Below are 71592 nucleotides of genomic sequence, written 5' to 3' on the forward strand. Positions count from 1 at the left end.
GAAGCCTATCTCCTGCTATTTGGGATGAGAAACAATGAACCCTTGATAGACCATCAGCATTGCCATGCTTGATCCCTGCCCTGTGTTGCATTTGGAAGTGGAAGGGCTGCAACGACAGGAACCATCTTGTTATCCTTGCAGTTTGTTCCTTTTTCTGGTGCATCCATTTTAGGGGGGCATGGTCAGTAACAAGGGTAAATCTCTGTCCGAGTAGGTAGTAGCCTAGGTTTCCATGGTCCACTTTACAGCAAGGCATTCCTTCTCTACCATGACATACCTTTGTTCTCTGGGCAGGAATTTCCTACTAAGGAACAGAACTGGATGTTCTTCCTCTCCTAGCATTTGAGAAAGTATGGCTCCCAGTGTGACCTTGGAGGCATCTGTTTGTAGTACAAACTCCTTCTCAAAGTCTGGCATTACTAGTACTGGATTACTACAAAGGGTGATCCTCAGATCTGTAAACACTTCTTCAGCCACGCTGGTCCATTTAACTATGTCTGGGCCTCAGGCTTTTATCAGGTCTGTCAATGGGTATGCCCTGATAGTAAAGTGGGGACTGAATCACCTGTAGTACTCTACTATTCCCAGAAATGCTCTGACCTGTTTCTTCTGGATTGGTCGGGTCAACTTTGTATTGCTTCTAACTTATTCAGTTGGGCTTCACTACACCCATTCCGACAATGTAACCGAAGAATTTGGCTTTGGCTAGCCCTATTGCACATTTGGAGGGATTTGCAGTGAGACCCACATCCCTCAGCGTATCCAATACTGCTTCCACCTTTTCTAGGTGTGTCCCCCAGTTTGCGCTATGTATGCCCACATCATCAAGGTAAGCAGCCGCATACTTGGCATGTGGACATAACAGCTTATCCATGAGCCACTGGAAGGTTGCTGGAGTCCCGTGTAATCCAAAAGGGAGGACAGTATATTGGTACAATCCTTCTGATGTAGAAAAAACAGTCTTCTCCTTGGCCAGATGAATTTGCCAATAATCTCTGGTCAAGTCGAGGGTGAACAGGAATCGTGCTTTGACCAACTGGTTGATTAGCTCGTGTATCCGAGGTATGGGATAGGCATCGAACTGGGACACCTCGTTTAATTTCCAGAAGTCATTGCAGAATCTTATGGTGCCATCTGGATTAGGTACCAGAATGATCGGACTGGACCACTGACTATGGGATTCCTCAATGACTCCTAGCTCCAGCATCCTTTTAACTTTGGTCCTAATCTCCTCTTTTCACCTCTGGGATCCGGTGTGGCTTAATATTCACCTTTACTCCACGGGGTCCATGATGACATGATGATGGGCTTCAGTGGTTCTGCCTGGATTCTTCGAGAACACATCGTGGTTTCGCTAAATCATATTGGTGACTTCTGCCTGTTGTTCAGGGGCCAATTCAGGGGATATTCTCACTGCCCCTGTGGTTTATTTTCTTGGGGTGGCGTCTCTAGGGTGACCACATAAGCTCCTCTGTCCTGCCAGGGTTTCAACAGTTTGACATGGTACATCTGCTCCGGCTTCCAGTGATCAGGCTGTCGAACCTTATAGTCGACCTGCCCAACGGCCTCTATTACTTCATATGGCGCCTACCATCTGGCCAGGAGCTTGCTTTCAGCTGTGGGCACCAGCACCATTATCTGAACACCTGTCTGGAACTTCTGGACCTTCACTCTGCGATTGTAATAGGTCTGTTGGGCCTCTTGTGCTTTCTCCATGTGTTCCTGCACTATGGAGGTGACACATCTATCCTGTCCCACATCTGCATCACATGTTCAATGATGTTTCTCCCCTGGTTAGGCTGTTCTTCCCAGTCGTCCTTGGCAATGTCCAGTATGCCGCCGGGATGGTGACCGTATAGCAGCTCAAAGGGGGAGAATCCCATGGACGTTTGGGGAACTTCCCTTATGGCAAACATCAGATAAGGTAGCAAAGTATCCCAATTTTTCCCATCCAGCTCACCACTTTCCTTATCATGTTCTTCAGTGTCCTATTAAAGCATTTGACGAGGCCGGCCGTCTGTGGATGGTAGAATGACATTTGTAGGGCCCATATGTGGAGCATCGCACACAAGTCCTTCATCAATTTTGACATGAAGGGGGTTCCTTGATCCGTTAAGATCTCTTTTGGTATCCCTACCCTAGAGAAAATTTTAATTAATTCCTTTGCTGTTGTCTTGGACATTGTGTTACGTATGGCTTCTGGGTATCGGGTGGTGTATTCAAGAACAATGAGCACACACTGATGGCCTCGGGCTGACTTCTCCAGTGGGCCTATCAGGTCCATGGCTAGCCTCTCAAATGGGACTTCAATAATTGGCAGAGGTACTAGCGGGGCCCTTAAGGGTGGTCATGGGCCATGTAATTGGCATTCTGGGCAGGGGCGCAATATCGTCGGACCTCCATATAAACTCCTGGCCAAAAGAACCTTCATAGGATTCGGTTGAGGGTTTAATCTATCCCTAGATGTCCTCCAAACAAATGGCTATGAGTTAGGTCCAACACTGCTCTCTGGTGTCTTTGAGGCACCAGGAGCTGCTCCACTTCTTCCTCTTGCATTTGGAGTACTCTATATAACAGGTCCCTTCTTATCACAAAGTATGGTCCTGGGCCTTTGTGTTTCCCCTCCACTGGAACCCCATTTACTTCAACTACCTCCCTTCTAATATTGTCATACCGCGGATCATTGGCTCAGTCTTGCCCAACATTTCTAAATGAGGGCCCAATATGCTCAAAATCAAGGGAACCTGTTTCTGTTTCCCCTCCAGGGTTGGCCTCAGCAGAACTGGGTCCAGCTTCTGGCTCGTCAACAACCTGAGTTGTCCCCCTGCCAGCTGGACAAGATCGCCTCTCTACAAGTGCAATCCTGTTCCCAACTTTTTGTCTGCCCTCCTTTATCGCCTAGTTTGCTGGGGCTTCCCAGTTGCAGAGAACAAGTCCTGGGCAAATTCAGAGAAAAATGGGAGAGGGCTACCTACTGGGGCCACAGTATCACTCCTGGGGTCACTACCGTCCTCGGACTCACCCACCGGAAGTAGATTCCTGAACCCTGGGAAGTCTCGTCCTATGAGGACCGGATATGGGAGTTAAGGGACCACCCCTTCCGTCACCCTTGTGGTACTCCCCTGAACTTCAATTTGGACAGGGATGGTTGGATAGTAGTTGACAGTGCCATGTACACAGGTTATCCCTATGTGTTTGGCCTAAGACAGCTGGTCCTGTCCCACTAGTTTTCCTGAGACCAGCGTGATGGCACTCCCGGAATCCACCAATGGAACGGTCTCTATGCCATTCATCTTAACTGGCCGCGTGTACCTATGTGGGGTCATCACAACCCCCACGAGGTTGATTAAGCCACATGGGCCCGCATGATCACCCAGATTGATTGCATGGGCTCCTCAGTGTTAGGACATAGGGCTGTGATATGCTCTAGTTCTCCACAAGCATAATACTTATATCCCGCTTGGGATAGCCCCCTATTCTTTGGGCTATCGGGTCTTACCCCACGACCCTCTCTCCCCAGTCCCCTAAATCCCTTTGCAGACTCTGGCCGCTCTTCAGCATCCTTTCTCCCTAACAAAGTTCTGCCTGACCCTTCGGGACTCTGGTCCTTCAGGGTGGGGACTGATCTCTTGATTCGGCACATTTCTTCCCCGGAATCTGAGAAAGTTCCTTGGCCGTTAGTTGTCTCTCTACGAGGGCAACTAAATCATCATAAGAGGAAGGGTCATTTTGGCTAACCCATCCTCGTAGGTCTGGTGGTAATCCTCTCATGAACATGTCCAGCACTATGATTTCTATAATCTTCTCCATGCTGTGGATCTCGGGGCGCAGCCACTTCCGTGTTAGATGGATCAGATCAAACAGTTGTGACCTCGGCACTTTTCTGTCCTGGTACCTCCACTCATGGAACTTCTGGGCCCTTATAGCTGTCGTCACCCCGGATCTTGCCAGGATCTCTGCCTTCAAATGGGGTAATCTGTGGCTGCTTCTGCTGCCATGTCATAGTAGGTCTTCTGGCCTTCCCCACACAGAAAAGGGGCAAGGATGCTGGCCCACTGGTCTCAGCGCCAGGCCTCATGTAGGGCCGTTCTCTCAAAGGTGAGAAGATACGCCTCCACATCATCTTCCACCGTCATCTTTTGCAGGTAACTGCTGTCCCTTAGGGGTCGTGTCCCATTAAGACCATGTGTCAGAGCGGTCATGGCCTTCAGCTGGCTCATGACCTCCTGCAGGGTGGCTCGATCCTGGGCTTTCTGGCTTATCAGCAGCTGATTTGTCATACCGACTCCTGTTGGATGGTCATCTGGACCCTGGTAGCCTCTTGTTGTTATGCTATGGCCTGCATCAGTGCCCTCACTATGTCATCCATTTTGGGGCGGGGGGTGATTTACCTTGCCCTGGGATGGTTCTCAGCGCCAATGCAATCCCACTGCTGACACCACATGTGGCAAGGCACCCCTTCTGCCTTGCCGGACTTAGCACTCCCTCCTCTGGCAGGGACAGGGCCTGGGGTAAATCAACCCCATTCTGGAGCGTGTCTGTCTTCCCTCTTCAGGATTTGTTTCTCAAAGCCTTCCCGGTAGGTCTCGGGGCAGGCCTGAAGATTGCTCCTCTGCCAAACAAAGGGAAACAAGTCTACAACGCACCGAAGCAAAAGGGGAATACCTTTCCTTGGCCCCCTCACTGGGGGTGTCCTGTTGCTGGCCCAGGGTGTCAAGAATTATGTGGACAAGTTGGAGAAAGTCCAGAGAAGAGCAACAAAAATGATTAAAGGTCTAGAAAACATGACCTATGAGCGAAGATTGAAAAAATTGGTTTGTTTAGTCTAGAAAAGAGAATACTGAGGGGGGACATGATAACAGTTCTCAAGTACTTAAAAGGTTGTTACAAGGACGGGGAAGAAAAATTACTCTCCTTAACCTCTGAGGACAGGACAAGAAGCAATGGGCTTAAATTGCAGCAAGGGAGGTTTAAGTTGAACATTAGGAAAAACTTCCTAACTGTCAGGATGGTTAAGTGCTGGAATAAATTGTCCAGGCAGGTTGTACAATCTCCATCATTGGTGATTTTTAAGAGCAGGTTAGACAAACACCTGTCAGGGATGGTCTAGATAATACTTAGTCCTGCCATGAGTGCAGGGGACTGGACTAGATAACCTCTCAAGATCCCTTCCAGTCCTATGATTCTGTGATTATGGGAATGTCTTCACTGCAGAGTTAGCCCGAGCTCTGAGTTGGTGTTGCACCCCCTACCCCATCCGCACACAAAACCCTCTCACCCAAGTTTACTGTTGCCTTAAACCCAGGCTATCTGACCTATCTGGGGCTATAGGCTAATATTACTCAGGCTAGTAACCCACCTATGCTGTAGCGAGGACACAGGTTAAACCAATCCAGTGCTGATAGTCCTCCAATGCCTTCCTACAATTCCCTCTGTGTGCCCAGAAAGGACAGAGAAGTTCTCCCACAATTCACTGGGAAACAGTCATAGAGTGGTTCAGCTCACTGCAGTGCAAAGAACCCTGGGATGTGCCCCTGGGAGTCCTAGTGATGCAGGTGGGTGCGTGAAGCACCACTGAGCACACAGTAATGCTGTAGGGCTTTGCAGTATGACCACCCACACCTGGGTTAATGCTGCACTGAAAACACCACCCTAAGAGGGTTACATGAAGGTTAACAAAGAGTAAACACTCAAACATCAATAACCAACACCAAACTATCAAGGAAACAGAGGAATCAGAAACAATACAGCATTGTATGATGGAACAGGAAGATATAAGGAGCTCAGGCTGTGGACTGAATCTTCCTGTTACTCTGCTGCCAGGAATGTTGAAATTCTGTGTCTGCTGCAAACTGACTCCACAAAGTAATTCTGAGCCTCCGGGTCAGTAAAATCTCTACGCTTCCTGTCATCCCCTTTCCAAAGTTTGACAGGGAAAAAAACTGAACATCAGCTGCTGCCTCTTGGCCTTGCACTACGTAACAGCAAAAACTCCCAACGGGGGTAATTTCCACAAATATTTCCATAAATATTTTCAGTGAAATGGGGTGTGCTTTTATGCAACAACGGGGCCATTCAACTTCCAAAAAGACTTTGCACTAAAAACACAAACGTGTGTATTTTTGTAATTTTTTTAATGTGAAAATAACCCTTTTGCCAAGAAATTTGTGTAAAGTGAAATTTTGAGGATGAGCTGCTTGATCTGTTTCTGAAACAGAACAATCCTGCGTTGGCTGCAGGGAGGCAGACAGGTCATCTGCAGCTTTATTTATTGGCACTAGAGCTGGTCAGGAATAAAACCATGCCAATGTGGCTCCAAGTGGATGATGTTTAATCCCATTGTTGCGATAACTCTGGAGCACAGGAATCACAAACATCAAACAACTATTTTCCAGTGTTGCCTCCTGTTTTTGTGTGGTGAGGTGGGGAGACCTGGGTTTTGTGTCCTCTTTCAAAACAAAAGGAGGGGATTTCAGTTAAAGAGCAGGGACCCTATTTTCCTCTTGCAGGATCTGAGTAACTTCCATTGAAATTACTTGTATCCTGACTGGGGAAAAACTGAGATCCAGGAGTGCTAGCAAATACCTAGGGACTTGGTGGAAGCACATTGTTTGAGTAATGGATAAAGCCTTGAAAAATAGACTGCAGCAGACATTCAGCATTGGCTACAGCAGGGAGAGCAGTGATGAGCTGCCAAAATCTTAACAACCGGTTCCCTCCTCACCCCACAAGGGGGTCATGGCCCGTCCCCCGGGACTCCTGCCCCATCCAACCCCCCGCATTCCTTGACGGCCCCTTCCCCCCGGGACCCCTGGGCTAGGTGTGAGTGACCTAGATCTGTTTCCAGCTCTGGTTTCCCTATTCTTCAATCTCATCATCATCATATTCAAAAATCAAGACGGTGGTGAAGCGAGGGAGACGTGCTCTACTCTGTTCATTTTCTATTCCAGGAATGTGCACACAGATTTCAGCAAGGATCAAGCATCAAAATATGCATGTAAAGTTAATCCACTGCAAACAGCTTGTCAACCTAGTAGGTGAATTCCTCCAGAATCAAGGGGGGAAAAAACTCAAGCCTTAAACTAGTTTAACACGCTCGTTCTGCTTTGGGTCATTTCCTGCTTCCCTGTGCCAAGCATCAGTGTTAGAAGCAAGCCAAGCCACTAAAGACATTTTGCATGGATGATTAGAAAATTGCAACAAGTGCTGCAATTTGGAGGACAGGGAGCTGGAGTGGATTGTGATAGGTTTCTGGGGAGGGTCTTGGAAAAAGTGGGATGGACTAGGATCCCCACCCCTTGCTGGGCTTATAAAGCCATCAGCAACTCAGGTGAGAGTCAGGGAGGAGTTGAGGAACAGGCTCTTTCATTGTGCAACTCTGAGCAAGGAATGTCCAAGGGCTATTAAAATCTCAGACAACGTGCTGTCCCTTGGGTGATTATATCTCTGCATTTCCCTTGACTCCGTGGACAGAGATGCTGCTGAAATTTTTTCTGAGTGCCCTTGTCAGTCACCTAACAGCTGCATATGCTCCTGAACTGTAAGAAATACCACTTACTTTACTAATGATATGTGTTTGCTGTGAATCATTCATTTATTGAAGGGTTTGGTGACACAGTTAGAAAATACTGCTTCTGCTGCTGCCACCTTTTATATCTGGAGGCCTAGGCTGAATTCTAACTTAGATGGGATGATTTAGCTTGGGTTGGTCCTGCTTTGAGTAGGGGGTTGGACTAGATGACCTCCTGAAGTCTCTTCCAACCCTAATCTTCTATGATTCTATGAAATGGGTTGATTGCTTCTCATCTGAGCACAAAACAGACTTTTTACACCTTGCTAAACTACCACAAAATGTAACATGTCTGAGCTTATATGCGTAGGAAAGGGAACAGTAATAGCAAGGTGTGGTGTGATAGGTATGGGCTTCCAGGATTCATAACATGGGGGGGCTGCAGAGCATGATTGAGGGGCATCGGCAGAGCTGTGTGGGAAGCCCAGGAATAGCAAAGCGGCTGCGAGGGATTGTTGGCAATTAGCAGAGCTGTCTGGGGTCCTATGTTAGATCTGAACCTATAATGAAAAAGTCCTTTACTTCTCCATAACCATTGTCTGACCTCACCCAAACAGGTTGTTCCTTCCTATCTGCCCCCTTGTCTCTTGAATGAATTTGTGTTATTTGATTTCCATAGACAGTACATCCTGATGGTGCCGTCAGTGCTGCAGAGCAGCTCTCCGGATCAGGCCTGCCTGCAGCTCTACAACCTCAATGAATCGGTATCTGTGAGTGTCGTCCTGGAGTACAGCGGTTCCAACACCACTATTTTTGAGCAGCCTGTGAGAGGAAATGACTTCTTCCAGTGCATCAGATTCATGGTACAGACTTTAATTTACATTTCAATAAAGAAAAAAAAAGTAATCATGGAAAATGTGTATGATCAAACAAGTGATCTTACAGAATTAGCGATGGGAGAGGAAAGGGTAAAGTAGAGGAGGGAGACTAAGGGAGAAATAAGAGCTGGAAGGAATGAGAAATGGAGGGGGGGAGGAGGCAGGGGAGAGCTGCACTGTGAGAGAAGAGAGGGATATGGGAAGACAGAATCAGTATAGATCTGAAAAAGAGACAGAGCTGGCAGTGGAACTGAGGTGTGGTGTGCATCTGTAGTACACTTCATGCTGCAGGAAACTGCTCCTGGAGAGAATGGTCTAAGCTGAACATTCTCCCCTTATATTTTGCATCCCTCCCAGGCTCCTCGTGCCACCTTTTCCCCCTTGGCTTTCATCACTTTCTCTGCCAAAGGGGCCACAGTCAGGCTGACAGAGAGGAGGTCGGTGGCAATTCAGAATGTGGACAGCGTTGTCTTTGTCCAGACAGACAAACCCATCTACAAGCCGGGACAGACAGGTGAATGTGGATACTGCTTTACTTAATGTCATTTCCTCTGGGAACCAATATCCTGAGCTAGAGTGAGAGAGAGAACTGCTCTGCAAAATGCAAGTCAGAGCAGACAATGTTGCGGATTTGGGCTGACTACTCAGCACCTTAAAGTAAAATCATTGCTAATGTCTGCAGTGGAGCTGAGGAAGCCACTCTCAGACACAGGAGAGCACCTGATGGGTGACTGTCAAAATCCCAGCTCACTCCCCAGTCTTTATTCACTCTCTTTCCACAGTCACTCCCTTTGTCCCCTGCTCTCACTGCTGCTGCCTTGTTATGGCTCCCAGGCACTCGTAGCCACGAATAGATGCTTAGAGCACTGCCCAATGGCTTTCTAGCTATAGTTCCACATCTGTGGCCATAGCTGGGCTTTCCAGCTTCAAGTACATGGTGAGCACCCAGTAGGAGAGGCCATGAGGGAAGGTTCTCACACAGAATTACCTGCTGTGCAGACACTGGGGAAATCACTTCTGAATCGGGCAAACTGCTCTAATCAGAGATGACTGCTTCTTAATAACACTTGCACTTTCATGTGCTCAAAGTCCTGTGCAGAGATTAACTAGATTAATGCTGACATACCTCTACAGGGGAAGTGGGCACATTTTACAGTGGAGAAATGGAGATAAAAAAGGGGATTTGCCTAAAGCCACACAGGGAGTCAGTAACAGAACTCAGGCTATCTGACTACCAACCCACTCCCTTTCCTTCAGTGGGCTAGACAAACCTCTGGAGAAAAGCATTCCCTGCTGTTAGGCCAGTTCAGGGAATTCAGTCCCATGGAAAGTTATACCATGGAAAGTCTCTCGAATGAAAGGATGGAGCCGGAACCCTCTTCACTGTGGGCACAGATCCTAGCTATGATTTACCTGTTCCTTTTTCAAGAGGGGAGTGCTGGAAAACCAGCTGAAGTGGGGGTATGGACCAAACTGGAGCTCAGAAGATCGAGGAGAGCTAATGTTGATCTCTTGCCCATGTCTTTTCAGTGCTGTTTCGAGTTGTCGCTCTCGATACCCATTTTAGGCCTGTTCAGGAGACGGTGAGTGTGACCAGAGACCAGAATTATCCAGGCGCCCCACCTGGATGGTAAATTGGTGGGTGTTACCGCATCAGCCCCAGTCCAACCTTTAAATATGCACTTGTTGGACAGAATTGGAGCTGAATTTCTGCAGAAACTGAAGGAGAAATATTCATTTGAACTGGAACCTTAACACTGCACATACAAAGTCCTGCCCTTACATGCAGCAGCCACACAGAGCAGCACTAGCATGTAGACCGCTGTGCACCTGGCACAAGAGCCCTCCTGCTACTGCTGGGCAAGGGGCTTCAAGGAGAGTCTGTGCCAGGTGATCTTTACTGCTCCAAGAAGCAATTTCACTTGGCCCACGCCTACTGTTCCCATTTAGCATGTGCTGCCCATGGCGACAGGCTCACTAGCCATCTGCAAGGGGAGAGAATCTAGACACTGCCACCAACAGACTATCTGTCTTGGGGATATTATACTTATTGCAACACGTGGAGGGGTCCTGGCTGGCTTCTTGACTGTGGAGAATAGGCTTCCTGCACCTTATTCTCACCCCTTACCTGTGCAGGAGAGAGCAGGATTTTGCCCTGTTGAAAGGTGCTAGATAATCTGAGAGTGTGGATGGATGAGACAGATGAGGCCTGATTCTGATCTTAGGTACAGCATTGTAACAGTAACTGTACTCCTGGTTTGCACCAGTACAAGTGAGATCAGAATCTGTTCCAGGCAGGGGCAGCTCCAGGCACCAGCCCACCAAGCACGTGCCTGGGGTGGCAAGCCGCGGGGGACAGCCTGCCGGTCGCTGTGGGGGCAGCAGTCAGGAAGCCTTCAGCGGCATGCCTGCGGGAGGTCTGCCAGTCCCACGGCTTCAGCGGCAATTTGGTGGCGGGTACGCCGAAGCCAATGGGACTGGCAGACCTCCCACAGGTGCGCCGCCGAAAGCCGCATGACTGCCATGCTTGGGGCAGCAAAATACATAGAGCCGCCCCTGGTTCCATGGTGTCGTATGCCCTCATCTCCTCTTCCTTTTTATATATTCTCTTCAGCATTTAGGGCCAAACCTTGTGGTTCTTACTCAGATAAAATTCCTACTGAACTCAGTGAAAATCTTGCTTGAATACTCACTGTAGATTTGGGCCCTTAACATCTAAAATTGTTTTTAAAATTGTTATTCATTCAGTGCTGAAACAACTATTATTGTTTCCTCAAACACTTACAGTCTCTTTTCCTGGTCTCTTTTTCAGTATCCCTTGATCACCATTCAGGTAAGAGACTTGCTTTTTAAAATGTGTCACCTATAAACGTGAAATCCTGAGTGTGTGTGTGAGATATACTTAACTAGTCACATTCTGCTCTCAGATCCACTGGTAGAAATGCACAGTATTTCTATGGAATCCAGTGGAGCAAGTCCAGCTTTACAAGTAGAGTTTAGCCCAATAGTAGTTAAAATTGTCCTGTTCATATGGTATTTCTATTTCCTCTCCTTCCTATCAAGAGTTCCAATTGCTTTGGTTTATAGTTTGCATAACTTGCCCCGCTAAAGCAAGGAACAATTGTAGATAATGGATGCAATTACTAGCTGCTTTGGACCATGAAGTGTTTTAGAAATTATATGGCATGTTGTGCTTTTGTTAATAAGTGAGAAAGTTTCAGTTCCCTTCCAAGCATGCATGCCTGCAAGATTTCACTTGTACTGTGAAGTCCAGCCATTAATTGTTGCATACAGTGAAATTTTAAACATTACCGAGTTTGACATTGTTCACTAACAAGCACAAGGCAATTGCTAGAAAGTCTTTTTTTTTAACCAATGTAGAATGAGAGAGAACAAAAGGCTATGGGAGCCCAAATAACTGTGTGTGGGGGGGTGTTGTAGAGTGTCTCTTCTCTCCTTCCAGTTGGGGAAAACTGGGACAATGGAGGGGCAGGATGTGGGGAAGGGTTTGTGTGTGGGATAAGATAGGGAAGAAAGATCCCCCTTCTTCACCCTTTCCCACCCCTTCTTCATAACAGCATGGAAAGCTGGAACCTTCTGCAGTATAGGGCAGGGTGGGAGAACGTAGGGTTTATCTATTGGTGAAACGGGATAGCAATTCTTCCCTAATTCACAGGGATGTGTTGGTTAACAGGGTACAAGCAAACAATATGCATTTTAATACAACCTAATGAAAGTGTATACATCTAGGAACAAAGACTGTAGGACATACATACACAGTGGGGGATTCTATCCTGGTAAAGAGTGATTCTGAAAAAGATTTAGGACTTGTGGTATATAATCAACTGAACATGACCTCCCTGTGCAATGCTGTGGCCAGAAGAGCTAGTAAGATCCTTGGATGTATAAACAGGGGAATCTTGAGTAGGAGTAGAGAGGTTATTTTACCTCTGTATTTGGCATTGGTGAGACCATTGCTGGAATACTGTGTCCAGTTCTGGTGCTCACAATTCAAGGAGGATGTTGATAAATTGGGGAGGGTTCAGAGAAGAGCCACAAGAATGACTAAATGAGCTCTCTGAGGCTATCCATCTATTTAGCTTCACAAGAGAAGGTTAAGGGGTGACTTCATTACAGTCTATAAGTATCTACATGGGAAATAGATATTTAATAATGGGCCCTTCCATCTAGCAGAGAAAAGTATCCAGCGGGGGGAAGTTGAAGCTAGACAAATTCAGACTAGAAATAAGGTGTAAATTTATAATGGTGAGAGTGAGTAATTATTGGAACACTTTACAAAGTCTCGTGGTGGATTGTCCATCACTGACAATTGTTAAATCAAGATTGGATGTTTGTCTAAAAAATATGCTCTAGGAATAATTTTGGGGAAAATGTATGGCCTGTGTTACACAGAAGTCAGACTAGATGATCACAGTGGTCCCTTCTGGCCTTGAAATCTATAAATCTATGAAACGGGGGGAAGTGTGGGGAAAGTCATGCTAAATTCAACATGCACCAAATTTGTAAGGTGGAAAGAGCTAGAAGACTTAGGGCTGGTCTACACTACCGCTTAAGTCAATGTAACTTATGTCACTCAGTGGTGTGAAAAAAGACACCCCCCCACCCCCCAGCGACATAGGTTATATTGACCTAAGTGCTGTCCACACTTGTGCTGTGTCAGCAGGAGATGTTCTCCCACTGACATAGCTTCTGCCTCTCGCAGAAGTGGAGTAATTATGCTGCCAAGAGAGCGCTCTCCTGTTGACATAGAGTATCTTCACCAGGCATGCTAGAGCAGTGCATCTGCAGCACTGCAGCTGTGCTGATGTAGCATTGTAGTGTAGACTTGCCCTCTGATATTTACTATAGACAGCATTGATTAGTGTCACATATAGGTATGACAACAATTTACTTTGTGTCTTTGATTCCTGTTGCATGTGCTAATAGCAAAACATTAAGTTCTGCCTCAGCAGGAGACAGGCTACCCATTCTGGGAAATGTCAGCTAGATGGAGGCTCAATAACACACCAGCCTTCCGTTAAGAAAAAGAAACTAGCTGTGTCTGTGCCTATCTTCCTGCTCCCTCTGTCCCCTAGGATCCTCAGGGCAATCGGATCTTCCAGTGGCTGAATGTGACATCTAAGGTGGCCATCGTCCAGCTCACGTTCCAGTTAATCAAAGAGCCAATGCTGGGCAACTACCAAATCAATGTGGAAAAGAAATCGGGATCTAGCACTCGTCACTCATTCTCTGTGGAGGAATATGGTTAATACCTGCTGTTGCTATTATTTGCACTAGGAAAAAATAGTTGGAGTAGGGCCCAATCTGTCATAGTTAGACCCAAATTGCAACACCCCCACCCCCCAAAAAAGTGTGCATTGCTATCTATGGGTCTCCTGACCCCATTGTGAATGGACCAGGTCTCTACCCTGTCCTCAGTGGAGTCTAGAGACCTGAGCTGGTGTCCAGACTCACCTCATCTTTGGAGTTTGGGTCTGCAGGTAACTCAAGAACAAGACAAATTTGTTCATGTGTTACCTGCAGACCCAAACTTCAGACTAAACTTCATCCCAAAGCATGGCCCTTCCTAGGGTTTGTCTCTAGGACCGCCTCTGTCTTAGTTCATTCTGGCCCTGAGGGACGTTCTCAACCAAATTAGAGCCACCAGAAATTATCCTGGATTTTCATACAAGGTTTGAGTGCCTGAGCCTGGGATGACTCAACAGAACAGGCCTGCACTCCTTTCTGCACAAGATCTTAGTCTGTGGTCCAGTTACACTGCAAATTCCAGGGTGTTCTGTTCTGGCTTCTGGTTCAGCCCACTCCAAAGACAAAGTCTGTTTGCAGAATTCAGAATGCAGAAATCCATCTAGATCCAGGGTTTGCATTTTGAACAACCCCAAGTCTGGGTTATTAGGAGCTAAGGTTTTTGCATTGGGGATGTCTCTCACAAGAGATACATTTTAACAGCAATGCACTATACTCAACCTGCCAAAGGTACTGACCCCACTTTGCCAGCTCTTTGGATCAAGACTGCAGCCCTGCACAAATCCCTCTTTTGGACTGTTCATACTGCAATCAGGAAGTGTGACTGCAGCCTGTGTAGACATACCTGAGCTAGCTTTGAGCTAGCTAGCAGTAGGGGCTGCAGCTGCTTGAGTACGGACCCAGGGTCTTGGGTTGGTGTGGCTAACCCAGGCAACCTCCCACTACTTCTGCACTGCTGAGGCTTCACTGCTATTGCTACTCCGGCTAGCTTTGATCTACATGCGCTGCAATCACATCATGTGACTGCAGCATATGCTTTATGTCTCTAGGTATCTTTCAGTCATTGAACTCCACTTGTCTTCTGTTTCTCCCCTTTTTACCCGTTTTTGTTCCCAGAGACATTCTGACACTAATTGCCTTTAATAAATGTGCCATTTGAGAACTAGAGAGAAGAAACAAATAGTAAAAAGCCAAAGAACAGAAGTTAAACATCTCCTGTAGGTGCAGGCTGTGAAAAACTCCTCCTAGGCAGGTTATGAAACTTGAGTTACAAACATTAAAGGTTGGCACTAGGAACTAACCTTTATCCTAGCAGCATTCACTAGCTTTCTCAGCACATAGTGAGGAGTCTAACTAAACACTGCTTGTTTTATGGCTTATCCTTCCTTAAGTAGCACCTCAGAGCAAATCCATTACTTGTCTATGTCGGGTTTACTGATAGCTAGTGGAGCATTTTCACCATGATCCCCAAGTGTTAGATCATTTTCTTGGTCCCTTTCACCAACCCAATTCAGAGCACTCTAGTTCCCGCCTGCTGTGTGTTAGTAGTAACTAAACAACTAGGAGGTCCATTTCTCGCATAGGAGCTAATGTGCCTTTTTCCCCCCCACACTAGTGCTACCAAAGTTTGAAGTTATGGTCCACGCACCAAAAAGTGTCTCAGTCCTGAATCCCGATTTGACAGTGAAAGTTTGTGGTGTGTAAGTATCTGATACAGTGCTGCAGAGAGACTGGGGGCAGGGTGAGACCTTCCCAGAGAGACAGACAAGAGGGGAGACTCATCAGCAGACGAGGAGGAGGACAAAGCCATCAGAAGAGGCTGATCAATATTGATTTTGGGGATAGCGGCCTAGATTTATTTGTGTTCCTCTGGCTTGTGGGTGGATGGGAATCTTATTGTTTGCACAGGTGTATGGTGGGTTTTACACAACATTATCTGCTTCCTTACGGATCCCCTGGGATGGGCTCACCCCTCTTCAGTGGTTATTTTAGGAGTAGGCTCTGCTAAGCCAGCAAGTAGCATGGAGTTAAAGCCCAGCAAGGGATTCAGCATCCAAGCGGGCTATGGGACCCTGAGCTGACCCTATCCAGTGTAGCTGAGAACAGTTGGGCTCAGTCCTTTAAAGGGGCTGAGTAACTCTTACACCAGGAGATTATTATGTCGAATCTAAAGGTGAAATCCTGGCCCAACTGTCATCAAGGGGAGTTGATTTGCCTTCCTCTGCCTCAGAGGATCAGCTTCATCCCAGGACATCAGTGAACTCACCCCAGAGAGAAATTGGGCCCCAAACGGTGGTGGCAGTGATTTTTAAAATACGAAGTTTAAAAAGTAGGGGTAGGCTTAAGATTGCATTTAAACTTCCCCAAAGCTCAGGGAGTTGCTCAAATCCTGGGTTTGGCTCAGACCTGTCTCTATTGCAAAACTGATGCAACTGTCATCAAAGTATTTCAGAGTGGATGGCCCAAAGGCCTAGACAACAGTATACCCACTTTCTGTACCTTTAGGGAAATAGATTAGAGCACAGAGAGCTTTAGAAAGCAACAGAGGGTCCTGTGGCACCTTTGAGACTAACAGAAGTACTGGGAGCATAAGCTTTCGTGGGTAAGAACCTCACTTCTTCAGATGCAAGTAATGGAAATCTCAAAGGTGCCACAGGACCCTCTGTTGCTTTTTACAGATTCAGACTAACACGGCTACCCCTCTGATACAGAGAGCTTTAGAGTTCGTCTGTGGGAAATTGTTCTGCACTGCAGAAGAGAATCAAGTGTCTGTGAAACAACGTTTACTAATGTGGGGGATGCTAAACTAGCTTAAGGGGGACCCACAGCGCACAGATCAGCATGGCCAAAGAAAGATCCTGGACTCCCAGTCCATGTCCCCCACACTCTGCAACATGCTGCTGAGTCTGCAAGTCAAATGGCAAGTAGTTCTTTGACAGCCAACCACCTTCCTTTCCTGCTCCTGTTGTGGTCTTGGCTATGTAGAGCCTGGCAAAATATCTCAGTCTGAACCTTTTCCCAGTAAAACATGCCAATTCAAAGACGCCAAAACATTTTGTGTATTCATGTCAGTTTAAATTCACTCAAAGATATGAAAAAATTAAAACATTTTGTTTTGACATTTTGGAAATGAAACATTTCTATTTTTGATTAAAAACAATGTTTTGTTTAGAAATTTCCTTTTTAAATTTTTTTTAAATGTTAGTAAATTCTTGAAATTGAAACAATTTTTGTTGACTTTTTAATTGCCAAAAAAATGTGAAAATTTTCATTGTCCATTCTACCTAATATATACAGATCCCCCCCGGTTTTTTGGAATGGCTAGCAAACCGAAAAATCCCTTATTCACTCAGCTCTACTCACATGAATGTGGCAACAGGCTAATGCAGCAGCTCCAATGTCTCTGCTCTGCTGGTGCAGCACTCACCTCAGCCTCTGGTGGCATCAAGTTGAGGCATCTAGTGAGTGGGGTCCTGAGGAAGGGCAGGAGCTGCTGGTGGATTGCAGAGAAAAGAGGGGAGTTGGCAATAAACAGAGAACGCGAAGAAAATGTTAAATACAGTGAAAAGGAAAAAAGGCAAGATGAAAAGGATAAATGAGACAGAAAACAAGCAGAACAAAGGCATGAAGATGGCAGATGCATGGGGACACGGAGGGGAAGGGCTGCATCATAGAAAGGTCGGGAATCGCTGCTCTAAGAGCAACGTGGAGGCCCCTTCATGGGACACAGATTGCCCTGTTTAAGGAAATGACAGGACGTTTCATTAGGACAAATGAGTATGGGGCAATGGAGATACTAAGAAATAAAGGTAAGCTGCAATGTCCTCAGACAGTGAGAGTTGTCACCAGGGTACAGAGGTTGGCATGAAAATCCACACCATTGCTGCTCACAGGTAATTAACCTTTCTGCAGTATTCAGAAATCTAGACAGAAAGCACACAAAATTACTCCCGTCTCTGGGTTCCCAGGCGTGGGGCGGATCCTGGGTCTGTAGCTGTACGTTAGCTCAGGTCAGTCTCTTGAGCCCCTAATTCACTGTTGTGTTTTCTCCTCCACTAGGTACACCTATGGCCAGCCTGTCGAGGGGAGAGTCCAGCTCAGTGTGTGCAGGGATTTCAGTTTGTATGGAAACTGCAAGAGAGACCCACTTTGTCAGTCTGTTACCAAAGAAGTATGATACACAATAGCTATTTAGAAAAGATTCCCTTCCTTCCCGCCTTTCCTTTCACCCCTTCATTCCTACCTTCTAATGCAGGGAGTACAGGACTGAGACTCAGGAGACCTGGGTTCTCGTCCCTGCTCTGCCATTGGCCTGCTGGGTGACCTTGAGCAAGTCACTTCACTGCTCTGTGCCTCAGTGTCCCCATCCGTAAGGTGGGGATAATGATACTGGTCTCCTTTGTAAGTTGCTTTGAGATCTATGGGAAAAAGTGCTACAGAAGAGCTTTATATTGTTGTTGTTATTATCTTTGCCTCCTCTCCCCAATCCTCTCTTGATCTTTGAACATAAATTGTATTTTAACTAGTTTTGACCCTTCCCCCCCCCCATATTGTGAGTGGGATTTGAGTCCTTTGGGTGGGTGGATAGCTTTGGGATAGAATCACAGAGCATTTCCCCAATATATTTGGGGCTGATGCGGGTCCTTGGCTACATGGAACTCACTGGCTAAATATCTATCTAATCTAAAGTGCCAGTGTCTATAGGGCTCCAGGCACCATAGGAACTAACCACAATCTAGATAAAGGTACTTCCAGAATCAGAGAGGAAATATCCTTCATTGAAATAATATTGGGGATGGTTGTGTATACCAGTTAAACACATTAGAATCTGTCTCATGGGGAGAAGGGATGTTGACCAAGACACTGGGTTCTCTCCAGCTCTTGGAAAAGTACCATAAGATTCCTCTCTTCAGGAAGAGTGAGAACTGCTCCCAACCTCTCCCTGAAAAGAGAGGACCTTTAAAACAGCACGGGCTGCCATCCTGCATTGCTGTCCTGCAGTGTTAGCACTCAGTGGCTTCCTCAATACAGGGCAGAATGGCAGGGAGCTTGTTTAAAGTCTAGAAGGCAGACTCTAACAGTGCAGTGTTTCCAGGCATTGGGCATAGCCCCAGAGAGTCAGCAATGGATAGGAGCCCAAGTCTTAGCAAGGAATCTGTACTGTGGTTCTGCTGACCCAGAGACAAGAGACCTACCAGCTAAGCCAGGCACAAGTATATCATAATGGTCTTTTGTATGAATATTCTACTGTTATCTTTGCTCAAGCGAGTAAGCCAACACCCTCTTTGCCCCCTTTGACAAGAAGATCCCCAGTTCTCCTGACCCTGCACAGAACTGGGCTCTTTCCCTGCTCACTGACTGTTTTCTTCCCTTCTCAGATGGGGAAGGATGGCTGCATCTCCCATGTCTTCAGCTCCAAGATCTTTGAGCTTAATCGCTCTGGGTACCAGATGAACCTTGATGTGAAAGCAATCATGACAGAGAAAGGAACAGGTAACACCTTCCAATCAGTCAGAGACTGGGGTACAGTGATGGAAAAGGGTGTTGGAGAGAGAGACTGCTCTGTGGGTCAAAGCTTTGGCTGCCCAGTCAATTCCCAGTAGGGTGACCAGATGTCCCAATTTTATAGGGACCGTCCTGATTTTTGGGTCTTTTTCTTATATAGGCTCCTATTACCCCCTCACCTCCATCCCGATTTTTCACATTTGCTGTCTGGTCACCCTAATTCCCAGGGAAGATCCATTTTATAAACACAGTGACAAACTATTTCCAAGGCAAACACTTAGTTGGTTAATTTGTCTCTATTTAAACAATGTTAAATTCAAGACTAATTAATGTCTCATCTTCATCCTGGGTCTGTCTTGCAGGTGTGCAGCTCACCGGCTCTGCCTACATTTCCATAACCCAAGTGCTGGGCAGTGTGCGGTTTGAGAACATGGATCAATCCTACAAAAGGGGAATTCCTTACTTTGGACAGGTAGGCCAGCAGCAAGGGACCCTCCAGGACAAACTACTGTATCCTGGGTGATAGAAGGGGTCTGCGAGGTAGGGGAGTTGTGTTTTGGGGTCCAGCAATGTGACCAAAAGTCTTTCACCAAAGGAGGTTTTCTTCCCCAAAGCTTCATTCTTTCTACTTAGACTGCACAGTTTAGAACAAAAGAATTATTTTCTTAAACAACATTTGTCCATCCTTGGCTACAACTCAGTTCTTCAGCTAGTCGATACGGACCTCTGATTACCAATAAGTTTACTGCCTTTGTTCTGAAGTCTGGTCTATAATGAGGGGAAATGTTTTGTGTTTAAAAAAATGTTAACTAACATGATTTTAACTAATTAACATGATTTTAACTACAAGTTAAATGTGATTTAAGTTTTCCCCCCACCCCACAGGTTTGGCTATGACCAGTTAACTGGAGCTAATTGAAGCTGTTTTTTTTTTTTTTTTAATGTTGGAAAACAACAGTTTTTGTTTTAATTCAGTGAAAAATGCATTTTTTTTGACAAACAAAGTTCACTTAGCAATTTTTTTTATCTCAGAAAGTTTCATTTTGTTATGATGGGGAAAATGCCCCATTTTTAAAATTCTGTTTTCTTCAACTAGAAGAAGAAAGGGGGAAATTAAAGTAAGATAAAGTTGGAAAAAGAATTATTTTCTCTTTTAATTTTTTTTTTCACGGGCAAAAGGTCAATGTATGTTGACAGAGCGATGTATGCCCGAGCTGGAGCCTGGGCTCAAGTCAAACCCCTCTTGTGTCCACACCAACTGTGCAAACCTAGGGCTCTGACCATGGTCACAGGAACTGCAGTGCTGGAGGGTCTGAGCCCATGTTAAGCTGGGACCTAAGGTCTGAGCCCTATTGCTTTCCTGTGGGCATGCAGCCCCCACTTGACTCAGATTCCGGAAGTACTCCGGATGTATCCCAGAGTTCCAGGTGACGGGAGCAGCACTGCAGGCTGGCCATTACTGCCTGTCCGAGTGCGCTCCCCCTTCCGTCTCCGGTTCCTCCTCTCTGCTTGCGGAGCTTACCCCAAGCAGGAAGCAAAAGTGACAAGGGGAAGCGGCTTCCAGCTGCCAGGATGTTGGGAGTCATCTGTCCCTGAGTTGGGAACCCGGCCACTCCCCGTCCTTGCAGAGCAGCGTTTGGTCCTCACTTTGCTCTCTGGCCCTTGCTCCTAGGCCCCCCTGGGGCTGCTTGTACTGGGCAGAGTGCACTGTGAAGGTGGCAAGTGGTAGACAGCCCCAAAGCTTCCACACAGCCAGAGGTGGATTAAGATATATTGGGGCCCTGGGTAAAAAGAACATTGGGGGGCCCCCCACATCCCCTCCTGCCATGAGGCCCTGCCCCCTGCCCCTCCCCTTCTCCCAAGGCTCCACCCCCTGGTCTGGCCACAGGCCAGGCCATGGTAAGAACTGCCCAGGGAGCCTGCACTGGTGTGGGGAGCCTTGAGCACTCTGGTCCCCCGCCCAGGGCAGGTGGAGGGTCTGGGGTTCCCCACAGCTGCCCAGGCTCCCTGGGTGGCTTTTACCCAGCCTAGGACAGTGGTCCCCAAACTGTGGAGTGCACTGCTTAAGGGGGGCACAGAGGAATATTTGGGTGGGAGGTGCAGTAGGGCCCAGGTTAGCGTCCACAGGGAGTGGAGAGGGAGTGCCACCCATCCCTGCTCTGCCCCCAGGTCTGCTCCGGACCCACTCCAGCCCTGCCCCCAACTCCAGCTGTGGCTCTGCTCCTGGCAATACCCCAGCCGCACCTCTGGCCCTGCTCCAAGCCCTGGCCCTACTCCTGGCCCCCCAACCGCAGCCCCCGCCCCCACCACGACCCCCGGCTCCTTTTCCCAGCTCTGGCCCTGGCTCCCAGTGGGGTGCAGACCAGGTAAGGGGGGGCACAACTGAAAGTTTGGGGACCCTGGTCTAGGGTAAGCATATGTCCCGTTTTGGCCCTGGATGTCCTAACTTGTTAGGCAAAACTCAGCATTTGTCCCATTTGCTCTTGTTAACTGATCACCAAGAGTAAATGGTACAAATCCTCAGTTTTGCCAAAAAGGGACTCGGGGAGGGGGGGGGGGGGAGTTGGGGCTCAGGCAAGCCCTGCGCAGGGGAGGAGGGGGCTTGGGCACGTGACTCAGGATGGCTCCAGGTGTGGGAGAGGGGGCTCAGCCAGCTCCACATGGAGGGTTGGGGGGGAATATACTCATTCACTCTCTACACAGGCTCCGTCCGTCTTCCAGCCTGGCAGGGATGGGGCCTCAGGGGGAAGAGGAGGAGCAGGGCAGAGGGGTGGGGGGGGAAGGAGCAGGGGGTGGGACCATAGTGCCAGTGCTCCTGTGTGGCCCCCAAATTAGCCAGGGCCCCTGGACTCGGGCCCCTTTGGCCCATACGGTAATCCGCCACTGGCCACAGCTGCCCATGGTGGCAGCTCTGGCTACCTCCTCGCTGTGGGGAAGTTGTGGGGCTGGTTCACACTTGCCACCCTGACAGTGCACACAGCCTGGACACCCCTGCCCACTCTGCCTCAGTGTGGACACCATTTTAACCCTAGCTTAAGAATTTTTTGACTGAAGTGTAGATGCTCAAGCCCAGGATTCCCTGAAATAGGTCAGTTGACTTGAGCCCTACTAACCCTAGATTTACATTGCAGTGTAAACATACCTTTAGAGAGAGAGTGTGTGAAAGTATTACTTTTAAAAGTGAAAGTGTTACTTTCTCTGCAGGTGTTACCTTTCATGTTTAGAAGTTCAAGTACTACTCCTTCTTACTTTTTAGTACTCCCCCTCCCCCACGTGCACACTCTTTTTCCAGTGGAAAAATAAGGAAAGGGAAAAAAGAGAGGGAACTCCACCCCTCCCACCAACCGAATGAAAGCAACTAACCAAACAAAATGAAACAAAAGAAAGACACCCCCAAAGCAAACACCAATCCCATTCCTAAAACAAAACAAAATTGAAAGAAGGTAGGCATTTTCAAAATTTTCATTTTAAAAGTATGGGAAAGTACCAAAGTTACAGGCATGTTTTCAACTGATTGTTTTTCTAATTTTTGAAAAACGAAAGTTTCATCAAATTAATGTTTGTGGTTAAAAAAAAATTAGTTTGACAAAATCCAATTTTTCAGTGAAAACCCTTTTTGTTAAAAAGTTTTGACCAGCTCTACTGTTAATACATTTTTAAACACAACTGTCTTTGTATACAGTAAGGGAAAAATTGAGTTTATCATCAGTTAATGTTTTCTAATGCAATGCTTTTTCCCAGTAAAGACAAAAGTTTGATTGGGTCTTTGGTTCCCAGCTCTGCTTCATTACTTTACTCTCCAGGGATTCTGAACAGGGAGTTAGCTTGTTACCTGCTAGTAATTTAGGTTAGATCCCAGCACCCTGGCAATAGATTATAATGAAATGCCATTTTTTTTTACCATACTATCTAGTTCTGGGTTTCCTGGCTCCCACTGGATGGCATTACTCCCTGCAAAAGAACCACACTATTATTATTCTTGAACACATGCACGCATGCACACAGACTCAAAACACAGTTCAATTACTAGGCTTATGGAATATAGCTAATGGAATAGGGAGTTATGTAACTCTACATTTCCCAGACAGCTCACAGTCTAATGTATGAATAGCAAGGATGTGGGATTAGAACCAGGGAATATCGTGGCTGGAAGCTGTAGTGGGTTCAAAAACCAGAGATGAAAGAAGAAGGTGTCCAGCAAGTGAGGAGGAGTCCTTGAGCCATGAAGAAGAAGGTGGATGAGAAGTGTGTGCCCTTAAACTAGGAATGAGTAGTGGGGAGTGAGCAGATAGGGGATGAGGGGGGGGAACTGTGTGTGTCCTTGCACTTGAAAGAGATAGTGTAAGTGAAGCGGTGCACCTGAGGAAGTCCCACACATGCTAAGATGGCTGCCATGATGTTGTGACAGCTATTTTAACTCTTGGATATTTGTTTCTGGGGGTAGAGTTGTATTAGATGGAAAACAAACACAGGCCAAACATACATGTCCATACTCAAATGGATTAGGAACTTAACATTGGTCTTCTACCTCTCTGAGACCCTCACGTTCCCTTTTCCTTTAGGTCAAACTGGTAAATGAGGATGACTCACCCATCGCAAATGAGGTTGTCCAGCTGCTCCTCAATGACAAGAATGTGGGCAACTACACCACAGATGGGAATGGCACCGTTCAGTTTTCAATTGACACTTCTGAAATGTTCAATCCTCAATTTACCCTGAGAGTGAGTACCTGAAGAGCTAATGGGGAAAGGTTGTATTCCCATGGGAGGCACTGTGTTGGGGAGAGGGATGGCTGCTCTTCACCCATTGCCTAGAACCTGTGTCCAAAGAGGATGGGATGAGGATAGTATTTTAGTGATGGACTGTGCTTTCTCTGGCTCCTTCCATGCCCCAATAATCACAAAGCACCTTATAAAGTAGTGAGCTAAATATCTCAGTTATTGCAATGATTATAAAAGTAAATACAGCAGCTTTTGTGTGCTCTACAATATCGCAAGCGTTAGCTGACTTTGGTAAGAGAGGACATGCTGGCCAGGAGCAGTGAGGCAAACGGTTGGGATTTGAAGAAAAAAGGGAATTGATTGATTTAGCCTTTTTTACCTTTTTCTTTTCTCTTTTTCTTTTTCTTTGTATCTTGTCTACAAAATGATTGTGACTTTCACAGACTGGTTTTTCTTCTGCTCCTTTTGGCACTTCTCTGCTTTTGCTGTCACCTCTCTCCAGGTTGCTAGAGATGGTCTGCTGTCACTTACACTACCTGGGCAGTTAGCTTTAGATAAAATGCCTTATCAACGGCTTGTGAATTTTAGTCTCTTATTTGTGGGAGTGATTTGCTGTTTCCACTGCCTCCCCAGTGAAACATCAGTTTCTTTTCTCCCTTTCCCCCTTTCTTGTCAGGTGATCTATAAAACCAACGACAACTGCAATGTAGTTGGTTGGTTGATACCTTACTATCCTGAGGCCTATTACTCTGTCCAGCGCTTCTACTCCCGGACTAACAGCTTTGTGAAGATCAAGTTGGAGCCGGAGGTGTTGAGCTGTGGCCAGCAGAGGTCAATCACAGTGCACTATGTCCTGAACAAATACGGGTACGGGAAGATCACCAGTGTGAAATTCTACTATGTGGTAAGTGTCAGGTGGCTTCTGTGAGTCCCTAAAAGAACTCAGTTTGGGATCTGCCCAGCAAAACCCCAAGCACTGATATCTCAAATAATTGATCTACTGGGTTGTGAATAGCAGAGATGCTATCTAGGCTAAACTCTTCCTTGATTCACATTGCTGCACAACCTGGCAAACAGGACTGCAAAAGCAGCAATAGGACTGGGGTGGTTTGGCAGGACTGTGTCTGTGTGTGGAATATCTAACCTATCTACCTCTGGACATGCTATACCTGACTTCATATTGAGCCAAACAGTTTAAACAATCCTAATTGCATGCTTCCCGTTATCAGACTGCATTGTTCTCCTCCCCCCTCCCCCTGTCTCCTGTCTCATGGCGTCTTTCTGTGCACAGGTGATGGCGAAGGGCAAGATTGTCCTCAGTGGCAAACAGCATGTCAGCACCAGTGGTGGTAAGTATAGTTTTTGATGCAAAGTTAATGAGAATTAGGGAATGAGGCAGAGGTTCTGGGATCTGTGCAGCAGGCAGGACTAGCACAGCACCTCTCCCCACACGGGTGTGCATGGTGGAGTCAGGCTGGTAATCACCACCTGGAAGACCCCTGTTGAATTAAGGATGGCTGCCCAACCCATCAAACTCTCCACAGAGGCAGTGGGGGGAAGCAGCCTATGTCACCCCTGGGGAAGTAATGGCCTATGGAGATCCTCCCAGAAGAAAACTGGAGCAAATGGATTTCCTGAGGAGATGCAGAGTGTGGCTAAGGGAATAAGGAAATAACACATATCTTGTGAGATGTCTGCCACTGGGATGTCGGATCTGAATTCTGATCTGAAATCTGACTGGATTTTGGATACGCCTTCAAACCCTAATTTTAACTTTGGTGGCATCTGGATCTGAATCCAAACCCACGACCACATCAGTCCATCTCCACAGTATTTCCTCTCTATGCCATCTCAATCCCCTTCCGATTTTACACACATGCCAGCTAGGATGGCAGCTTCTAGAACAGTTTCTCTGTGATTCTCTTTTGACTTGTTCCTTTCTCTCAGCATCTCTAAAAGGCACTTTCTCCATCCCACTCGCTGTCAGTGAGAAGCTGGCTCCTGCTGCCCGGATGCTGGTCTACACCGTGCACCCTGCCAGGGAGCTAGTAGCCGACAGTGCCAGATTCCAGATTGAGAAGTGCTTCAAGAACAAGGCGAGTGAACATAAGATGTTTCTATGGTTGTATAGCTTTTCTCCTATGGGAGACCTTTATTCCCCCCCCCACACACACCCCTCTAAATCTCTGCTACAATCTTACCTTCTCGTTCCCCGTGCTGTTTCTGATCTTCTCTTACTGTGCCATTCATCTCCTTTTCCTCTCAGCCTCATGCCTTTGCTATACTGCCCCACCCTGCTTACACCTGGCTCTCATTTCCTGCCCCCCAAGTGCCCATTCTCTTTTAAAATCCACTTCTTCCAGGAATCCTTCCTAAACTGATCTGCACCTCTCTGTCCTCAACTCTTACCTCATATCTTGTTTATCCAATAGTCAATTCTTCAAGGTAGGGAACATGTGTTACTCTGTTGGCCAAATCCCATGGTACTCAGTATATTTTAATGCCATGATATATTTCTATGTAGTTATAGCTGGATGAATATTTTTCAGCAAATAGTAAATTTGCCCCCAAAAATGCATTTTTTCTGAGCACTGACATTATTTGTGAACTCAGGTTGAATATGGTGAATAGTTTTGACTAAAAACAAAAATTTCAGAAGCATGGTATGTATGTTTTTAATTGGTTTCATTCGGAAATGTTTTGAGTTTGATATTTAAAACATTTCATTTGACTCCCTCAGATTGTTTTTGGTTTTTTGTTTCAGTGAGGGAAAAAAACAAATCTGTTGTTGTTGAAAACTAATCAATTTTTGTCACTGTTCGGTTCAGCCACCAAACCAAAAAATCAGTGATTCCCTCAGCTCTGCCTATTGCTGAGAGAGTAAGAGTAGAATCACACTGACTGTTCCATGAACACATATGTAGGTTTGGAGCAGAGAGTTAACATTTTCAAATGCTCCTAAATCACTTAGGAGCTGTTGAAACTTTATTCATGATCTAAATATTTGTCACCTGGGAATTTATTGGGGAGTAAAGTTTTAAAATGGCTGTGATAATTCTAATTATAGATCAGTTTGGATGTTGTTATAAACTTTCACAGCTCATCCGATTTTTCTTTTTTTCAGGATTTCAGTTTAGAGGAAAGGCAGTGTAGTGCAGTAATATTTGCACATTAGGGCCAAATTCTGTTCTATCTTATATTGACTCTGATGTGAGTTACACTTAATTCATCCCAGTGTAACTGAGAGAACAATTTGGCTAATAAGATTTTGTTTGCAATTCTAATTATAATGTGATTTTTAATACAGGAAATTTACTGATGGACTACATTGTCCAAAGTCCATAAACTGAAGCTGGGTATGTCTGTTCTTAGAGGAAAAGCAGTGATTTGTTTACAGCAGACACAAGGTGTTTATTGCAGATACATAAATAAATCCCATGGGAATAGAATATAGCACAGTAAGTGCTTACATTAGAGGAGGCAAAGGTATGTTTACTTTATTCCTCTAGCTGCTCTGGCTTTCCAGGGCTCTTAAAGGGGCAGTGGTCTTGTCCTGAAGTCATAAAAAAGAAAGAGAGAAAGTGGCAAGAGGTAGAAGTTGGGATACACTGGATGGCAGGCCCTGTGTGGATTGCCAGAAATGGAGGAAAGAACACACAGGAGCCTTTGCAGGGCCTTCATGGTCACATCTGGTCCTAGGACAGGGACTCCTAGGAGATTCTGTCTGATGATGAGGCCTTCATCCTGCAGGGAGAAGAATGAGGTTGTGGCAATGGGTAGAGGCCCATCCATCTTGCCACAGGACCTATACGCACACACAGCAGTCCCTTGAGGGGCAGGATTTAACCCATCTGGCACCTCTGCTCAATTCCAGGTCCAGCTGCAGTTCTCCAAGAAGCAGGGGCTCCCAGCCTCTAATGTCAGCCTCCACCTTGAAGCTTCAGCCAACTCCCACTGTGCTCTGCGGGCTGTGGATGAGAGCGTGCTGCTCTTGAGACCTGAGCGAGAGCTATCTGCTGAGACTGTAAGCCCTCAAGTCCTCTACCCAGCACTGTCCAGGATAATGTGCTGCTTTCTTTCAAATTCACTCGGCTCCTATCTCTCCTCACTCTTCTCCCATCCCCTGCAGCTCTGCTGCCTTCCTCCCCATGCTGGGTCTTTCCAGTTCTGTGGTTTGATTCCTTACTTCTCTCCCCTACAAAACCACTCCATAAGAGGCAAAAGACCCCACCATCCCCTAGTGGGCAGAGCCTCCTGCTCCCACCCTCCTCCACCAACCACTCTGGGAAACATATTAAAGAATATTTAGGTAAGTTATATTCAAGACGGCAGGGCCTGATGAAATTCATCCTAGGGTATTGAAGGAACTAACTGAAGCAATCTTAGCATTAAGATTATCTTTGAGAACTCATGGAGGACAGGGAAGGACCCAGAGGACTGGAGAAGGGCAAATATAGTACTTATCTTTAAAAAGGGGAACAAAGAGGATATGGGAAATTATACTTTGATACTTGGAAAGATACTGGAACAAGTTATTAAACAATTGGTTTGTAAGCATCTAGAGGATAATAGGTTTATCAGGAATAGCCAGCATGAATTTGCTAAGAATCAATCAGCCAGATCAACCTAATTTACTTCTTTGACAAGGTTCATGGCCTACTGGATTGGGGGGAAGCAGTAAAAGTAAACTATATCATATCTACTAAAACTTTTGACAAGTCCTACATAACATTCTCATAAGCAAACTAAGGAAATGTTATGTAGATGAAATTACTATAAGGTGAGTGCACAACTGGTTGAAAGAAATCTAAAGGAGTAGTTCTCAATGATTTGCTGTCAAACTGGGAGGGGGTATGCAGAGGGGTCCCACAGAGGTTATCCCTGGGTCAAGTATTATTCAATATTTTCATTAATGACTTGGATAATGGAGTGTCTTAAGCTTATAAAATTTGCAGATGACACCAAACTGGGAGAGGTTGCAAGCACTTTGGAGGACAGGATTAGAATTCAAAACAATATTGACAAATTAGAGAAGTGGCTTGAAATCAGGAAGATGAAATTCAGTAAAGATAAGTACAAAGCGCTTCAGTTAAGAAGGAAATATCAAATGCACAACTACAAAATGGCGAACAACCGGCTAGGTGGTCGTACTGCTGAAAATGATTTGGTGGTTATTGTTGATCACAAATTGAATATCAGTCAACACTGTGATGCAGCTGCAAAAAAGGCTAATATCATTCTGGGGTGTATTAACAGGAGTGTCGTACGTAAGATATGGGAGGTAAATGTCTCGCTCTACTCAGCAGTGGTGAGTCCTCAGCTGGAATACTCTGTCCAATTCTGGAGAGCACAAACATGATGCAAGGTTTAGAAAACCTGACTGATGAGGAAAGGTTAAATAGACTTGGCATGTTTAGCGTTGAGAAAAGAAGACTGAGAAGGGACCTGATAAGTCTTCCGATATGTTAAGGGGACTGTTATAAAGAGGATGGGGATCAATTGCTCTCCATGTCCAATGAAGGTAAGTCAAGAAGTAATGGACTCAACATGCAGCAAGGGAAATTTAGGTTAGATATTAAGAAAAAAAAATCTAACCGTAAGGGTAGTTAAGCTCTGGAACAGGCTTCCAAGGGAGGTTGTGGAATCCCCATTACTGGAAATTTTTAAGAACAAGTTGAACAAACACCTGCCAGGGATGGTCTAGGTTTACGTAGTCATGCCCCAGCTCAGGAAATGGACTAGATGACCTCTTAAGGTCTGCTCCAGCACAACATTTCTATGATTCTACAATTCTATGTCAGATTGTCTCTGCCTCGACCTGCCCTCCCAGTGCTGCTCACCTCCCTCCTGCTAAGCTGCAGCCCAAGCAGCAGAAGGTGGAGGCAGATCACACTATGACACTGATCTTCACTATTTTTTGAGTGGGGGCCATTTTGGCAAAAAACCTTCAATGTGAGAGCCACATCAACTACTATATTAACACATTATTTACTACTCCTTGATGATGTAATATTACAGAGCAACTCGTGTAACTAAAACAAAGTCTGCTTATACAATAAAATGATACTCCTTTTATAAAATAATAACCAGGGAAATATATGGAATTAAAAAGGTACCTATGCAAGTAAACTTATTAAGAGCAGAATAATGCAAAACATACTTTAAAAACTGGATGAGCGAAAGTGTACCTGTTCCTACTTGACTTTGTTCATGCAGTATTTTTAATAAGTCATCACAATCCTAGTAAGGCAGTCCAAATGTTCATTAGTCAATTTGTTCCTCTGTTTTCTTTTCAGCCCTCTGGCTGCGGGTGTGGGCTCTGGGGTGGGGCAGGGGATGAGGGGTTTGGGGTGTGGGAGGAGGCTCAGGGGTGAGGGCTGCGGGGTGGGGCCGGGGATGAGGGGTTCAGGGTGCGGGGGTGTGTGTCTCAGGGCTGGGTCAGAGTGTTGGGATGTGGGGGCAGGAGGGATGAGGACTCTGGGGTGGGGCTGGGGATGTGGAATTTGGGGTGCTGGCAGGCTGCCCCAGGGCTGGGGCCAGAGGACTCCCCCAAGCCCTCTCCCTGCCGGCAGCAGCTAGCTCTGGGGAAGGGACCTCTCTGTCCTTGCTGACAGGCAGCACAGAGCTCTGGGGGAAGGGGCCCCTCTCTCCCCTCCAGCAGCAGTGAGCTCTGGGGCCGGGAGAGAGGCCCACAGCAGCCTTGCAAGCCCCAACTTGCTCCCCTCCCCAGTTCCCACCCACCCTCTACCTCTCTCCTCTCCAGGTCCCTGCTGCATGGCCCTTTAGAGCTGCTGTGCAGCTATTTATAGCCTGATGCACAGTCGTGCAGCTTAGAGGGAACTTAGCAAACCGCATTTAGTGTTGATGGGAGCTGCCACTGGCTCACGGGCCTTGCAATGAAGAATACTGCACTATGGGCAGGAGTGAGGTTCCCAGTAGCAGGGAGAAAGTAAGAGCCAATCAAGGCTTGCTCTAGGCAAGAGTCTCGGCCTCCCCACCATCAGGAACCCTCTTGCCACAACAACTATTAATCACCCCCTTCTGAACTTTAGGAAGCAGCCAGGTAGGAAGGTCTGTAACATGTTAGGATTAGGCTGTGCTCTAAGGGTTAACAAAGAATCTTTCTGGAGGCTGCAATGGACGATCATGAGCCAGTAGTGTGACAATCCTAATACAGGCCAATATTGCCTGAGGGCATGTGCTCCTTCCTGGACACCACACATCAAAACAAAGCAAGGTAGATTGAAGAGAGTTCAAGAGAGGATGAGGCAAAGGTTGAGAGACCCAGACTGGTATCCTACCCCTAGCAACAGACATTACCTGGTGCATGTCCCTGTACAGATCTCTCCCCACACACAGATTCTGTGTTTGTTTCTCCTCTCACAGGTGTACAACCTACTTCCCTTGCAAGAGTTATATGGTTATTACTTCAGCGGGCTGAACCTGGAAGATGACAGCAAAGAGCCATGTGTTCCGGCTGACAACATCTTTCACAATGGCTTGTATTACATGCCTGTGTCCTCTGACTTCGGCCCAGATGTCTATCAATATTTCAAGGTAGGCATGCTGAAATTTCTTTACATTAGCCCACAATGGACTGTCACCTGGTTAGCAGTGGAAGAGGAGAGCAGGGAAGGGTGGGGGCGAAGGTGAAATTTAAGTGCCCTCCCTGGTTTTCTCCCTTGCAAATCATGAAATGCAACAGGCACCTGGTGTCAGTTATATAACCTCTTCTGCTGACACGTCCACATGCACTTAGTCTTATTGGCAGGGAAAGCAGTTTGAGTGCTGAAGTAGAGCTGGTCAGGAATTTTTCGATGACACTTTTTTTCATTAGAAAATGCCAATTTGTAAAACTGAACCTTTTCAGTGGAAAGGGTTGGCTTTGTCAAAACTGTTGTTGGTAAGGTTTATCAGATCCAGGATGGAATTTCTGGTCAAAACTAGAAAGAGAGGCCCACCTCAGAGTAGCCAATAGTCCAGTGGTTACAGCACTCATCTGGAGTGTGGAAGATGCAGCTTGAAGTCCATGTTCTGCCTGATTCAGGGAAGGATCTGGAACCTACATCTGCATATACTCACTGAGTGCTCCAACCACCAGGCAGATGGCCGTTTAGAGGAAGAGTTTCTCCTGTTGAAGCTGTTTCATTTAGTCTAAGTGATTAAATATTCATTGCACCAGAAAGAGAGAGAGACTGACACTGATTCAGAGTCCTGACTCAAGCCCAGGTTTCCCACGTCCTAGGTGAGGACGCTAACCCCTAAGCTGTTGGGGATTCTGGAATGCAGTTCTCTTTCTCTCTTGGTTATTTTCACAAAAAAAACTTTGAAAGATGTTAGTTTTGTCCCATTGTGGAATGGGAAGAATTTTGAAACCTTGAAATGTTTTCCCCCTGGCTCTATTATGAAGTGTGTAGTCTAGGGCAGGGGATAGAGCCAGAGTCAATTCTGCACTGTGGTGCAATCTTATTTCCTGCTGTTATATATTCAGCCTCCCCCTCCAGCAGTTGAGCCTCACAACATGAGGGCTGTCCTACAGTAACAGAGGGGTGGGACTAGGTGACTCAGTTTCTTTTCTAGCTGTAGACTCTCAAATTCTTTATCTGAGAGGCAGTGGACAGGCCTCCCAAGGGAAGTGATGGAAACCCAATTGTGCTTCTAATACACAGTATGGAAGAGTCCTGCACTGGCCCTCAGGTAAAGGACTAGATGGGCCATGATAGGTCTCTTGCATCTCTAGTTGCTCTGTGAAAAGGGCCTCACTTCAGTTCCATTAATGTAGTTTCTGACTGTACAGCCGGTGTCGCTAGGGTGACAAGATGATAACTCCAAAATATCGGGACAGCCGCAGGGGGAGCGCCTTTTCAATTGTTACGCTCAGACAGCACATCCGGGTCTTCGGCGGCACTTTGGTGGCGAGTCCTTCAGTTGCTGACGGTCTTCGGCGGCATTTCGGCAGCGCGTAATCTTGCCGCTGAAGAAAAAAGTACCCGCCGCCGGAGTGCCGCCGAAGACCCGGACATGCTGGGTGAGTGAAACAATTGAAAAGGCGCTCCCCCTGCCTGTCATCGCCGCCTAAGCAAAAAAAAAGAAATATTAATAATAATTAATAAAAAAAGGCTGCCGCGCCCGAAACAAAATATTGGGACAAATGTCGTCCTAACCGTTCTTCGGTTGGGACATGGGACAAACTGCTCAATAACGGGACAGTCCCGATTTTATAGGGACGTTTGGTCACCCTCTGTGTCGCTGTCGTACTTTAGAGATTCAGCACCAAATTCCTCTGTCTTGAGCATTGTGTGTTTGTAGTGCACACACTGTATGGATTCCTGTGGCATATTCTGCATTTCTAACATGCACGGAACTCTCATTGACATTGGCACAGAAAATGCCGTAGAGAGCTACAGGGGAGAAGAGAGAGAAGCTGGCCCTAGGATGGAGGAGGGGGGGGGGAATAGTACCACTAAGAAGAGCCTGGAGTTTAGATGGACACTGTTCACTTGTGGTATTATCCACTCTCTTGTAACTAGAAGGCTGTGGATGGGGAAGGAGGGCAGAGTGGAATAAAGCTGTACTAGGAAGCAGAGGTGGTTGATGTACTTTCTGTTTTGATTTTGAAGGAGATGGGCATGAAGGTTTTTACCAACGCTCAGCTGCGGCAGCCCGTGGTGTGTGGAAGTGTCAGACCAAGCCCTGATTTCCTTGGCCGTCCTGGCTTTGGTGGGAGTTTGTCCACAACTATGGCTACTGCGAAATTGTCAGGTAATAGTGAGCGGCAATAAAAAAAAAGATGTTTTTCCTGCATGGATCTGTGAGATTAGGAACATTTGTGGGGAGAAGGTGCACTGTGTGGAGTGGACATACGAGCCTGTGTGCATGTTAGCATTCACAAATACACATATCTTTATCTGAAATCCCAATCCAGCATGGAACCAAAGTATACATGGTTTCAGGTAATGCCAGTGGAAGCCTGTCACCTCTAAGCCACTGCTTCCAATCCAGCCCGAGAGCAGACAGCCTAGGCACTTTGGGAAATGTAATACAGACATGTTGGACCAGCTGGCTATTGGTTCCAGTATGAGCAGTTTGTACTGAGAGGCAGCATGGCACTGGGATTAGAGCACAGAGTTGAGAGTCAGGAGATCTGGTGTCACATTATGGGATGCAAGCTACACCAGTAAGACATTGGTCTGCCCTCTACCTCTGGGTGCCTAAACGTGCTCGGCTGCTATGGTTTCCTGTCTGGATACTCCCAGCCAGCAGACAAGCATGCACTGGGTGTCTGTGTGTTGTGCAAACCTGGTTCAGCAGCCCGGACTCCAGCAGCCTGCTTGTTATACTACAGCCAGACTCTGGTATCCACTAGCCTTGGTTACTACTAGCCAAGTGACCCCAGCACAACCTCAGTCCTGAATTTCCTCAAAACCATGTGCTCTGAAGTGTCCAGGCCTCTGCTGGACCACTCAAAGATATAATAAGGTTCATTTCTTCCTTTAAAGAGACAGTACTAGGAGCTTGCCGCATTAACTGGAGTTAACAATTACTTCAGTTCAGACACGGCACGGGGCTGGTTTAGATTAAAACAAGTTTATTAACAACTGGACATAGGTTAAGTGACGCTAAGTAAAAGAAATAAAGGTTGAGATGGCTACAAGCAAATGAAAGTTAAAACATGCACCTAAAAGTCTAAATCTTGTCTAGCAAGGCACAGTCTTTGTTTAAGATGATTTCATTGACCATCTACTCTTAGTCCAGCTTGGCTGATTGTCTCTCAGTCAGGATCTTCCATAGAAGTACAAGGTGCTGGCTTCCCCTGTCGTCTTAGATGTAAGATAAAGATGAAGTCTCTTTCTGTCCCTTATATTCCCAAAGAATTGTCTCCGTTCTCAAAGTTAGGAAGGCGTATTCAGTCTCCTGTGTCTCTCTGGGATGCAAGAGCCATGATAATTCTGTCTCTCAAGTTCAAGCTCAAGAAAACCCCTGCTGGTTTGCTTGATAACTTTGTTCATGGCTAATATTTAAGCTGAGGTAAACACACATTCTTTGGTCTAGGGCAGACCTGTTTATCACCTTTACCTAGGCTAGGCTGTTTTCTTACACATCTTCCAGTAACATTATACAGAATCAATTCATAACTTCACATCTAAGGTTAACACATGCATTTTACAATGATATACATGACTAGTGTGCTATTACTTTTCAAGTGATACCTTACAAGATATATTTTGAACAAACATCATTGCAGTAGCATATGGGGTGTGAATTCAGGGGCACTTAGAGTCACACCTGGTTTTTACTTCCAATTCTGTCATTGATTCCCTGGGTGACCATTGGCAAGTCAAACAGCCTCCTTTGTGTCTGTCAAACTGGGTTTGCAATACCTACTTCACAGGAGTGTTGTAGGGACTGGTTAATGTATGCGCAGATATCTGTAGTCCTCAGTTAGAAGGGGCTACATAAATGCAAAGACTTGCCACTGTTGTCCAAAGATACTCCCATCTCTAAAGCTGGTTGGTAATTTTTCAATGAAACCATTTATGAAACAGGTTCATATTCAACAGATCTCCTGACTTGAAAACAACATTGAAATGAAAAGTTTTGAAATTGTCAAAATGTTTCATTTCATCATTTAAAAAAATCTGTTTTTCCAATTTGAAATTACTTTCTGTTGCAAAATTTAAGATAGGTATACTGAAAAAGGATAAAAAAGAAAAAAGGGTCAAAACTGAAATGAGATATTTTGCCATTATTTAAATAAATAATTCAGTTGGTCCTGAACCAATTTTTTTCCAGTTCACAAATATTTTTGAGATTTCAACTTTTTATCCCAGTTTGAGATTAATCTTTGTCCTGGACTTTGAATATTGACCTGATCCTGAATAAGGGACAGGCACTGTATGATTTAGTATGTGAACATTTTATTCTAACTTTGCCCTTAATAAAAAAAGTTAAAAAAAAAAAGTTGATCTCTTGAAAATATCCGAGGGATGGGGAAAACTGTTTCCCACTCATCTCTAACCCAGCTCACCACTGGGTGGCCTGTATGAAGTGAGCTGGTGGGTCTCAGTCCAGTTCTGGGTGATATAGGCGGCCACATTCAAAAACTCCCCACTACAACTGGAACTCAATAGAAGATTGAATTCCCTGCTTAGCCCTAGAGGTTTTCTCTCCTGAACAAGTTTGAGGCACATTGGTATGGGGGTGGGGACAGTAATTTGCCAGTTTTGGGGATAAACACTGTGGCAACAGTTTTATCCATATGCAAAGGCCATTCTGCGATTGTAACTTTGCTAAATGCACTGGGTTTAAGCAAGCTCCCCATTCTCCCTTAACAGAGACTGTCTCTGCAGATGATTCTCGAGGCAGAGTCATGACTGAGACTGTTCGGAAATTCTTCCCCGAGACATGGATTTGGGATCTCTTTTCAGTAGGGTGAGTATTGCTTATTCTGTCTTCTCATCTTCTTTTTAAGGGCCCACTATTGCCCTGAAAGGCATCAGGAAGGGCATGGAACACTACCTATAGCCAGCTTCCTCCCCGCATCCCTGCATGGTGATATTGTTCAAGGCTGTCAGTACATGTTCCCAAATAATGCATCCAGCATGTCAGACTTGGCTAGCGAGAGGGAAGGAGTGTCTTGTCACTTAAGTGGAGTCACGAACTCATGGTCTTATTCCATGTTCTGCCACTGATTGTTGTGTTACCTCAGGCAAGTGGCATGTAGGAGAATTTTCTAGGGGCTTCTCTTCAGGGGATTTGAGTGATGAGTTTTGAGCACTCAGACAACAAGGGGAATTCTCCAAGTAGAACATGGGCAGTGCTCACTCTGCTGACTCTCTGAAAAATCTGTCTCTACTGAGTACCGCATACATGCTCTGCCCCATTCCCTCTAGTTCCACTGGCAAGGCCAACATTGTATTCACCATCCCTGACACCATCACCGAATGGAAAGCCAGCGTTTTCTGTTTGGAGAAGGAGTCTGGATTTGGTATCTCTGCACCCACCTCCCTGACAGCCTTCCAGCCTTTCTTTGTTGACCTGACCTTGCCCTATTCCATCATCCGGGGGGAAGACTTCCTCCTTAGAGCCAACGTCTTCAACTACCTGGACAGGTGCATCAAGGTATGTCCTCTTCTTCTCACTCTGATTAAATGTGTCCCCCATAACCTGGAAGATACCACATCTTTTCCAGGACTCCTGCCTGTGTGGCTAAAACAAGCAGCAATGTGGTAAATTTGTTAAGACCTATCGGTATTATGGCAAATCAGCCTGGTTGCGCCAATCCTGGGCCACTACAGAGCAGAGACAGAGCTTGCTGAATTGTGTCCTGGGAGTGAGATACAAGCAAACCTCCGTGGGGAGTTGAAAAGACCAGAAATATGGGTGTGTACATAGCATAGACTCTAACTCATAGACTCTAAGGTCAGAAGGGACCATTGTGATCGTCTAGTCTGACCTGCACAACACAGGCCACAGAATCTCACCCACTCACTCCTGTAATGAACTCCTAACCTATGTCTGAGCTATTGAAATCCTCAGAAGACGGTTTAAAGACTTCAATGTGCAGAGAATCCTCCAGCAAGTGACCCGTGCCCCACACTGCAGAGGAAGGCAAAAAACCCCCAGGGCCTCTGCCAATCTGCCCTGGAGGAAAATTCCTTCCTGACCCCAAATATGGCAATCAGCTAAACCCTGAGCATGTGGGCAAGCATCATTCATGCTTCAGGGTTCTTTACAATTCTGTTGACTTTAGTGGGGCTACAGAGGCTGTAAGTCAAGGCAGAACCTGGACCTGGGCCTCCCAAAGTGTAAGCACAAGGGGTTGGGGGTGGGGAGTTGAGCCTGGTCAGATTCTGACTCCTGTCTAGGGTGTAGGGTACAGAGACCATCAGAATCAGTGCTTGTATCAGTGGAGTGTTTGCCTAGGCAGAGGCGCTATACAGCTTCTGAAAGCTGGGATAAATAGCCTGCACTTCTTGTGCACCAGTCAGCATCATGAGGCAGAGCTTTCTGCCCTTCAGGACAGAAGGTGCAAGAGACGTGTTCTTTCTAGTTACCCATAGTGGGATTCTGCCTATCTCACTACCCTCAGGTAGAACACATCCAATAACAGTGGGGTGCACCCACACTCCTCAATAGCTTACACACAACTTAAAGGGGACTTGCGAAAAATATTTGTACCCACTTTTGCTTTTTTGCATTGTATCCAAAAAGCTAGATTTCCCGCCCCCCTGGTTTTCATGTTTTTTTCTGCTTGATTTTAATATTAAATCATCAACTCTCATTTTATCCTCTTTTTGGTGGAGGTCTCCTAGGATAACTGGAGAACTACAGTGGGAACTTTCTTAGCCCTTAATTAAAGAGGTGTGTTTGAATCATCAGAAAAAGACTTTTCTCCTTACTGTTTGTTAAGAGTCTGTGTTAAATAGATGTTAACAAACAAAAAGCCACCAGAGTTTTAAACAGTTTAAATCCTTTTTCCTCTCCATCTCTTGTGATGTCATAATCCCTTTCCAGTTTTCCTAGTAGTCCTGCAACAAAACACAGAAATCTAGAAATCAGAAAAAATGTTGGGAAGAAAAAGTAACAACCCTTGGTGGCCTTCAATATACCCCATAAAGCAGCAAAAAAGAGCCCGGGCAATGGTTTCCTATGCAGATCTCCTGGAAGGTGTTAGCACCTTTTGTACTGAGTGAGAGCATGGGTGCTGGTCAGTATATTAGGTTATCTGCTTCCATGGTATATTTCATGTCCCTATTGATGTCTACTAGAGACAGGCAGAAGATAGCTCTGTTAAGGTGTCCCCTGAAGTGTTGCCCGTCCAATACCACAGCATCCCCTGTCCCGGTTCTGCCCCATAGTGTTGGCATTGGATACCCACTGGAGATAGGCAGAAGGGAGTTCCTGTAATGCTGACCCTGTTTGTGTCAGACATAGCCTGCACCACATCAGTATTTCTCTCCTGCTCTCAGGTTGGTATTTTGCTAGCCAATTCCCAGGATTACCAGGCTCAGCTCCTTTCCCCAAATGGAGATGATGGATGCGTGTGTGCCAATGAGAGGAAAACCTATGTCTGGAATATTATCTCAAAAAAACTCGGTAAGTTTCTGCACAACTTTCTGTCCTGTGACTGATGCTAGTCTATTCATGTGTCACCAAAAAGCCCATCCCTAACCAGTCCATCTTCTGAGTCCATAGAGCTTGGAGCTGTATTGCCACAACTTTGCTTGCTTGGGAGGTGCTCTATAGAGAGCTGCATTGCCCTGGCCCTTTCCATGTATAGAGTTCAGAGCTCCATTACCCCATGGCTGCTCATCAATGGTGACTAAACAGTCATAGAATCATAGAATATCAAGGTTGGAAGGGACTTCAGGAGGTCATCTAGTCCAACCCCCTGCTCAAAGCGGGACCAATCCCCAACTAAATCATCCCAGCCAGGGCTTTGTCAAGCCTGATCTTAAAAACCTCTAAGGAAGGAGATTCCACCACTTCCCTAGGTAACCCATTCCAGTGCTTCACCACCCTCCTCGTGAAATATCCAACCTAAATCTCCCCCACTGCAACTTGAGACCATTACTCCTTGTTCTGTCATCTGCCACCACTGAGGACAGCCTAGCTCCATCCTCTTTGGAACCCCCTTTCAGGTAGTTGAAAGCAGCTATCAAATCCTCCCTCATTCTTCTCTTCTGCAGACTAAATAACCCCAGTTTCCTCAGCCTCTCCTCATAAGTCATATGCTCCAGCCCCCTAATTATTTTTGTTGCCCTCCACTGGACTCTTTCCAATTTTTCCACATCCTTCTTGTAGTGTGGGGCCCAAAACTGGACACAGTACTCCAACGAGGCCTCACCAATGCCGAATAGAGGGGAACGATCACGTCCCTCAATCTGTTGGCAATGCTCCTACTTATACAGTCCAAAACTCTGTTAGCCTTCTTGGCAACAAGGTCACACTATTGACTCATATCCAGTTTCTCATCCACTGTAACCCCTAGGTCCTTTTCTGCAGAACTGCTGCCTGGCCACTTGGTCCACCAGCTGACCTGCGAAGTTCCATACTGCAGCTTTGTCACATGTAGAAATCTGCTAACATCAGCCATCACGCTGGGCAACGGAAATAACTTTTTCTCTTTATCGGGTGTTATTCCAGGTGATGTCTTGTTCAGTGTTACTGCTGAGACCAAGAAGAATGGTGGGAAGTGTGGGAACAGAACATCTGGGAGGCCGGAGATAGGGTGGAAGGACACCCTGATTAGAACCCTGTTGGTTGAGGTACAGTGGAAAGCTCTGGCTCTCTGTCTGAACATCCCTCCCTTCCGTGAAGAGTGCAGCAAGTATGTGTGAAAGCAAGTCTAAGTATTTGAGGTGCTCTAAAGCGCACCAGGCTTGGATCCAGTGCCAGCCAGCTGGGATAGGGCTGGGTGTTCAGTTTAGGAGCGATGCCACTACCATCAAGAGTGTTGTTGGGAGGATGAGTGTTTGCTGAATATGATGGAGGTCAGAGTGTGTGAGCCAGCCCACCCTGAAACCCCTCGCTCCTTCTAACTGCAGTGCTGGAGAGTTTGTCCTGCCTGCTGCGTTAGCCAGCCTGGGGTCAGACAGGCCATGCTGATGTAGCCACTTTGTAGAAAAGGACTCCTTCTCCAAGCCCAAAATACCCTGTGCATGGATTCACTGTGTTTGCATCCTACACTTAGGCAGAGCCATAACTGGGACCAGCATACGTATGATCCACAGGATGCAAATCCACCAGGAGAGTTGAAATGAAACTCCCACAGGCCTCTCAGAACTCTGCTTAGCATTTCCTAGTCATTTCCTGCATCTGACTCAATCCAGCTAGCAAGCAATGGTATTTGTAGGGCACCTAGCACCATGTTTAAGCACTAGCCCTGCATCTATGACAGCTGTCCCCTGGCTGGCAGGAATATTACCATCCTGTATATCATCTTAAACTGGGACATTCAGGGACTGCCAATAAAACCTTTGCACCCCACCATCCTTTATATCAAACTATATTACTCACAAGTGACAAAGCCCTTACTGAGTTATGCTGGGGGAAGTAAAGAGAGGGGAGGACTGAAGCAGATGGAAGAGAAATACAGTAAGTTTCCCCCATCCCCTTGTGTAATAGAGGGAAGAAGAAAGGGAAAGACTCCACAAACTCAAAACCAATTGTCTAGAGCTCCCCTGAAGTAGCAGCCAGATCATGGATGTGTCTGGTCCCTAGAGTCTGGGTATAATACCCTGATTACTTGATAGTGCAGACATGGGGATGGCTTTTCATTGGACCATTTTCTTATGTAACATTCATTCTGATGTGCTGTATGTGTCTCCTCTCTCTCTCCCCTCCACTGACCAGCCTGAAGGAATTGAAAAGGAGGTGACCCAGAGCTCCCTCATCTGCACAAAGGGTAAGGGCATCTCTCCAAATTCTGTACCTGTTGACTGGGACCAAAGCTCTTTCCCTCAGCACTAATTAATAATTTTGTAAATCCCTGACCCATCCGCCTTTCACGGAGGCACTGTTCAGCTGGCACCTAGATGTGTGAGGAAGGATGGTCCAGGAGTTAGAGTGCTAGTCTGGCAGTGGAATGATGAGAGTTCAATTCCCTGCTGTGCCACTAACCACCCTAAGTGATCTGCCCAAGGTCACACAGGAATGTCTACACTGCATACTAAGCCCAGGTTCTGACTCAGGTTTGGGCCCAAGCCCCCCTTCTGTTCACATGCAAATCAGCCTGACTTGGGTACAGCAAGCACTCATGATCTGGCTCCTAGAACCCTGCTCAGGGGTGGGTCAGAGCCTGAGTCCTGCTGTGACTTGGGTCCAAGTCCTGTCATTTGCAGTGTGGCACAGGTCAAGCTGCAGCTCCTGGTCAGAGTATGCAGGATGAATGTGTTAGCACAGCACTGAGACCCGGGTCTGCCAGTTGCAATCCTCTGTTTACAATGCAAGGTGGATGTTCAAGCACAGTCCCACAGACCCGGGTTTAGTGTGCAATGTAAACATGTCTCTGTGTCTCAGTTCATTTAGTGGCATAATAGCACTTGCTAATAGTGCAGGGGGCCATATAACTACCAAAGATACATAGTTCACTGGGACATTTCAAGCATGTCCTGGGCCCCCTGAAGGCATATTTGATTAATGTCTTCCCCCAGAGTTTAATTTTTCAGTTTCCTTCTCCCAGTGAGGATGGAAGATAGGGCTGGGAGTGGAGAGACAGAAAGGAGACAGGGGAGCCTTAGAATGAATTTGCCATGAAGAGGGGTAAGTAGCCAAGTTGCTGTGAAGGCCATGGAAGACCACTTACTAATGGAGGGAGCAAAAAAGAGGACTCTAACCCTCACCAACCCCCCACATTAAGTGTCTTGCTGAAGATGCTCCTTCAACCTGGGTTCCTGGCCACCACAAGTGTCATCACATCCTGTGAGCACTGGCCTTGCCTATATACGTTGACTTCTGTGGACTGTGGTAACTTACAACACCTGAGGATTTGCCCCATTTTGTCTGGCTTTCACTGTATTAGTTTTACTTTGTCTCCTTCACTCTTGACTATTGTTATGCTCTTGGGGGCAACAGCAACAGTTTCCATATACTGTTCTCCATTGTGGGTGTCTTCTGATGTTCATTCATTTTAACTTTTATAAGAAGTGCTTAGTTGCTATGATCAAATTCCTGATATAAATGATCAAAATTAATCTAATATTTCCCCGCAGATGCTGCAGCCACGGAACCAGTGTCTCTGAAGCTGCCTGAAAACCTGGTGGAAGGATCAGCCAGAGCCTCTTGTTCTGTCACTGGTAAATCTATTAAGTTTTGTATTGAGATTCTTACATCTCAGGAAAGGCAAACTTCTGAGCAACAAGGCTTATTCCTGCCTCTTTGAAAGTAACCAGCCAGCTTTGCAGTGGTAGAAGACATCCTCTTTGCCAGAGAGGAGAAACCCAGGTTCTGGATGTTGGTGATACTCCTCTCTTTTGGTATAAAGGGGTTATTGGCACTTGTTTGGGTTAATTCAATTGTTTGCCACTCATGCCAAATGCACCCATCCTAAACTCATGCCAATAAAACCTTTGCACCCCACCATCCTATATATTAAGCTATATTACTCACAAGAGACAAAGCCCTTACTGAGTTATGCTGGTCCTCCCAAAATCATGCTAATAAATGCATTATGCCACCGTACCCCATCATTTGCTCTGAATGTGCCATGCTTTCTAGAAATACTATTTTAGCAATGTTGTAGCAAAGGGTGTTTTAAAAGCTTTATTAAAATACTTTTGTATCTCTCTGTGAGTTCAGTTATCCAGGCCTTGGAAGGAGAAAAAATAGAAATTAATACAATTTTAGAAACCTCTAAATATTTCACCCAAATATCATTTTGAAATAAATAATTGCATTGCAGTTCTAAGGCCTGATATCTTGGGATGTACGAAGCCTTAGAAACAATTGATGGGTGTCCCATAGAGCAGTGGTTCTCAAAGCCGGTCCGCTGCTTGTTCCGGGAAAGCCCCTGGTGGGCTGGGCTGGTTTGTTTACCTGCCACATCCGCAGGTTTGGCCGATCGAGGTTCCCACTGGCCGCGGTTTGCCACTCCAGGCCAATGGGAGCTGCGGGAAGGGCGGCCAGCACATCCCTCGGCCCGCGCTGCTTCCCGCAGCCCCCATTGGCCTGGAACGGCAAACCCCGGCCAGTGGGAGCCGCAATTGGCCGAACCTGCGGACGCGGCAGGTAAACAAACTGGCCCGGCCCACCACGGGCTTTCTCTGAACAAGCAACAGACCGGCTTTGAGAACCACTGCCATAGAGGAACTAAAAATCCTTCCACTGAAGTGTTATGAAGCAGTGTTCCCAAAGTTTTTCATAGTGGGGGCAATATTTTAGTACAGAGAATGCCTCCTGAACATGTTTTTCCATCACCTGATTCATGATCACCCAGATACGCTTCTCCATTTCATGCCATCCCTGTGGCAACTACAGCAATTTCTTACATGGAGAGGTAACATTTGGAAAATATTTGATGTATTTCAACTCTCTCGTAATGCATTTTAACAGCTGGAAATAAAGAGAAAATGCTGGTAGCATGTGACCAGCCAGCTCTTTATGGACAATCAGCAAGGGCTGTGGAGACCACAGTTTGGAAACTTCTGCTCTGAAGTGCCCATTTCTAGCCCTGTTGGGTTGGGAGTTCTTAAACCTGTCCAGGGCTCTTTTGCCCAGGCTGTACTGACAAGTATAACTTTCTTGGGATAAGGAAGAAACCTTTCCTGGTTGGGTATTTTTTTGTTCTTAAATAAAAACGAGCTGCTTGAAGCTTTGCAGGCATTTGCCATGTTCAATATATTTCTGGTGCAGATTAGCTGGCAAAGTGCAGGTGTAGAGGGCAAAGGGGCATGAGGTGTGGAGGTTTCTTGTTTGGGGTTTTTCGCTGTCTTCTACTTTAGACCAGAACAAATCTGTCCTCCTGTGCTCGGGATTCAAGGACCACTGAGAAAAGCAGTGGCAGAATCTCTGCAACTAGGGGTTAATTCTAGAATCTCTGTCAGGATCTTGAGGGTCCCTGGCTATTGTACTGATATTATTGTTCTGTAGTACATATTAGCTTTGCAGATTCTGATGTTGGCTCTGTGTGAAACTCACTCCCTATGTCTCTATTCCCAGGCGATATCCTGGGCACAGCCATGCAGAACCTGCAGCAGCTCCTCCAGATGCCCTTTGGCTGCGGGGAGCAGAACATGGTCCTGTTTGCCCCCAACATCTACGTCCTGGACTATTTGAATAAGACGGGGCAGCTGAGTGAGGAGACCAAATCCAAGGCCATCAGCTACTTAGTCAGTGGTGAGGGGCCTCTCCTTAACTTGTGACACCCTCCTGCCTCCATTGATAGCATGCACTACAAAGTTACCCTGGTAGCTCCACATTTTTCATTTAACTAAGCATACTGAACCATGTAGCTGCCTTGTAATAACCTGCTGACCTGCTTGTTCCTGCAAATCAATTGGTAGTTCTGCTTGAAATTGCTCCTTACATCATCCTGCCTCTTCTATCCCCTCCCCACCCACCTTTTCACCTTGTTTGAGGTTCACTCCATGTATGTCGTGTCTTCCTGCCCCTTCCAAATGTCTGTTTTTTTGTTGTCAATCCTTAGTGCGCTCTCCTTGCTCCTTTCCACCAGGCTTTGATGCCAAGTCAATGTTCTTCTGCTCCCCTCAGTCCCTCAGGCTCATCCCCATTTGATTCCTCTAATTCGGGTTCTGGATTTATTTGATGACAAATTAAAATGGGATTTTGTTGGTTTTAATCAGGAAACATTTCCTCCTCCTTGTGTGTTTTCAGGGTACCAGAAACAGCTGTCATACAAACACCCGGATGGATCCTACAGTATCTTTGGGACCAGAGATAAGGAAGGAAACACATGGTGAGAGCTGGGAAGCTGGCTGAGGCCTGGGCTGGTAATGAATCCATGAGCTGCAGATGAAAGACACACACTAAATAAATCAAACACACATGTAAAGAGCATGGACTAGAACTCTAGTTCTAATGCTCTAAGAACAAACATCTCTACCAGTGATGCTAAAGGAGAACTCTCTTAGCTGCTACTGGCAGTAGGTCCCTTTTTCTTCTCTGTAGACTCACCCACTTGAGGTGACATGATCATACACATGGACACAAAGCCAGCATTTTACAGACAGATTAAAGAAACAGTTCTATCCCATCATCTGTCGCTCATTCCTCTCCTGGCCTGTGTGTAGGAAGGGAAGGTACCTGCATTGAGTTTTGATGCTTTAGACTCCAAGTGACTGCTCATATCTGTGCTGTTCTCCTTCAGGCTCACCGCCTTCGTATACAAGTCATTCGCACAAGCCAAGCGCTATATCTTTATTGATGACCATGTCCAGTCCCAAACTCTGATCTGGCTCTCAAGCAAACAGAAGTCAAGTGGTTGCTTCCAAAGTGTTGGGAAACTCTTCAACAATGCCTTGAAGGTGACACATTTCTGCTCCCTGCTGAACTTCCTGTCCTGCCACTGGAAAAGCACTTTCTTACCTCTGCTAAATCGCATCCTTAATCCCCAATTTCCCCCTTCCACTGGGATAACTCTTCAGATATAGACAATTAATAATGTCAGAGTTTAATAGATTTCATTTTCCAAAGCATATCTTTGATCTCATAAATCTGTTTTCTTTCCCCAGTTTCCCAGCACCTACACTTTATCTCAGACACTACAGAACAAAGTTGAAGAAGTTCTTTGCTTGCTGCATCTAGGGGCTCCTCTCCCACATCCTCTTAGGCAAGCAGCTGCCCCTATGAGAGGTTGCTAGGCTCACTCTTCTCCCTTAAGCAGGGCCGGCTCCAGGCACCAGCTTAACAAGCAGGTGCTTGGGGTGGCCAAGGGAGAGGGGCGGCACCTGCGGCAATTCAGGGGTGGCAGGTCCCTTACTCCCTGTAGGAGCAAAGGACCTGCCGCCGCCGATCGTGGCTTTATTTTTCCCAATTGCCACTGCTGATTGCGATCACGGTTTTTTGGTTTTTTTTGCTTGGGGCGGCAGAAATGCTGGAGCCGGCCCTATCCTTAAGAACTGCTTCCACAGCTGGCCAGGCTCTTCATTGTAAAGAACTCGGCCAGCAATAGAAGCAGAGCCAATCCGATGTGACCAGCAAACACTGGTGATCAGTTTGAGAACTGCTATCCTGAACTCTCTGTCCAGGCATAACAGGGTAATAACCCAATATGGGAACCACTCTGGTGTGGTAGGTCAGTGAAACAGTCCAGGGGGAGGAGAAGGCGGTTCCCTCCCCCCCTGGAATGACTAGTTCTGTCGTGTGTTTTATTCAGGGAGGAGTCGATGATGAGCTTTCACTGACAGCCTACATCACCACAGCTTTGCTTGAGGCTGGACACCCCAGCTCGGTAAGGATTCCTTCACTATTGTTATCCTGCCTTAATTGGTTTCAGTCAGTTGGCTTGGCCCCAGAATCTGTTATAAATTTGCCTGGGTACTGGAAGTGATGACCCACAGGGACATGTCTGCATAGAATGTGTATGCATTCATTGCTGTTAATAAAGAAAAGGGGCTACATGCTACCCCCAGTCTTCAAGCAGAAATTCCACTGCAGTCTATAGGGTCTTGGGCAGTATATGGCTCAGTGTAACATCTGATTAAATGAAATGCTAGATGTGCCCGCAAACTTGTCAGGCTCTTGTGCTTGTATTATATCTCAGCCTTAAACATGAGTCACTCAGGACCAAGAGAAAGTTCAGGGCAGACCCTTGAAACATCCAAATGTGCCTGTTAACTCGTGTATCTCTGACTATGTGCAGAGGTGGAGTAAGCTCCAGTTCAGTTCTGATGAATGATACACATGCTGCAGCCAGTTAAAAATGTAAAAGTCCATTAAAATGAGGGACAAGTTGTCTTGCTTTACAGTGGTTGGCGTCAGGGAGAGCAAAGGTTGGGCCTTAGACCCTAAAATGTCAGACTTCCTGACTTGTATTTTCCATACATTTTCTTAGCAGGTGTTCTGTTTCTGTCTGAGGAGCTTGCTTCCTCCTGGCCTATATTCTGCAGTAGTGAAGACATGGAGTCAAATTGTGATCTCAGTGACGTTGGGGTAACTTCATTTACTTCAGTGTAAATCCAGGACAACACCATATATGTCAATGGATTGACACTGGAGGCACTGAGAGCAGAATCTGGCCCATAATGTTGAGTTTGTCCATGACTACAGAATGTGATTACCAATGGAAGTTTAATAACTTATTGTAGAGCTAAGAAGAAGCAGTGGACTGGAAGGGGGACAGAATGAGCTCTCATTTATACTCAAATTTTAACTTCAGTAACGAAACCAAAGGCACTCCTGTGTTATGATGTTTCCCTAGTCTGAAAATCCTTGTTTTAGGGATGTCATGCTGCCCCTTCTGCAGTCCTTTTGGACCTAGAATATTCCATGTTCACTGCAGTGATGGTGGCCAGATAAAGTGAGCCTGGAATGTTCTGGAACAGAAATATTTGTCTGTGTGAAGATGTACGTCCCACACACACACACAGATCTAATTTATTTCTTTATAGCACCCCGTGGTCCGAAATGGCCTGTTTTGCTTGGAGGCTGCATCTGGAGAGGAAATCAGCAAAGTTTACATCCAGGCACTCCTGGCCTATATCTTCTGCCTGGTCGGCAATGAGGGGAAATGTGACTTCTTCTTGAAGGAGCTGGACAAATCAGCTAAGAAAGTCGGTGAGTGTCACCTAGTTTTTCTGGGATATTAGCACTGATGGCAGATGGGCCTACCTAGATGATACTGCCACCTTTAATTCTTGTGTTCAAATATAGAAACCATGGTAACTTTATTTGTCATGGAGTTTCACTCATTAGAAATACATAGGGAGATAGGCAGGCCCATAGGTAGGCCAGTTGAAATGGAGATGCTGAGCAGATCTGTGGTTTTGTTTTTAACACACAACCCAGATTAACCCTCCTCTCCACATACTGATGGAGCCCTTGACTGTCATGTCCACCTCCCTACCTCAACCAGGCCTCCCAAGTTCCCCTCCTCCTGTGCAAATAGGTGCATGCAGATGTGCAATATTATGTAATACTTTGACACCAAACTTTTTGGTTATCAATTATGAGAATTTACTGGGCCTGATTCTGACCTCCCTTTCACTGGTGCAAATCAAGGGTAGCTGGAAGGAGAGAACTGGGACAAGTGTCTCTCTCTTGCTTTAGTTCTAGCCTTTTCTCTCAATCTATCTGTCTTATCTTTTTATGTGACTATTCTGTAGCAAGGGTGACAGCTTGTGGCACACAAATATAATTGCATTCTAATCCCAATATCCCCAAGGCCAGATGGATGAGTAACTGCTCCTGCAGAGCAGTCTGCTGGAATATTGTGTTCAGTTCTGGTCCTCCTCGTCTCAAAAAGGATCTAGCAGAAATACAGGGGTTCAGAGATAGAAGACAAAACCGACCAGAAGAATGGGATGATTTCCATTAGAAAATAGATTGAAAAGAGTATTTAAAGCAGAGACAGAAAGAGAAGAAATAAAAGAATGATATGGATAAGGTAGATTGTGTGCTCCTGTTCCGCCTTTTTCATACCTGACTAAGGGAACATTCAATGACATTGAAAGGCAGCAAATTGAAAACTTATAAAAGGAAATGCTTATTAATATAACCCATAATTAGTACATGGAACTCATTGCTACTAGAGCCCATTGAGGCTTAGAACTTATCAAGATTCATTAAAAAATCAGAATCGTATATGGACCATGAGAATATCCACAGTTACATTAGGTAGGATTAAAAAAAAACAAAGTTGTTTGGATTAAATTGTCATATTTCAGGGTTTAAGACTACCCATACCCAAGGAGGGTTAGGAAGAAACTTCTTCATGGGTAGGTTATTTCATAACTACTGTGACAAAGTTCCTCCTCTACCTTGGTGGGTCCTGCGCTTATTGGCGGATTTGCTCGCTTCACAGATTCACCCTGTGGGTCAGGAAACAGTCCAGAGACCTTCCCCTCTGGTAGAAGCTATAGTCCAGGTCAATTCCTCCTGTGTTTGATCAGGAGTTGGGAGGTATGGGGGGAGCCCAGGCCCGCCCTTTACTCCAGGTTCCAGCCCAGGGCCCTGTGGACTGCAGCTGTTTAGAGTGCCTCCTGGTACAGTTGCATGACACCTACAACTCCCTGGGCTACTTCCCCATGGCCTTCTCCCAACACCTTCTTTGTCCTCACTACCGGACCTTCCTCCTAATGTCTGATAACGCTTGTACTTCTCCATCCTCCAGCAGTACACCTACTCACTCTCAGCTTCTTGCACACCTCTTGCTCCCAGTTCCTCAAACACTTCCTCTCCTCTGGCTGCCCCTGGCTTGACTGGAGTGAGCCCTTTTATAGCATCAGAGGGGCCTTAATTAGAGTCAGGTGCTTAACTGCCTCACCTGACTCTTAGCAGGTTAATTGGATCAGGTGGTCTATTAGCCTGGAGCAGCCCCTGCTCTGGTCACTCAGGGAACAGAAAACTACTTATCTAGTGGCCAGTATATCTCCCTTCTGCTACTCTGCTGTTCCCAACTGGTCTGGGTCTATCACACTACCCACTCTACAATTTCTTGTACCTTCCTCTGAAGGTGGCTGGTTCTGGCCACAGTCAGAGACAGGGTACTGGATGAGATGGACCACTGGGCGGGTATGACATAGCCGTTCCTCTGTTCTCCATGACCAGAGCTTCAGTGAAACATCAGGAGACTTAACCAACTATCAGATAATGGAGAGTTTCAACAAACTTTGTTTTGGATAGTTGAGGTTTGACTGCACCGAGCAATCTCCCTCAGAGTCCCAAATCCAGGCACCTTTGACTTCCTGCTCACCTCAGGGAAGGAAGATGCTGTGATCAGGAAGTGGAGCTGGCAAGATTTAGTACCTGGTGCACCAGACCTAGTCTTTGCAGCTCTCCAAGTCCTAGAGAGAGCCAGGGAGCAGGAATCAGATTTTTCCCTCCTTTACATCTGTAATTCAGGAGTAACTGGATTTATTGGAACTGGTAAGGGTACAGAAAATGACAACAAAAATGAGGGGTATGGAATAACTTCCATATGAGGTGAGATTAAAGAGGTGAGAAGAGACCACAGAGGGGAGCTATGATAGAGAGCTATAAAATCATGACTGGTGTGGAGAAAGTGAATAGGGAAGTGTTATTTACTTCTTCTCATAACACAAGAACTAAGGGTCACCCAAAGAGATTAATAGGCAGCAGGTTTAAAACAAACAGAAGGAAGTATTTATTCACACAACACACAGTCAACCTGTGGAAGATATTGCCAGGGGATGTTGTGGAGGCCAAAAGTATAACTGGGTAGGAAAAAGGAGGAGGAGAGGTTCATTGATGGCTATTAGCCAATATGGGCCGGGACCCAACCCTATACTCTGAGTGTCCCTAAACCTCTGACTGCTAGAAGCTGGAACTGGATGACAAGGGATGATGGATCACTCAATAATTGCTTTGCTCTGTTCGTTTCCCCCTAAAGCATCTGGCACTGGACACTGTCAGAAGACAGGATACTGGGCTAGATGGACCATTGGTCTGACCCAGTATGGCCATTCTTATGTTACTACGTCCAGTGGAGTTTCTCTGGAGTTACACCAGTGTACATAAACAGATAGAATCATAGAATATGAAGGTTGGAAGGGACCTCAGGAGGTCATCTAGTCCATCCCCCCTGCTGAAAGCAGGACCTAATCCCCAACTAAATCATCCAAATCTGGCCAGAGGACTGAGACCTAAACATTTATATCTCCTATTGGAGTGCAGAGCACTGAGTTTGTTCTCCATGGTCCTCCCAACCTTCTGGAGAAAGAAATGCTACGTCTACACTATACACCACTGCTGGTGCTGTGTACTGTGTGTGCAGCTGCATGCCACAGTGAAAAGCAACTGCATCTACACTGTACTGTGTAGTTACATGTGTCAGTGAAAGTTTCTGGTGGTGGTGGGGTGGGGAGGATGCCGCTCCCTGCAGCCGGATCCTTTCACTATGATGAGTAAAAGCACCAGAAGTGGGTAGCTGGCAGAGCCTTTTTTGCTGCCTCAACCCTGCCAGAACCTTTTCACACTGCCTGTGTCTTTCCCTGAAGTGGGGAAATGCTCCAGCCGCAGGGAGGCACTGGAACACTACACTGGGAGAGGCACAGCTTGGGCAAGTAGAAAGCTGTGTAGGGTAAGTACTTGGGTACATACCCACAGCTTTCAAGCATGTCTGTACTCTACTCACCTAAGCAGCGCCTCTCTGCCTGCTCTACTATTTATATCTATGCTAGGGGGACTATCTGTCTCTGTACTGTACATGCCACCAAAAGAAGACATACTCAAAGAGACTGGGACTAGGGCTTCTGCATGGCAGCACAGACTACTAATTACTAAGCTGCTGTTCTGATTCTTCACAATCTCCTTTCTGTTCTCAGGTGGCTCAGTGCACTGGGAACGGGCGGTAAAGCCCCCTGCAGAAACGTTCCCCTCTTTCTATTCCCGTGCCCCCTCTGCTGAGGTTGAGATGACCAGCTATGTGCTTCTGGCAGTGCTCCACAAACCCAAACGGGCTCAAAAGGACCTAACATTCGCCTCACAGATTGTGCAGTGGATCATCAGACAGCAGAATCCCAATGGGGGTTTCTCTTCCACCCAGGTACAGCAACTACCTTCTGCCCTCTAATCACGCCCAGGAAATCACAGGCAGCTGCTCACATAAGCCAGCTGCATTAGAGATTGAGAGAGAGAGAGCCAATAGGACTGTGACTAAAAAGATCCATTGGTCACTTTCTCCCATAGATAGTCCAGGCCCTATTCCAAAAGCTGGAATAACAGCTATGAAGGGATTGCGGGCTTCCCCACACCCTGCCAGCTGCCACCCCTAGCCTCAACCTCTACGTACAAAGTGCCAATGCACTCAAGCTCTTTGCAGAATGATGTGTGTGTAAATGTCACCTGCTGGGGAAGCAGAACATTAGAGTTGAGTTCTACTGTCCAGAAGACAATCTGGTCCTAAATGTGCCAAGTTGAAAGTCACATGGCAGCAATTGAATAGTAACAGGTACAGTTAGATCTTCACATGAATAGGAGCTCAGAGAATTCCTTTAGTCCCTGGTTCTAGCCTATGATTGATGTGTGTATGATTTGCTATCAGACACACCTGGTGCACTGAAGCGTTCTGGAGGTGTGCCCTAATGCTCTACAGGACTCAGTTTCCAAGATGAATTGGGATGGGTTTGGGCTCATCTGCACTGAAATCTTGTGAGCCGTGAAATGACTGTGGTCTGTATTGGAACCATGTGTTTAATAACCCATGCAGTATCCCAGCACAGTGTGTCTGTCATTGACAATTATTCTACACTTTTTCAGGACACAGTTATTGCTCTTCAAGCGCTGGCTGATTATGGTGCAGCAACCTACTCTGAGAACAGCCAAAACACAGTTAAAATCAGCTCCAGCAAGCCTTTTGAGAAGGTCTTTGAGGTGAATAGTCAGAACCGACTACTGTTGCAGCAGAGTTCCCTGCCTGATGTCCCAGGGAATTATACCCTGGAAGTGAATGGCAACGGATGTGTCTTTGTGCAGGTAAGTGCTTACCCTACCCTTCAGCGTGTGGCTTCTTCAGCACATAATACAGCCTTTCTTCTTTTGTGTCCCTCTCTTTTGTCCAGTCTCTCTCTCCCCCCCTTCCTTCCTACCTCCCCTGTTATTTCTTTTCTTAAGACTCTTTGGACAAATATATCAACTTCTTTAAGTCCAGTTCAGAAAGAAAGAAAGAATTGGTCCTTGGTGTTTTTTCTCTGTATCACACATGATTAGTTTTTCTTAGGTGATGACTGGTAACTGGACTTGTGTCACACACAAACATCCTCCTCTTTATTTGTAAAACTTGAGTTCCAGTTGAAGGAGTATGGTTTGTCTATCTGTCAGTCATAGGGCTTTATACTACTGCCCATCTTTGTATTATCCAACTGCTTCCATGTCAAATCAATAGCAATCTTCCTATTTGGGATAAAAATATGCCTGGGATGTTTTAGTTTGAGTGGTTGGATAGGTAAACTTGTTAGATGTTTTCAGAGATTTTTTTTTTTGCAGGCATTTGTTTGGTAGATGTTTGATAGATGAGCACCATCAGTGTTGTGAGTCTCACTGTTGCTATGGTGGAAAGATTTTTTTTTTCCAAAGAGGAAGGTTTTGCAGGATTTCCTAAAGATAGTCAGGCTCTGTATTCACCTGATCTCCTCTGGCAGTCTATCCCAGAGCCAGTTCCCTTCTACTGACCATGTCTTGTCCCTAGCTCTCACATGCTTCACTCTGGGCTTTTTGATTTGCATCCTCCCAGAGGAACCCATCTCCCTGGCAGAAAACACATCAGAATTCAGTCCTTAACCTGTGGTCTTCGGACTGCAACACAGGAATGGAAGGGAGAAGACGTGGGTCCTCTTCCGGTCTCTTCCACTGACTCACAGAGTGACCTTGAGTAAATCACTGCGACAAGGATGGTCCACAGGAAATGCTCTAGTGAAGCAGTGCAGCATTGAACGGGTGGGGAAAATGTCATATGATGCAGCCAGAACTGGGAACACAAGCATTATGAGGTCAAAAAACCCAAAGAGCTGCTATAGTTTATAATGGCTAACTCTGAGAGGCCAAAACTCTGTGCACCTCTCTTTAGAAACATTTCATCCATTAAAATAGCAGCTGCCAAGAGGTTAACAATAGAAGCCATTTGGAATAGCACTGCCCCTTTAGTTCCTGCTGAGTGGCTGCACCTTGAATCTTAACCCATATAGTGTGCTAGTCATGGTGAAAGGATCCTCCTAGACAAACATCATACTAAAGGTGAACAAACTTTGAACCCTACTTTGCCATCTCCAGACAACACAATCAATGAGAGGAAGAATGGTGATGTGATCAATACACTGGACTCAGGGGATCTGGGTTGAATTTCTGGCTTTGGCAAAGCTGCCTATGTGACTTTGGGCAAATCACTTAATCTCTATGTGCCTTAGTTCCCGTCTGTAAAATGGGTATTGTTACAACCTGGTGCAGTACCCTCCGTATAGGCATCAGTCTGTTGTGAGTGGGCCCAATCATTGTTGTGAGAGGGCCCAATCCAAGTCAATTGGATCTGGGTAGAGTCTAGTCACTGTTTCTAGCTCTGAGAGTCCCCAGCACACTCAGAAGCTCAGATCTGTTGGGATATGGGGTGCTTCCATCCAGCTGCCCTGGATCCTGAAACCTCTCAAGCCTCCCAGTTGCTTACTCATTCTCCATCAGAGTCCCAACTAGTCTAAGGGTCTCTGGGCTTCTACTGGGACTCTGGCAGGAAAGTAAGGAACACAGACTTAGCAAAGATGTTTCTTAACCATCGTGGCTTTACTTTTAAAGCATTCAAGAATGACAGATCTTTGAGAATAACAGAAGCCCTGAGATGCACTGTCCCAAGTCTGATCTCATCTCTTCTGTAAGTCCCTGGTTTGTCAGACGCTGCTTAGCCTGAAACACTCTCCTACCTTCTCTCTTTCAAGCCCTTCTTACATGTTGCAGTGGATGGGCCCCTGCACAGAGCAGAATCTTGCTCTTAAATAGGGCCATGACTCTGAGCCATGTGCTCGAACTGAGATGCTCCAGATCCCCCAGTTATGCTTGCCCCCTACCCTTGTGGGCCCAGTGTAGAGACCATTGTTCCACGGGGTTGGACCAATAGTTCAGTCATTCAGAATCAGTAGCTCCAGATGACTCTGATGATGGGTCTTCAGAAAGGAGCTAGGGCAGCTGTCTGGAATGCAATGCAACAGGCTACCCTTGCACGAGTCCAGACTAGAGTTCAACACATAGTGTACAATAGAATTCATAATCTGATCCAGACATATCCTACTTGGTCACAGTGATAGCATTTCCCTACTTCACAGAGTTTATAAGATGCAGATACATTGGTGATGAGAACCCTATAAATCCCTAGGCAGATCAAAAGGCTAATGGGGATTAACATGTTTTTTCCCCACACTTCTGTCTGGCCACTTGGTGGCACACTTATTCCTTACATTGTTCAGCTGGATGGAACCTCAGTTGTGGGGAAGGGAAGGCTTTTAATGTTACTGATGGAAAGCTTGGCAGTTTGGTGGTTTGCTGAAGTAGTTCTCCAGTCACTAAATGTTACCCTTGGGGAATTGGTGCATTCAGTCAGGATTTCTCCAGGCATGGAGCAAAAAAGGGGTTGCGAGGCACCACAACAGGTGGGTCAATAGCTCAGACTGATTTCTAATTTTCATTACCATTTTTCATCTGTTCCAGACAACCCTGAGATACAACATCCTTCTTCCCAATGAGACTTCTGGGTTCTCTCTCTCAGTGCAGACGGCAAATGCTTCCTGCGCAGACAGTTTCCGGGCAAAGTTTGACATCATCCTCTCAACCAGGTAACCTCTCTTCAGTTGCCTGGATGACAAGAACTGGCTGGTTAAGACGGGATGGCTTTTGAAAGAACAGATTACAAATATTAAAGTGCTATTAGATGGTCTGTGTAAAATACCTGAGGGTACTAATCGCCTTGGCCTGCTAGACACTTACCCCAAATCCCAGGGATACCCCCTCTTTCCAGACAACTGTCCCTCCCTGGGGATACTTGTCCCCTTCTTGGACATCTATCATTGGTCATTTCCGCACCTCTTCCATGTTAATAAATGATCAGCAATTACATGCAATTCAAAAAGGCCTTTGCAGGCTGTGTATGCGCTCTGGAGCCGAAGGTGTCATTGTGTTTCCTCCACATTCATGGTCCAGAGTGACCCAGTCCTTCCCATTTCAGTTATGCCGGGAAACGCAATATCTCCAACATGGCCATTATCGACGTCAAGATGCTTTCTGGCTTCGTACCTGTCAGTTCATCACTGCAAAAGGTAAGGAATGGCAGTGACATGAATAAGCCACCTCAGGGGAAGAGGGGGTTACAGAGTATTACAACATGGACTGGATAAAAAAGGGGGCCTGGTTAGCACTGAGAAAACACTTTCCGAGGGATTTTAATGTGTCTGTAGCACTTGAATAGATTGTGTATTCTCAGCCTGGGGGTCACACCCTCCAGGAGTCCTGAGCAGGGGTCAGGGTGTCACAACTACCCTGTTTCCTAGATTGCTAAATTGGATGGAGTTCCCAGATAGAGCCTGGTTAAATTGGAGTGAGATTCAGGGGAGGGAGGTGTCCTAATATGGACAAAGTTGAGGATCACTGGATTAGATTAACCAACTGGAATTCCAAACTGACTGTCTCCCATATAACTGTTTAGGTATGTGCATTTCCTGACAAAGCCACTACACACTTGGGTCTCTATCAAGTGATTATTTTTATTGACCCATGCTATCTATTAGATAACACTTTGGCTCAGTCATTTACTGCAGATTCTGGGGTGTCTTGCTTTCAGTGATTATTAATATTTTAATGTTTCCCACATTTCCTCATCTAAAGCTTCGTGAGGATCAGAAAGTGATGCAGGTAGAAACCAAGCAAAACCACGTCCTCTTCTATCTGGAGAGTGTGAGTTCTGGAAAATCAATTCTTTGGTTTGGGTTTAGCAGGTTTTAATTTTGCATAGAAGATACATGCATAGCCACTCCACATATGTGTGATAAACTGCATTGATCATGCACCTTTGCCCATTAATCCATCTACCCTGAAACTATTCTAACATTCCAAATCCCTCAGCAGCTTCCAGCAGCCTCCTGTTCTTTTATTCAAAATAAAACACACACAAAATGTTTCCTCCTTTCAGACACTGACTGCTGGGGGGCAGGGAGCAACCTCCCCAGTGTGCACACAGCTCCACTAGGGGGTTTCCTCTAAAGCAGCTGGTGCTGGCCACCAGCACAGACCGGATACTGCACTAGATGGAGCACTAATTTTATCTGGTCTGGAAATGTTGATGCTCCTTCTCCTCCTCACACCTGCCACATAGAGAATTTCCACCTTCCCTCCAATCAAACTGCACCTGCCTCAGGACTGGAGCTAGCAGAACACAGTCCTGCCACAGAAGCAGCTTTTCTAGTCAGAAAAAAATGTCGCATCTTTAAAGTTGATTCCCTTGAGACCCTGCAGGACTAGCAATGGGAGTGTTTACACCAGTGGAAAGGGGAGATTCCCAGCTTCTCCATGGGATGCACACCCTCACTTCTATGCTTGGAGGGACTGCAAGACGTTAGACTTCAATGTCATGACCATTGGGGATTTAGAAGTTGTTTTTGCTTCCTCTGAGCCCTGTGTATTGGGACTCATGATGACTGAGGATCACAGCAATACAAGAAGGAGAGGAAAATTGGAACCAATAACATTTTTAAAAAACTCTCTAAGACTATTTCTAAAATGACAGATACAGGCAGGTAAATAATGGATGCCAGGGCTGGAGTGCATCATGCACACAGGAGATGTGTGTGTTGGGAACCCACCACAGCTTAGCAGTCCCTGGGGTTGACCCTTTACAGAGGAGTCAGCGTTCTATGAACAAAAGCTGATGCCCATCTCTGTCCCTCACATTCCCAGGTCTCACGGAAGACTATCAGTTTCTCCTTCTCTGTTGAACAAGACCTTCCTGTGTCCAACATCAAACCAGCTTCAGTGCTGATCTACGATTACTATGAAACAGGTAGGAGGGCTTTGTTTAGACCACACAGCAAGTGGGGGGAAGTGTCACTGCATTTATTAAAGCTGATGAAGGGCCATTACAATTGGGATGCTGATGAGGGCCTTGGAACTCAATAGGGGTTTGAGCCAAACCTACTCAAGTCAATGGAGAGACACCTGTTTTCTTCAATGAGCTTTGGCTCAGGCCATATGTGCTGAATGTGGAATAGGTGATGGACTAGAACAGGGAAGATTTCAAAGAGATCCATTCTGAGCTTCTATGGATTAGGGATACTCCACAAGGAGGGGAGGTTTGTGTGATGGGCATCAGAGATGGAGTGACTTCTTACTGCAATGGAAATGTTCTCATCTCTTCCAGACGAACATGCTGTTGCAGAATACAAGTCACTCTGCAATGAAGCTGCCCCTGAAAACATTGAATAGCCTGGAAAGGTAAGTGAGAGCTGGAGACACTGAGCAGATACAAGGAGAAGGTGGTGAGTGGAGAGCAAGAAGAAAGGTGAGGTAAATGACGAGCTGCACTGAGTAGATGCACAGAGGTGGGGTAAAGAGGTTGATAGAAGTTCCTGTAGGTTAGGGTTATCTAGTCTCCACCAGCCTGATCAAAGAGTAGGGAGACAAGGTTGTTTTCATGTAAGAGCCCAATCCTGCCAGATGCCAAGTTCCCAAAATTGATGGGAGTTGGGGACACTCAGCAGTTTCCAGGAAGAGCTCTGCCCTCTGCAGCATTGGAGCCCAAGTGCATAAAATCAGACTGATGGAAAATGGCTGAAGAGTATTATATAAGCGCTAGCATCTTCCAAAATGCAGTGCTTTTCTAATCAGCCCTTTAAAGCCTGCCTCTTCCAGGTACCCACCTGGCCATTTCACAGGGAGCTGGGACTCATGGAAATCCCATTTCTAGCCAGTGAATCAGTGAAATGCTTTCTGGAGAGAAAGCTGGCTCATACTGACGTCATTCTTGGGGCTGGAGTATTGGTTCAGTGGGAGACATATCACCTGATATGTGAGGCCCTGGTTCAATTCCTGGAAATGCAGCATTCTTACACCATGTTGGCTGCTACTTGCAGGGCTGGGCTGTTGGAGCTACAGATGTATCCAACAGCTGGATTCCTTGGTCCAGCTTCACAATGCTGCCCTCAATATAGCTGTGCAGCAGAAGTGAGCTGGGCCCCTAACCCAGAGGTCAAGAGATTAAGAACATAAGAATGGCCATACTGGGTCAGACCAGATGTCTATCTAGACCAGTATCCTGTTTTCTGACAGTGGCCAATGCCAGGTGCCCCAGAGGGAATGAAGAGAACAGGTAATCATCAGGTGATCCATCCCCTGTCGCCTATTCCCATCTTCTGGCACACAGATGTTAGGGACATCATACCTGCCCATCCTGGCTAATAGGCACTGATGGACTTATCCTCCATGAACTTATCTAATTCCTTTTTTGAACCCTGATATAGTCTTGGCCTTCACAACATCCTCTGGCAAGGAGTTCCACAGCTTGACTGTGCGTTCTGTGAAAACATACTTCCTTTTGTTTGTTTTATAACTACTGCCTATTAATTTAATCTGGTGATCCCTAGTTGTTGTGCTATGAGAAGGAGTAAATAACACTTCCTTATTTACTTTCTCCACAACAGTCATGATTTTATAGACCTCTATCATATTCCCCCCTTAGGTTTTTTTTTCCAAGCTGAAAAGTCCCAGTCTTATTAATCTCTCCTCATATGGCAGATGCTTCATACCCCTAAGAATTTTTGTTGCCCTTTTCTGAACCTTTTCCAATTCCAATATATCTTTTTTGAGATGTGGCAACCACATCTGTACACAGTATTCAAGACTGAATTCATGCTCTCCTAGAATCTATGAATTCTGTGTATGCCTTGTTCTCACTGATGTTTCTGCTTTGCTTTTTCCTCCAGGACTGTGGTGAACAATGAACAAGTGATCATGTTTCCTATTTTCCTCTATGTTCAGTCACAGAAAGGGCCATTTCATTGCACTTCACCCTTCTAATCACAGGGGTCCATGACAACGTGTGTCATTTTTACCTGAACTTAGGCCTGATGCTTCCTTCCATGAAGCTTTTCTCCAGGTCCATATCCTGAATATGTATTAGTTCTCGTCAATAAATTTTCTCATTATTGGAGATGCACACCTGGTCTCTGCTTTGCTTCTTCTTTATAATTTGGTACCAGTGAGGACTTTCCCCACAACTCCAATAGGCTGGACGTTTCTGCTGCAATGATCAGAGGTGCCATTGTTAACTGTGGAGAAATTTCTGTAGTCACCAGGTTCAGATTTAATGCCTTATTCAGGCACAGACCCCATCTGAGAGTGATTGATTCAAGCTGTCTGTATGGACCCAGGCACAGATCACTACAAAGTGCCACATTTGGAAGGTTTCCTTTACTGCTACAGGGGCAAGAAACTTTTTTTTTTAAATGACAGTTCACATAGTGCAGAAACCGATGGGAAAACCAGAGACATATAGAGCAGAGATCACTGCATCCAAGCTCTATCCGGCGTCCAGGGACCACCCGGAATGGTCGCATCAGCAAGAGCCTCTGCTCGGCCTCCACCAAACAGCAAGCAGATTCCGTTCCAGCAGCATTTTACTGCAATAGCCTTTTCCTGCCCATGGCACCATGTCAGAAAGGGAAATGCAGCCACATCTAATATTCGTTGGTAGTTATTGTCATGCAGCACGTTTAGCTATTGGTCTATCTCTCTCTTCTCTCCTTCTTGGGCCCCATCTCCCTTGGAGCCTATGCAATAGCATTGCCCTCACCCCCTTGCACTCGCATCACTTCAGTCCTGGAGGGAGATGTGTCCTGCTCCTCCTGTAGGTGCTGCCGCCCTCAATCACAACATCCTGGGATCTGTAGCAGGGGTTGCTGCTCCACCACTGGAGCGCTCCTAGCATAGCAGCCAACACCTGGGATTTCATGGCCAGTGACACAATTTTGGCCCCAGCTGGAGCTGGGTTCCAGCTCTCATGAATTTCAAATCCTGCGCAGGGGAAATCCCTCTGATTGGCTGCCTTCCCCATTTGCCCACCTCCTGGGGAATAGAAGCCAACCAGGGCTGCTGCAGGTGTCAGACAGAGTTGTCCCCCCTCCCATCAGGGGCCAGAGCTGTTTTGGGGTAGAAGTGGGGGAGGGAGCAATTGACACCATCCTTATCGAAGGGGAGAGGGCAGTATTGAGCAGAAAGAGCAGCTCAGGGTTATCCTACGCTCCTCTACTGTGAGCAATGGGTCAGCCTGCTCCCTGCTTCTCCTCCCTGCAGCACTGGTAAAGGTCAGAGGAGGCAAAGACCCCCTGAAGCTGCAGGAGGCTCCTAGGTGAAATGAGGGTCATTGGAATGATGTGGACCTGGGGCTGTATCATTGATTGCTAGGATGGGGGCAGGCCAGTGTGGGGCTGGGGGTGTAGCATTGATTGATTAGGAAGTGCTACAAGACACATCCCTGTCCGGGATCCCAGCTGACTTCACAGTGGGGTCTGGGCTTGGAGCTCTACTACACAGCCTCATGCTTTGATGGTCACACCCATAGTAATGTCACAGCTATTCTCAGTATGCTTCCTTTCTCTTCACTGGACGCTTGTCAAGTTATTGACTTCTGTCCATGGAGACCAAGATCATTTGGAAAAAGGAATGAAAATGTGTTTAGTGAATTTGAAATTGTGACCCTAATAAAAAATGAACCAAGGTGAAAAATTCAATGGGTTGGAAAATGTCATTTCATTCCTTACTAAGAGTCACAACAAGGAGAAGGCAGCGATGTGACACCTCTATGATATCACTGGGACAAACAGATATCAAGTGATGGTCTGAATGCCTGCAGGAGTCACAAGTTACCTTGGCACCAGCTACCCACCAACTTAAACTAGAAATCGCCAACTAAACTGGCAGAGCTTTAGAAACCTCTCTCACCAGGAGAGGCAGGAGATGATCTTCCATGTTATCCCTCCTGGATCCCACGGCTTCATCAGGGATTGCTGTCTACATGAAGGGTTAGGAGAGCTAGTGGTGAGGGGAAGGTTCTCACTGCACAGCTCTCCAGAGCAAACATGGAGCTAGCCCTCTGCTGAAGAACCCCTCACCCTTCTCAGTCACCAGGGAAGGGAAGGGGCTCTAGGTGAGTTCTAGTAGAAATCCAACAAGGATCTGTCAAGTGTTATATGCATGTCCTTACCCAGGGGCGTCTCTCTCAGTTGCTTTTGTGTCAGCCAAGGAAACATTGTTGGGAGCCAGAACACTACAGGGAACAAAAGGTGCTAACACACCAAGGGGAGTCATTGCCATAAGTGATGGAGTCCACAATGGTATGTATTCACAAACAAATCATGTGAAGGATCATGTCAGTTAGTCATGGCAAACCCTAGTTTTAAACATGAGTAGTCAGGGGAGGCAGGTTTGTATAATTTTTGGTGGTGCCCAGAATGGGTCCAAGTTTCCCCCCCCTACACACACACACCTGCCTTGTAAGCCGATATATATTTTTAAAAATAATGTAAAAATGGACCGGAAACAGTAAGCATTTAATGGTTTCCCTATATTGCACAATGTGGAGGTGTGGGGGAGATGAGGGCTCTGGCTGGGGGTGCAGGCTCTTGGGTGGGGCTGGGATGTGAGAGTTCCAGCTCCGATGCTAACAAAGGGGATTTCTCATGACTACAGCCCTCTCTGTTCTGTTCCACCCCCTTTAGTAGCTTTGGCACAAGGCAGGAATCCTTTCTCTCTCTCTTGGTTCACACCCCTCCTTCTAAAAGGAAAAGCACCAGGTTAAAGATGGATTCCAGTTCAGGTGACATGATCACATGTCCTGTGAGACTTCATTACCTACCTGCTGGCACACATGTACAGGAAGTCTTACAAGTAAACAGAGCCATTTCCAACCAATTGTCCTGGTTAACGGGAGACATCAAGATTCCAAACCACCATTAATGTCCCACACTTTGCATAATTACAATAGGACCTCAGAGGTATATTTCATATTCCTAATTTCAGATACAAGAATGATACATTCATATAAATAGGATGATCACACTCAGTAGGGGGAGGGATAGCTCAGTGGTTTGAGCACTGGTCTGCTAAACCCAGGGTCGTTAGTTCAATCCTTGAGGGGGGATCTGGGGCAAAAAATCAGTACTTTGTCCCACTAGTGAAGGCAGGGGGCTGTACTCAATGACCTTTCAAGGTCCCTTCCAGTTCTAGGAGACAGGATATCTCCTTTAATTTAAGATTATAAGCTTTGTAATGATACCTTACAAGAGACCTTTTGCATAAAGCATATTCCAGTTACATCATATCCACACTTATCAACATATTTTTATAAAAATATGGAGTGCAACATCACAGCCTCCTCCACTGCTGCAGCCTGCTGCCCCTCATCATAGCCTCATGGGGAATGGGGCTGCCCCTTGCCCAGCGTGGGGCAGAAGTGGTGGCTGCAAGTTGGGGGGGGCGATCACATGGTCGGACACTCACCCAAGCCCCAACAGCTGCTCGAGTAAGGTCCAGACTCTGTCTCCCAGGAGCCCCCTTGCCATTGCCTGCCGAGGGAGGGGATAGCTGCCAATCATGTGTGTGCCTGCTCCCCTCCTCCCTCCGCAGGTGCAGCAGCCGCCTCAGCCTGCTGCCAGCGCCCCTCTTGTGTTGTAGGCAGCAGCGGCTGGCAGCGAGGGAGTGCAGCATGGAGCGGCAGGCAGCTGTCTGCTTGAGGCACCCGCCCGCTTGAGGCAGGGACGTTCTGGGGCCTGGGGGAGGCGCACGGGCGTGGGAAGTGGGGCCTGGGGTAGAGATCTGGCTCTGAACACTGGTGGAGCCGGGCCCCCGGACCCTGAATATTCCTGGAGCCTGGGCACCACGGGCCCATACAACTCACCACCCCTGTGATTAGTTGACATAATGCTGAATAAGGGTTGCCTTGATCTACACACTGGTTATCAGAGAGATAAGGTGGGTGAGGTAATATTTTTTATTGGACCAACTTCTGTTGGTGAGAGAGACACACTTGTGTCTGAAGAAGAGCGCTGGGTAAGCTTGAAAGCTTGTCTCTCTCAGCAACAGGAGTTGGTCCAATAAAAGATATTTCCTCACTCACCTTGTCTCTAATATCCTGGGACTGACAGAGTTACACCAACACTGCATATATGCTGGTTAGTCAGTCATGATCATTATCACCATGTCAGCTCACTCAGCTCCTCAAAGTTGTTTTTAAGCATGCAAGATTCCTTAACAGAGACAAGCCCATAGAGCTGTAGTAGTGAGAGTAGTGTTAAAGAGGCCATGTCAGGTACCCTTTCTCACACATATTGTGTCACTGGTTCTGAAATGTGTCATATTAGGTCCCAGCCTGAGTTGATACTTTTTTTCTTTTGATTTTCATAAAAATCTTTTAACCCTTATTTTTAATTAACAAAGGAAGAAAAAAATCCTATTTTCCCAATAAAAGATGTGTTTTAAGGCATTTTTCTTACTTTAATGGTGGAAAACAAAACAATGTCTAATTTAATACATAATAATTATGAATGTGAACTAAAATTTGTACTAGGCTTATATTTATCATATTTTAATTGAAGAATATGATCGCTAATCACCGTGAACCAATGGTTAACTATATGAGGAGAAAGTGCATTGCTTAAAACTGGATTGGCTTGGCCAACACATACTGCTTAATATACTGCTTATTATTACCCTGAGCAGTTCCACTGAGGGGGTTCTGCAGGGAATTGTGCTATCTGAGGCTATCAGAGTGAGTTAGCAACCAGCCAGTTAGAGTAAGGTGGTGTGAGTTGTGCCTCTCTGTTTTAGAGAGCAGTCTGGTTTTTCTTTCTGGTTTGGGGTTCTTGTGTGTTCTGAATTCTAAGGCTAGGTCTACACTACCCGCTTGAATCGGCAGGTAGAAATCGACCTCTCGGGGATCGAATTATCGCGTCTTGTCGGGACGCGACAATCGATCCCCGAATCGACGCTCTTACTCCACCAGTGGAGGTGGGAGTAAGCGCCGTCGACGGGAAGCCGTGGAGGTCGATTTTGCCGCCGTCCTTACAGCGGGGTAAATCGGCTGCGATACGTCGAATTCAGCTACGCTATTCGCGTAGCTGAATTTGTGTATCTTAAATCGACCCCGCCCCTGTAGTGAAGATCTGCCCTAAGAAATAAAGTAGTTTTACATTGCACCTTTCCAGGAAGAGTATTTTTTGCTATTTATCTAATTTCTCTGTTTGTACGCTGTAGAATATAACACACTTCTTCCCTTGGGAGACTATTCCACACCCTAATACAGGAGAAATCACAGTAGTGCCTACTGGACAAATGAGAACAGAGTCCCACCATGCTAGGCATTGGACAAACATATCATAAGAAACAGTCCCTGTCCCAAAGAGTTTACAATCTAAATAGATTGCAATGGCAGAACATGTCAAGTTAATTCCATTTTTGTTTTTCACTGAAGTCCTTTCAATGGGATTCTGTTAGGAGGGGATAAGCTAGACGCTCAGACAAAAGAAAGGAGAAAGGATTGGAGCAAATCAGCAAAGGGGAGAGAATGTTCAGAGTGAAAACTGCAGAAAGCAGCCTGATGATGTCATCAGTGTCCATAATTCTGTGCTTGAGCTGCTTTCTACAGCTGCTGGACCAGCTGCAGTCTCTGGTTGACACTTCCATGCAGTTTCTTTTCCAAAGGCCACACAGCTGGGAGAAGGGGCAGGCCATGTGGCTTTTACTATCCACAGTGTGGGTGGTCTCCTCTGCACACTTCTGGGCCTGCTTGTGGGGAGGGACAGCCCCTGCTAGACCCCATTTTACACTCCCTGCTCTCCAAGAGTATGTGGTTACCAGTGTGGTCATTTCTCCAGGTTTTCCCAGGACCGTCCCTTTTTTGAGATAGCTGTCCCAGATTAAATGTTTCAGAAGTCCCAGTTTTTTCCTCCTCAGAGGTGTCAACCCTAGTAACTACTATTGTGCTGGCTTCAGTCCCTGGTTTGCTGATCCCTGCAGTTTCTTTCCCAAAGCCTATGGGACTAAACCAGGGAGTCACCCTCATGGAAGTGACTGAAATTGGGGTTATCCAGTATGTAAGTGAATTGGGGCCTTGAAAAAGTCAGTGGCCATGTTCCCATTACCTCCAGTAGTGCAGAATAAGGTTCATAGTGCACAGTAATGTTACACACCAGAGAGTAAAGAACTGAAACCACAGGGGGAGGTTTAGGAAGGCATATTGTAATAATTTGAGCTGGCACATCATCAGGCCTCTGCGTTTCACATAAATGTACTTTCATAAATGTGCTAAGGTCCATCATTTGTCCACCTCGGAGAAGATATACACCTGGGATCTCAGAGCTGTGGGATTTTGGGAGATAAATCACACAGAGCATTATTAGAGAGACCAGTCAGGATCAGGTCATTTGGGGGACTCCAGCTTCTGCACAGTGTGATTGGCAGGGTGTTGAGGTCTGGCAGCTCTGATGTTGGGGCTGTGACCCGGAGTAGGTTCCAAAGAACTTCCTTTTGGACCCCAGTTTATATAGTGAAACTTGAGTCTTGCTTAGCTATATCTTAACCAATCATTTTACTAAAATATTACTAAACAATTTTCTAACCAATCTTAACATATTGTAAAACAATCCTTTAACCAATTATACCCCACCACCTTAGTTGATTTACATCTAGCAAAGTTAGTTATGTAACAGACAGAAACAATCAAAGAAACAGACAGAGACCATACAGATAAACAATAGAGAAGTGGTGACCATACGGGCAAAACAATAGAAGTATATATTTTACAATCACAACTGTTGATAAGTGATTTCTTGCCAGACAGAATACTTTCAAACAAAGTTTTCTTTAACCATCTTAAGATCTGTTTCTTTATCTGATGATGGTGGCTGCTATTAGGACAGGATCGCCTTCTTAACAGCCCAATATTACATTGTTTTAATGTAATTTACATGGAATGTGGGGATGTGACTTTCTGCTTCTTAGCTCATGGCTGCTTCTCTTCTAATATGTCTGGAGGCAAAGGCCTCAGACCTCACAATATGGCTACAGGAAAAGGCCTTATCCTTACACTTGGGCTGTCAGGCCTGGGTAGCTGGGGCTTGGGCTGTCAGCCCCACACATGGCAGGGCTACTTCTGTCAGACCCGTGCATTAATGACTGTAATATAGTTGCAGCAAAATGTCTAGTTTTAAAACAAATAGCAGGCATGACATAATACTTGAGTGTTTATATTGTTCCAGCATTTTTTTCTTAAACAAATAGGTCTTCTCTGGCTTTTTCAAATGACTACAATTAATACAATTATTACTTTTTTGCAAGTCAGCTGCAGTTATTTGATACAGCTGGTGCTTATCATATTCGTATAATTTCTTCTATAAAACATTCAGAGTTTATGAGTCAGTTAAACAAATCTTGGCGGGCTCTAAAAAGACAGTGTATGCACTAGAAAAATGTCTGGTTCCTCTACAGTTGAATGAGTTTTTTTCACACTGGTGATGCTTTAAAACATTGAGAGGAGCAGTATTAAATATTTAATCAAATGTTATCAGTAAATAGCCACCAAAGGTTTTTAATACCCATACTAGCTATTGAAGATGATTAACAGATTGATTAATTTTACAGATTTTCTTCTGTGCCTTCACTTGTATAAAATCAGATTTGGGACTTTAGGGAGTATTGATCTGCTATTAGCTCGGGCCACCCTGAATCTCTCAGGTGAGCATCTGGTTGCATTTGTTTTGCAAATGTGTGCTGGTATCTCAGTAATTTTGGCATGATTATATTGTTCTTATTCTCTTAGGAACCTCATAATCATTGACATTATGGGCCAGAACCTCAGCTACTCTCTATACTCGTACGGTGTTTAAGTGGAGCAACGCAGATGAAACGGCTCAAACAACCGTTGGGGGATTTTCCTTGTATATGGAAATCCATGTGTGGTGTGGAGCCAGCATAACCAGTGCAGATTTATTAACTACAGAAAGATAGATTTTTAAGTGATTATAAGTAATAAGCATACAGGTCAAAGTTGGTTACTTAAGAAATAAAAGTGAAATCACAATCTGAGTTCTATAAAACAGACAGGAGTGTCTCACCCTGATGGTACAGTTCTTTCATACACAGTCTGGGATTCCTCTTTGCAGCCTGGGACCACCTCCCCTGTTCAAAGTCTTTGTTCTGCAGAGGTGTTTCCAGGTGTTGAGATGTGAGGGGAGTGAGGACAAATGATGATGCCACTTCCCTGCCTTTATAGGTTCTTCCAGCTTGCTGGAAAGATCTTTTGCTATGATATGAGTCAAGTGGTCTCCATTGTCTATGTGCTCTCCCTGAGAAGTCTCAATTGTATACAGTTCCTGGGGTAGTCCTTGTGAGTGTGGATTCCCCTTAATGAGCCATCAATACATCTTGCTGCTCCATTGTTGTGCCTGAAAGGCTGGTTGTGGGTGTTCCCAACCTTACAGGACATTTCAGTAACACACACATAGGAAAACTTCACTACTTCACATACAATGATAGCAAATACAATCCAACATGATATTACTATTCAACAGATCAAGACTTTTAAAATGATACTTCACAAGGCATAAGTTGTACAAAACATATCATAATTATATCACCATGGTAAATACGGGGGTGCCAGGGTGTTGCTTTGGGATACAGAGTGTCACATCAAACTAAACCTCTCTTGCTCCCATTTCTTCTTGTCCTAGTCTCAGAAATCAACGAGAACAAGATTTCACCCTCCTCCTTGTAACAACCTTTTATGTACTTGAAAACTGTCCCCCCTTCAGTCTTCTCCAGACTAAACAAAACCAATTTTTTTTCAAACTTTCCTCATTGGTCATGTTTTCTAGACCTTTAATCATGTCTGTTGCTCTCCTCTGGACTTTCTCCAATTTATCCACATCTTTCCTGAAATGTGGTGCCCAGATTTAGACACAATATTCCAGCTGAGGCTTTATCAGGAAGACACCTGGCATGGAAAATTTCATCCTGAATGTTTTAAGCACATCCTTAACTATAGGTGATAAGAGCCCTGCCTTGTAATACCATACAATTATTTTGGTTGCCATGGGACCCCTGTTTTGAATTTCCTGTCATTTGTACATTTATAATCTCAAGCAAAGGGACAGGGGACGAAGTGCTGAGCACCTGCAGTTACCATTGACTTCAAAGTAGTCTTTCCTTAATGGGACTTCTTGGTAAGCAAATGTTTGAAGTCAATGGGACTACTCACTGGGTACGTCAGGCCCTAAATGCTCAGCATCTCTCAGGATTTGAAACACGGCTTTTTGCAGTGAATATTAAACTAATTTAACCAAGTTACATTACATGCAATAAATCCACACACACCCCAAAAACCCAAAATGATAATGGCTCCAGTAAGTGAAATTCTAAATCGTATGTACTAGTCATCTATAGGTATTTGTGATGGGAAAGTTTCCTGCCATTATAAAAAAATATATCAGCAAATATAACTTTGCCAAGGTAGGAGAAATAGGACAGCACTGTCAAAAAGTAGGGCAGATGGGATGCTGAGAAGTATGTCACTTCTACTAAATTGAAGCCATTTACATAAAGGCTGAATAGATATTCATTCTAGTTACAGGTAATTGTCACTATGTTCAGAAAGAATCTGTTCCTGATATAAAGAGAGAGTGAATTCTCTGTAATTCTTTAAATGGAAGATGAAGAGACCCAACATTTAGACTTTGGCCTAACTTAAACTATCAAAAATACTGCGCCTGATCCTCAGCCGGTTTAAACTGGGATTGCTCCACTGAGGCCAGCGCAGCTTGAACCCAGCTGAGGGTCTGGCTCACATTTCAATCAGGTTGGCTGATTGTGTTATAACACGCTTTAGTCAGCTTGTGTGGAAATGACCAACCCCACATCGAAAGCGAGCTAAAAATGTTCTTCGATCAGGACAGACACAAGACAGGGCAGAAAACATATTGTTAAATCCAGTTATAACTGTTTGGGCTCATCTACACTGGCTGTCCAACCTGTGTTATAATCCAGTCCTGTCACATTATTTTCCATATGAAAATGGAAATATGAACTTTCAGTAAAAGTGTTCACTTTAAATGAAAGAAAACGATAAAAAGAACAAACATAATGTCTCCATGAGAGAGCAGAGTGCATGTGTCTTTTCTGTAACAGGCAGCAGCAACGCTCAGAATAAAATGGTTGATGCCTCTGCCTATAAGCAGAATTCTTAGAAATTTAATGGTGCAGTACGGAGAAGACAAAGTCATCACAGTTACATGGCCACACACACTGTAAAAAGTTTCAACTAGCCTTCAGCAGTTAAACACAATTGTTTTGATCTTTCAGTTGGACAATTATCTCACATGATATGGATATTAAGGAACTTTCATGTGGTTCTTGCTAAAGCTGTCATAAGGAAGAAAAAAATTCCAATAAATTACAGAATAAATATTTATTTTCATTCATTTTATCTCTATTCCTTTGTTCTGTGATACCTCTCCATTCCTCTCTCACCACTTAGATGTCTCATAGAATCATAGAATCATAGAATATCAGAGTTGGAAGGGACCTCAAGAGGTCATCTAGTCCAACCCCCTGCTCAAAGCAGGACCAATTCCCAGCTAAATCATCCCAGCCAGGGCTTTGTCAAGCCGGGCCTTAAAAACCTCCAAGGAAGGAGACTCCACCACCTCCCTAGGTAACGCAGTCCAGTGTTTCACCACCCTCCTAGTGAAATAGTTTTTCCTGATATCCAACCTGGACCTCCCCCACTGCAACTTGAGACCATTGCTCCTTGTTCTGTCATCTGCCACCACTGAGAACAGCCGAGCTCCATCCTCTTTGGAACCCCCCTTCAGGTAGTTGAAGGCTGCTATCAAATCCCCCCTCATTCTTCTCTTCTGGAGACTAAACAATCCCAGTTCTCTCAGCCTCTCCTCATAAGTCATGTGCTCCAGACCCCTAATCATTTTTGTTGCCCTCCGCTGGACTCTTTCCAATTTTTCCACATCCTTCTTGTAGTGTGGGGCCCAAAACTGGACACAGTATTCCAGATGAGGCCTCACCAATGTCGAATAAAGGGGAACGATCACGTTCCTCGATCTGCTGGCAATGCCCCTACTTATACAGCCCAAAATGCCGTTAGCCTTCTTGGCAACAAGAGCACACTGTTGACTCATATCCAGCTTCTCGTCCACTGTGACCCCTAGGTCCTTTTCTGCAGAACTGCTACCTAGCCATTCGGTCCCTAGTCTGTAGCAGTGCATGGGATTCTTCCGTCCTAAGTGCAGGACTCTGCACTTGTTCTTGTTGAACCTCATCAAGTTTTTTTCTGCCCAATCCTCTAATTTGTCTAGGTCCCTCTGTATCCGATCCCTACCCTCTAATGTATCTACCACGCCTCCCAGTTTAGTGTCATCTGCAAACTTGCTGAGAGTGCAGTCCACACCATCCTCCAGATCATTAATAAAGATATTAAACAAAACCGGCCCCAGGACCGACCCTTGGGGCACTCCCCTTGAAACCGGCTGCCAACTAGACATGG

At 45.8% G+C, this 71592-nt stretch overlaps 1 protein-coding gene across 2 annotated transcripts; it reads left to right on the forward strand.

Moving 5' to 3' along the window:
• The first annotated feature begins 7344 nt into the window (after positions 1-7344).
• On the forward strand, positions 7345-60201 carry LOC101931094 (ovostatin-like). Of its 2 annotated transcripts, none has more exons than XM_065571796.1 (36): positions 7345-7540; positions 8190-8373; positions 8746-8902; positions 9919-9971; positions 11201-11221; positions 13485-13653; positions 15272-15356; positions 17716-17827; positions 19035-19149; positions 19524-19633; positions 23724-23882; positions 24559-24786; positions 25174-25231; positions 25830-25978; positions 27757-27906; positions 31269-31439; positions 33503-33644; positions 36218-36314; positions 36776-37004; positions 38855-38981; positions 40032-40153; positions 41241-41292; positions 42599-42682; positions 44544-44720; positions 45219-45300; positions 45712-45868; positions 46720-46794; positions 47954-48119; positions 51848-52068; positions 52782-52997; positions 55710-55834; positions 56224-56314; positions 56880-56948; positions 57948-58050; positions 58408-58481; positions 59969-60201. In XM_065571796.1, exons 1-35 carry the CDS (start codon positions 7476-7478, stop codon positions 58470-58472), a joined length of 4386 nt encoding a protein of 1461 aa, XP_065427868.1. In that variant the 5' UTR covers positions 7345-7475; the 3' UTR covers positions 58473-58481; positions 59969-60201. The 2 variants fall into 2 exon arrangements, with proteins under 2 accessions (XP_065427868.1, XP_065427873.1); XM_065571801.1 differs by having other exon boundaries at positions 36233-36314.
• Positions 60202-71592: the final 11391 nt, after the last annotated feature.

This window comes from Chrysemys picta, chromosome 1 (genome assembly GCF_011386835.1).
Source record: "Chrysemys picta bellii isolate R12L10 chromosome 1, ASM1138683v2, whole genome shotgun sequence".
NCBI classification, from domain to species: domain Eukaryota; kingdom Metazoa; phylum Chordata; order Testudines; family Emydidae; genus Chrysemys; species Chrysemys picta.

Coding starts and splice junctions, on each gene's coding strand:
- LOC101931094 (XM_065571796.1), top strand. CDS start 7,476: ATGCTGCTGAAATTTTTTCTGAGTGCCCTTGTCAGTCACCTAACAGCT. Junction 24,787..25,173: donor GTGTGAAATTCTACTATGTG/GTAAGTGTCAGG, acceptor TTCTGTGCACAG/GTGATGGCGAAGGGCAAGAT. Junction 46,795..47,953: donor AGGCTGGACACCCCAGCTCG/GTAAGGATTCCT, acceptor ATTTCTTTATAG/CACCCCGTGGTCCGAAATGG.